Genomic DNA, 71,076 nt, shown 5'->3' with positions numbered 1-71,076 from the left:
TTTCACATATTCCTTATGTCTATGTTATTATTAGCTTGATATATTTTTATTGAAAGTATTTTTTTTACCAATATTCACTATCATTTTTTAAAATAAATTAATATATAAATGGATCTTATTTTAAAGAACTTTTTAAGACGAATTTTATGATAGAAATAGAACTGAGTTATAGGATATTTATTAAAAATTACGATTAATTTTGTATATATAGATGTAATATTAAAAGTATATCGACATTTAAACTCTATACAACAATTTTATATTAAAAAATCTATCCAAAATTGCATTTTTTAGCATCATATGTGTCAAAATAATAACTAATTTTCGCCTACGTGGCGTGACACATGACAAATAACTGGAATGTCAAGTGTCATTGTCTTATGGCCTGGCTGTGAGACCAACTTTATATATTAGTGATATGATAGGTAGTTGCTTGACATGCACCTGGCATACCCAATCTTTTTTTTTTTTTTTTTTTTTTTTTTTTTTGTGATTAGTGTAATCCATATAAAAAGAATCTAAATTTTAAAAAATATACATATATTTATCTTACATTCTTACCTAATTGATATTTTAGTTTTGGCATACATAAAAGAAAACAAGACTTTGCTCTAAGTGGCAACATCATAACCAAATGTTGATCTAACCAAAGCTTTATATGCACTCGTGAATTCTATTTTCCATGTTAAGTTTTTTTAACCATTAATTATCTAGTAATTTTTTCCATTTTGCTAGTTTGGTATTAGCAATGCCATTTTTTACCCAATTTTTAGTCATTAAAATAATTACTCAATCAATATTCGAATTTGCAACCTTAAGATATAACATTAGATGATTTATTAATAAGTTATGTCACATATTATTTTTTTTTCGAACAAATTTTAAAATACGTGATTTACTAAGAAAAGGATTTCTTGTACTGATTTTTGTGTTTAATAATTGTAAACAATACACTTTTCCATATTTTTTTTTTAAAATGTGAATAAGAAGGGTGGTAATTTTATTATGTTTTTTGTATCAATTTTATATAAAATGAATATATTAATTGTAAAATGATACGATTTTCTAAATTATTTCATAAACATAAGTGTAAATTGTAGTAAATGTATTGTCAATACAAAATACTCGCTATGAAAAGGCAAGTAATTTAGTGTGAAGAACTTAGTAAGTTCTAAAAAGAAGAAATCAATTTGGGAATTATAGAAATTGTATTAACTTGTTCACCAAGTATCAAATGAATCAATACAACAGTTTATATAGGTGAAAAATATTGCTACAACTAACAACAACAAAGATAAATAACAAAAATGTGAGAATCGGATTGATGGCATGTATAAGTATCGGATTGCTGAGCTGTACATATAGCGGACTATTGTTTTGTACATAGCAGAAACAGGGGAATTAGAGAAGCAACAATAACATTAATGCTCAGAATTTTTGTTAAGATCAGATAAGAACTGCATGAGATCTTCCTCCTTTCTACGATCTCCGAAAGTTTGTTAAGCAAGTTACAACTCCACTGCTGCTAAGCACCACAAGAATAGGCTGGAAATTCTTCTATAACCTGTAATTGATCGCAATGTTATTTAACTCAAACATCTAAGGTACATTAATATGGCAAAAACGCTCTTTAATCTGAGTTCATAATTCAGCAGATGAACTCACAAAAAATAAAACTCTTATATATAATTTTCTCCATAGAATTGAGAATTTAAGAAATAACCATATAATCATTTCTCAAGCATTTCTGATAGACAACAAAAGAGGAAATTGAAGCAAGAATTGTACTATCAACAAAACTTAGTTTATTTCTAGCTATCAAAGCCATGCAAATAGTTTGACTCCATTTAATACAGTTTGGTTCAGTAAGAAAATGATTACCTAACTACATTCCTGGTGAACACCATTTGCCAAGTCTTAAGGATCGTTGTAGTGATTGATTCTAGCATTCAAAGTAGAATTTACAGAGTTATCAGACATTAACCATGATTCGATCAATATAAGAATATTGCTGAAATTGATTGAAAAATGAAGAAAATATCAATCGAAATTATGAGAAAAGAGGACAAACAGTGGATGAACAATGAAATTCTTGATCAACAATGATCAAGAATACAAAATCAAAATAATCTGTGGAAGAAAATTTCAGAATCAGAAGCTTAGGGCCTGTTCTCTTCCGTTGAAGTTCAGTTCAGTTTAGTTCAGTTCAGCTTAGTTCAGTTCAGTTCAGTTCAGTTCAGTTTAGTTCAGTTCAGCTCTTAATTTATGTCTAATGATATTGCTAATGATATAAAGCCAAATTTCATTCTTTTAAGCTCTTATTACAACGACAACAACTACAACAACAACAACAACAACAACAACAACAACAACAACAACAACAACAACAACAACAACAATAATAATAACAATAATAATAATAATAATCAATAAATAATAATAATAATCATCAATAAATAATAATAATAATAATAATAATAATAATAATAATAATAATAATAATAATAATAATAAGGAAAAATTGCTCCCATTAATCTGAACTTTGCCTCGTCCGCCGAAAATAATCCCAACTTTCGTTTATTATCTATTGCACCAAACTTTGGGGGGTATTAATTTCTATTGCACCCAAATGACCTGCAACCGGTAAACCAAGTAAACATTTCTGATTTATTTTTTTTGCACACGTGTCAACATGTAATTGGTTGAAAAAAATAGAAAAAAAATTAAAAACTTAAAAAAAGAAAAAAAAACCGACCACCACCAGCAACCCCCCAACCACCGCCAAACCCTAACCGTTCCCCTAGCCCCACCGAACACCGGTCGGCCGCCACCATAAACCCATGAAAACTGCCGGCCGGAACCCCTAAATACTGAAAACCACCCCGCCAACAAAACCTACCCCCAAAATTACCCTGTGACGCACAATCCCACCCCAGAAACCACCATAACCACCACCCTGAAAATCGCACCTAGCCGCTGTAAATCCGTCGAAACCCCACACAGGCGCCGAAAATCCCACCCATCTATCGATAAACCGCCGATAATCACCAACAACTTCATCCAAAACATCCCTAGCCCGGATTTTCGTGGGTGGGGGAGGGGTTTTCGTGGGTGGGGGAGGGGATTTCGGGGGGGGGGGGAAGGGAAGGGGTGGGTTTCGATGGAGGGGGAAAGCTGGGCGGTGGTTTCCGGCAGTAGGGGAGGGGGTTTTCGGGGGTGGGGGTGATTTCCCGGCGGGGTGGGGGTGGGGGTGTGGTGGCAGCCGCTGGGTATAGGTGGTTTGTAGGGTTTTTTATTTATTTATTTTTTGTTTTTTGTTTTTTTTTTTTAAAAAAAAAATTTAAGCCAATCATACGCTGAAACGTGGCTAGGTAACCTGCTACATCAGGTTAGATGACCTGTTGGGTGCAACGAAAATTAATACCCCCCAAAGTTCGGTGCAATAGATAATAAACGAAAGTTGGGATTATTTTCGGCGGACGAGACAAAGTTCAGATTAATGGGAGCAATTTTTCCTAATAATAATAATAATAATAATAATCAATAAATAATAATAATAATAATAATAATAATAATAATAATAATAATAATAATAGTAATAATAATCATCAATAATTAATAATAATAATAATAATAATAATAATAATAATAATAATAATAATATTGATACAATTCATTGTTCAAATGGTTCTAATTTTTTGATACACATTTCTAATGTTAATCTCATTGAGAAAATTTTAATATGTACATTTGTATATACACATATGTATAGTTTTAAATAATCAATAAATAATCAAAGATCACTAATCCGTAGTTAAAAATCACTAATTAATAAGTTCAGTTCAGTTCAGTTCAGTTCAGCTCAGTTCAGTTCAGTTCAGTCACTCGGAACAGGCCCTTACTCTGATATCATGAAGAACTTAGCAAGTTCTCCAGAGAGAAGAAATCAATTTAGAAATTATATAAATTATATTAACTTGTTTATCAAGGCTCAAATGAAGCAATACAACATTGCAAAGCTGTACATTGCAGGAACATGGGAAGCAGAGAAGCAGTATATATATTCTTCAACAAACAACAAGCCTCAAATGAAGCATTATGGGAAATAGAGAAGCAGAGTTGTACATTGCAGGAACATGGGAAGCAGAGAAGCAGCAAACCGAGATCTCTCAATCACTTTTAAAATTCAAATATGGTGTTGTTGTTGTACGTGTATTGTTAATGGTAAAGTCGTTGCTAATATTCCATTTGTTCTGATCAAACTTGTTCAGATGAGTCATAGGAATTTTCATGGTGATGATAAAGCGGAATGTTCGAAATCTTTTTTTTTTTTTTTTTTTTTTTTTTTTTTTTTTTTTTTTTTTTAATGAGCAAGTTTATTTGTAACAATGTTTTTTCCTCCTGCCATTGTTAACCTTTTTATTATTTTTATAAAATAAATTATATTGTCTAGATTATATCAGGGTTAGATGATATCATTTAGGAAAAATTGCTCCCATTAATTTGAACTTTGTCTCGTCCGCCCAAATTAACCCCAACTTTGGATTATTATCTATCACTCCCAACTTTAAGGGGTATTAATTTCTATTGCACCCAACAGGTCATCCAACCTGATATACCAGGTTACCTAGACACGTGTCAGCGTATGATTGACTTAATTTTTTTATTTTTTAAAAAAAACTCCACAAATCACCCATACCAAGTGGCTGCCACCACACCCCACCCCGCCTGAAAATCACCCCCACCCACGAAAAACCCCTCCCCTGCTGCCGGAAACCGCCGCCCAGCCTTCCCCCTCCCTTGAAACCCACCCTTTCCCTTCCCCCACCCCCGAAAACCCCTCCCTCGTTCCCGGAAACAATCGCCAACACTCCCCCTTCCCTCGAAACTCACCCCTTCCCTTCCCCCACCCCGAAACCCCTCCCCCGTTACCGGAAAATGGCGCCCATCCCTCCCCCACCCTGAAAACCCATCCCTTTGCCTTCCTTCACCCTCAATTTCACCTCCTTCCCCGTCAATTAGCCACGAAAACGACACCTCCTTCCCCGTCAATTAGCCACGAAAATGGCTGTGCTGGGTTGTTTCTAGGGTCTGAGATGGGTGATGGAGGAAGGGCGGTGGTTTTTAGTGGAAGTCGGTGGTTGGCCGGTGAAATTGAGGGCTGGGGTTAGGGTTCCGGTGTGATTGAGGGTGGTGGTGGTGGTGGAAGTTGCTGTGTGTGGTTATGTTTTTTTTTTTTTAATTTTTTTATTTGACCATTCATGTAGTGACACGTGTCCAAAAAAAATCTAAAACACAAATGTTGACCGGTTAGCAGGTAATTTGGGTGCAATAGAAATTAATACCCCCTAAAGTTGGGAGTGATAGATAATAGTCCAAAGTTGAGATTAATTTGGGCGGACGAGGCAAAGTTCAGATTAATGGGAGCAATTTTTCCTATCATTTATAAAAGTTGGATGATATTCTTTATAAGCTGGATGATATCATTCATTGTCTATATGATATCCTCTATTAATTTAATGATATCCTCTATTATATACTTCCTCCGTTTTTTAATAGTTGCAACACACACTTTAAAACGGCATTTAAGAAATGTGGGGTTCACATGATATAATACACTTAAAAATGAGGTGAGTGGTTGTTAGGAGTGTAATTTAGTGGGCCATGTGCGTGATTTAAATAAGAGAAATAGTAAATCTTTTCCCTAAAATAGCTTTCCATTTAAATTGTGTTGCAGGTATTGTGAGATTTCCATTTTAGGAAAGTGTTGCAAGTATTAAAAAACGGAGGAAGTAGGTTTCATGATATTATCTATAGGGTGAATGATATCCTCTATTGGTTTTGTGATGTCATGTATAAGCTGGATGATATCATCCATTGCCTAGATGATATATATCCTCCATTAGTTTGTTAGAGGATATCCTCTATTGGTTATATGATATTATATCTATAATAATCCTCTATTGATTTTTATGATATCCTCTATTGGTTTTGTAATATCATCCTAAATGATACCATCTATTGTGTATATAATATATGATATCATCTCGCCTAAAAATGATATCATCTGTTTATTTAAATAATATCCTCTATTAGTTCCATGATATCATATTATCATGTGTAGGCTTGATGATATCATTGGTTATATAATATCATCTATAAAGGGGGATTGTTGTTTTAAGGCAAGACTCACACGATACATATTGCCATTTTAATTCAAAATCAAAATAAATAGGAAAAATTATAAATAATAATCCCAACTTTCATCAATTTTGGTAGAATAATCCCAACTTTTGATTACACTGGAATAACCGAACTTTAGGGGTCTTCTTTTTCTTCAATCCTAAATACTGGTTACCGGTTGAATGAGTTACTTTATTTTTTTTGTTAAAGTGACACATTTCACAAATTAATTGGTTAAAAGGATATTAAAAAAAACACCCAAAAAACAAAACCACCATCAATCACCCAACCCTCCACCCCTGCTCATCAGAGCCCCCAACCCTTGCTCACCAAAGCCCCCAACCCCATCCACTGCCCTCTCCCTCTTTCACCAGAAAACCACAGTTCAGACCGCAACCAAACCTCGACCTTCCCCCACCTTGGAAAACACCACCTCCACCCCCTATCTGACCTCCTTCATCCCAAAACCCCTAACCCTAGCCCCACCTGTTGTTGGCTTCCCCTCTTGCCTCGCCAAACACCACAACACCACAACCTCACCAAACACCACAACCACCCCAACCGCAGCCACCAACCTCAAATCTACCAAACAATATGTATTTCAATTGCAAAATACACATCAACCAAAACCGCAACCCCAATTTCGCTCAAGCAATTACATTGTTAAGTTCAACTCATTAATTAGCAGTGCGTAGGGAGGGGAATTAGCGGCACAGGGAGAGGGGGAATTAGCGGCAGGAGCGGATTGGTGGTTGCGTGGGGATTTCAGGGTGGGGGGATGGTACTTTAGATGGTAGCTTAGCTGCCGGAGCGGCAACTAGGGTGGTGGTTGCGTGGGGGTCCAACGAGGCTGGTGGCTGGGCTAGCGACAATTAGGGTGGTGGTTGCATGGGGGTCTGACGAGGTTGGCTAGGTAATTTTTTTTTAAATTTTAATTTTAATTTATTTTCTGTTTTAGTTTTTTTTTATTTTTAGACCAATCAGAACTTGACACGTGTCAAGTGACCTGATATAATAGGTCATTGACTTTTGTTGACCGGTTAAGGATTGAAGAAATTCAAGACCCCTCAAAGTTCGGATTATTATAATATAATCCAAAGTTGGGATTATTCTACCAAAATTGATGAAAGTTGGGATTATTTTTTTTCTAATTTTTCCAAATAAATAATTATCAATTGCTAATTTGCTAGTAAAAGAAAAAAAAAAAAGTTATCCAGTTTTCGATCTAGTCTGATCCGATCTTGGACCAATAAGAAAGATTTCAATTAATAACTTTAGTTGTCTACATTGTCGATGCATAATACGAGTAGTGTTGTTAACTATCACGGAGTACCACATAAAATCGATTAATCATATAACTAATATACAAAGCTAAACTTTTAGTCAGGTCACAAGACAGCGACACTTGGTGTTCCTACTTTTCGCCAAGTGTCGTGCCACGTTGGATAAATTTAAATAAACTTCATAAGATAGAATTTTAGGATAAAATTGTTGGTTTAGAGTTTTATTTTCGATAAAATACCAATACTTCAGACGTGCAAATCATATAACTAATATATAAAGATAAACTTTTAGTGAGACGACGAGATAATGACACTTGGCGTTCCAATTTTTCGCCAAGTGTCACGCCACGTAGGGTAGAGTTATATAGAATTCAATTTGTAGGATAAAAAAGTTAATTTAGAATTGTATTTTCAATCAAATTTGGATAGAATTTTAGGATAAAATTATTAATTTAGAGTTTTATTTTCGATAAAGTAGCAATATTTCATAGGTACAAATTAAATTATACTTTATTAAAAAAAAAATTATAACACTCATAAATTATCATATAAATTTATTTTTGTATCATAGTATTTTTTTGGAGCGAAGGAATTAGCTCAAAATGCACCACATCCATTATTTATAAGGAAAATTTGGATTTTGGTACCTCGAAAATGGGGGTAATTAAATTTTACTACCCATCTAAAATTTTATTTTAAATTGGTACCTCAAAAATGACTAAACTATAGATATCAGTAACTCCGTTAGCATTCTGTCAACTTTGCCGTTAGTGGGTCCCATTATCTAATTATTTAATAATTTAATTTATTAAAAAAAAAAAACATTTAATAAAAAAAAAACTTAAAAAATAATTTTTTAAAAAAATAGAAAAAAAACCCCTAACACCACCAGCCACCCACCTTCCGCCGACGGTAGACCAGCCCTGCCTACTAGCCCTGCCTCCCCGCGCCGAAATCTTCCCCCACCAGCCCTGCTTCCCCGCGACGACGCCACCCCCCCACCAGCCCTGCCTTCCCGCAATTCTCTCTCCCCTCCTTCACCACCTCTTTCTCTCCTCCTTCACCACCTCGTCTTCATCCCAGTACTCAGATTTAGGATAAGAACGAGATTCTTTGGTTTTAGGATATGAAGGCGGAGAAGGGGGAGGAGGACCGCGGTGAGTCTGCGAATCGGATTGGGTCAAAATCGGCGAAGGCGGGAGATCAATGAGATGGATATGTAAGTCAAGTGGGTCATCGACGTTCTCTAGATCATCGCCGAAACCTTCGAATTGGGGAGGAGGAGGAGAGGCGTAGGTGGGGAGAGAGAATTGCGGGGAGGCAGGGCTGGTGGGGGGGTGGCGTCGTCGCGGGGAGGCAGGGCTGGTGGGGGGTGGCATCGGCGCGGGGAGGCAGGGCTAGGAGGCAGGGCTGGGTGGCGGGGTTGGTCTACCGCCGGCGAAAGGTGGGTGGCTGGTGGTATTAGGGGTTTTTTTCTGATTTTTTTTTTAGGAAATTTTGACTTTTATCACCAAAAAATTTGGACAAATTGTTTTTTACCACCTACTATTTAAAAAGTTGTATTTTACCACCAAATAAAACTCAAAAAATTGTTTTTTACCACCCACCGTTTAGAAAACCGTTAAATCTAACGGAATTTTGTAAATTCTTCGATTTTCGTGCCCAAAATATGTTCTTCACAGGTTTAGAGGGGCATTTTGGCCATATGGGTCCATTTTGAGGTCTAAATTGATAAAAATGATCGGAAATACCTCGTTTCGCGTGTTTAAAAATACATCGAAATGCGTGAACACGCAAAACGAGGTATTTCCGATCATTTTTTTTATCAATTTTGACCTCAAATTGGACCCATAGGGCCAAAATGCCCCCCTAAACCTATAAAAAAACATATTTTGGGCACGAAAATAGAAGAATGTTTTTTTAACACCGTTAGATTTAACGGTTTTCTTAACAGTGGGTGGTGAAAAACAATTTTTAGAACATTATTTGGTGGTAAAATACAACTTTTAAAATAGTAGGTGGTAAAAAACAATTTGTCCAAATTTTTTGGTGGTAAAAGTCAAAATTTCCTTTTTTTTAATTATTTTTTAAGTTTTTTTTTTATTAAATGTTTTTTTTAATAAATTAAATTATTAAATAATTAGATAATGGGACCCACTAACGGCAAAGTTGACAGAATGCTAACGGAGGTACTGATATCTATAGTTTAGTCATTTTTGAGGTACCAATTTAAAATAAAATTTTAAATGGGTACTAAAATTCAATTACCCCCATTTTCGAGGTACCAAAATCCAAATTTTCCTATTTATAATATATTCTAATCAATTAAAACAATATACTATACAATCTAATATAATTTTATTACTATGTGTAGACCTGTCAATTGGGTCGGGTCACGAGTCATTTCGGACAGGGTCAATATTTCAGGTTATAGGTCAAGAAATGTTTTTCACCAATGTTATTATTATTAGTCATTACATGTCTATTATATGGTTTAAATCATCACAAAAATACATCAATTCCTAACTAATTTTGTATCAATGATATGTTTTAAAATTTGACATATAGATTAAAAATTTATCTTAAAATTCAATAAACAACCTGGGCATCGCACACAACAATACTATTATGATCCAAAAGAATCGACAGAAACTGGGAATGCTTTGATCTAGAAGAATCAATAGAATGATCGATAATATGAGCACATGATGCTGATATACCGTGCAGAAGAAAGGGTCTTTATTTCATGAAAGAGTGCAATTCACATCAAAAGTGTTAATCCATTTAAGAACTTTTAATCTCTAATAAAGAAAAGTGATTTATTAAAGAAAATGGTAAAAAAGGAATTAATAATTAAAATAGAAATAACAGAGTAGCGTGACATCCCACCAATATTTAAAAAGCAAGCAGTGAAAAAGGGTCATTTTGTATGTTTGTTTCCCCTCACTTTTGACAAAGTGTTTACTTTATTTCCAACCAGATTACCCTACCATTAAACTTCAAAGTATTCCCACCTAAATTAAAATATATATAGGACTTTTTTTTTTTTTTTTTTTTTTTTTTTTTTTTTTTGGCAAAAGGATATGGTTGTGTGTAATCATCATATTCATCACTGTCGTACTCTGAATCTTGATCTAATATATATGGTCAATATGGAGTATTAACAGCTAAGTAACTATGAAGGGGTCAGTAAGTTTGCGTTCTATTCACCTGCTTTTTATTTTAGAATTTGTTAAATATATTCGGGTGTGTACTGTATACTAATAGGCAGTGGCGGATCCAGGAAATCTAAATAGAGGTAGCATAGAGTAATAAGGGGAAAAAATTAGAAAAAAGTTCTATATTATATATTAGTATTATCGTTTAATAATTAGCCTTTAAATCATTTTGGTAGATAGATTCTATTACTTTATAATTTTAATAAATGAGAGTCCTTCAAAAACGAAAACTTATGTACAAATATAAGTAAAAGTAATCAATAATAAAAAAAATTAAATAAGTAAGAAAATAAAATTAAGATAAGAGACCTGTTGTTTTATGTATAACTGGTCTCTTTTCTTTTAACATGGAAAGTATGTTCAATAAAAAGGCATAATCTAAGAGACCTATTTATATATAACAAATCTCTTTTGTTTTAGTATGGAAAACAGGCGGGTTTGTTGCTACTTTTTATAGCAGCCTCAAAGAGACCTGTTATTTTGAACTCTTTTTTTTTTTTCTTTTTTTTTTTCCAAAATTTTTAGGGGTAGCATGTGCTACCCCTTGTGCCTTAGTGGATCCGCCACATAATAAGTATTTTATTCTCATTTTGATGATTGTTTTTCATTTAATATGAAGAGCAAAACTAACCTTTGGCTAGTTGGGTATACCGTATACCCAGTGGAAGTATATAATAATCTCTTTTTACTTATCAAAACTAATCTGATCTTATTTGAACATTTCTGAACTTATTAGAACTTATCTGAACTTATTTTACGAGTAGTTATAAATTGAACATGGGTGACCCTAATTAACCTTATTTGAACTTATTTTTTTATGAACTTATTATCTCTAATATGAACTTATCTGAACTTATTTTCTTGAAATAAGTGTAAATAAGGTGAACAGTACATGACATAAATGGATTTTAGTAATATTAGTTTCAAATAACTTCTTTCTGGTGGTGGATCCAGGATTTGGGAAATGGGGTACAAAATAAAGTTCGATAAAAAAAATTTACAAAATAACATGTGGATTGCAATAATTTTTTCCTAACTAAATTTTGAGTTAATAAATCATAAATCATTCTTTTTTTGTTTGTTTTAGTATATATTTGCGTATACGATACACCCCATCCTTCGTCAATAGTCCTATTACTGATAAACTATTATGTCGTGTGTAAAAAAATTATCTAAGAGTTTATTTGGAACAACGGGTCTCTTTGATCGAAAAAATACTTATCTGGCGCTGAACAATTTAAAATATCACCTAAGAAGCTAGTTTTTTAAATAGGAGGTCACTTTGAAGCTAACACAAAACACGCGACTGATTCGTTGCCTTGGCTAACTACATAACAGATCACCTATTTATACAGGCGATCTCTTTTCTTACCATTTTTTTTTTTGGTTGCGGAATGGGGGTACAACTGCACCTATGTGTACCCCCTACATCCGCCACTGCTTCTTTCATGAACAATTTCTATTTTACGTTCTTGTTTGTAAAAAATTTGCAATTATTTATAATATCCTAAATCAATTCAATTAGCAGCATTATGTAGATGCTAAAGATTGGTTACAAAAAATATATATATATATATATATATATATATATATATATATATATATATATATATATATATATATATATATATATACATACACATATATATATATATAAATGAGAGTGAGGGATAGCTCAAGTGGTTAGAGCATCCCTCCCAATTTCAAAAGATCCCGGGATCGATTCTCACCCCGCCCTTGTGGCTCTCTAAACACCAAAAATCCACAAATAGACAAATAGTAAACCCGAGGTTGCTCGTAATATCTCTGAATACAAGTAAATCTCAAAATCATACATTTTTGTTTTGTTTTTGGCATTATTAGTGAAAAACAAGACACAACTAAACCCGCTACTTTTATATTTTTTGGGTGATTGTTTTTAATATAGGATTAAACTTTTTATTTTTTAAAAACTATTTGAATTTAGGTAGTTATTGAATGGTTTTGAAGAATAACAAAGTTGGAATTTCTTATTTTTATTTTTTTAAGGACAACAATGGTTTTTTCTTTTTAATTAAAAAAAGTGCATGGGATTTAAGGATTTTAGTTTTTGGAAAATTGTGGTAAATACTTGTAAAACTAATGCCTGAATTATTATACAGATAGATATGTAAGAAAATAACATATTCCTGTATATAGGGTCTTATTTGAAGTGTCTTAATGAATGGGAAGAAAATCAATTTTTAATAATTATCTCAAATATGTAATGTTGAGATAATATTGACATTGACAAATGTACACTATCAAAACAAAAGAAGTAACAAAAAATTTATTAATTATAAACATTTTGTGATGAGTGATTATTATGAAATTGAATTGAAACCAATAAGTGAACTGAGTCGTTGTAAGTCTTATTATTTTATTATCTTCTGATACTTTCATACTTAACTGTTAACTCAAATATATCCAACTTGGATTAGAGGTTTACTTTGTCTTAATTTTTGGTTAGTGCTTCTGTTATTTGCTATATGATATACAAAGTGATAACTTAGTGCATCATTAGGGTCACTCACTAATTTAATTTGTACTAATAAAGTTAGCAAGGAAAGTTCAAAGAAGAAAGAAAAAAAATGGCCAGATTTATCTACAATTCTTAGTGAAAAGAGTAGATAGAAAAGACTAATACAGTAATACTCAATCTCATTTAATAGAAAAAAAAAAAAAAAAAAAAAAAAAAAGTATATTTGTATCATTTGCCTTTCTATGACTAATTAAATGACTAATTACTTATTTACCCATTATGGAATTTTATTTAAAAATTTTATAGTATAAATTCCTTAAAAGCACATGAAAATGAATCTAACATTACTTTAAAATTATATGTCAAATTTTACAAATTATGGTACCTGAAAAATAAAAAATGTTACTCCAAAAATAAATAGAGATGAAATATTGCAAAACTACTTAACTAGGTATGATGTACGACAACCAAATTTTTTTTTTGTCTGATGGTCTCCACTTATCCACCTTAAAATTGGGAGATCAGTCAGGAATCCATAGTTTCATACTCCTTTTCTTAATAATTTTCTTTTTTTAAATTTAAAAATAATTATATTTCTTAAAGATTAAAGTACTTCCAAGAAAATTAGTTTTGTACATAAAACAATATATCTACAAGAGTTGGTATGCGTTTGAGGGTGATTGGGCTTATGTCATGAAGATCAATAATGGAGTAAAGTGTATCCTTCCTTGCCAAAAGGAAGAACACTAATCTACCTTTATACTACTCAATTTTAAGCAATAAGCAATATTGTGTGATGTGTTGATTGTGTTCTAACAATACATAGTGGATCGGAAATTTGAAAAAAACCCTAATTAAGTTATAGAGTAATAACTAAATATAAGTTACAGAATCGTGTATTCGTGTTAGAGCTAAAAAAACGTTTAATAAAGTCAAAATGTTATCAAACATAGCTCATCAGTATTACTCTTAATTTTGCACTAGACTTGTTCTTAATTTCTTTATCATGCATTCATGCAACACTTCTCATTATGAACTACGGTTATAAAGACTTGGACATCCAAAAAACGTAAAGTGGCATCAATAATTCAATTGATAATTCCTAAAATTCCAAAAACACCTAATATAAAAGAGAGGAAAACTGAAATATAGATAATTCCTACTGCAATTATTCAAGCTATACCTGCACAATTAGACAGCCTAATTACAGGCCTAATTCAATGGTTCCTGTATTTCCAAGAAATGCTTAAGCAAGCAAAAAAATATAAATATAAAAACACAATAGAAGACATAATAAAATTGATACTTGTAAATTGTAATATAGTATTTGCATTAAAGATTAATATGGATAAGGACCTGTCAACCCACCCTTCTCAATCTTAACAGCTAATATTACCCATTTATTAAAAAATGTACACCCCTAAAACTTTGCATGCTTCCAAACAAGAGGTTGAAGAACATTGATACATCCAAATTAAAATAACCTTCTTTATTTCTCTATCTTTCCTTTTCAATTTTTTTTTATAAAAAAGTATATGAATTTTCATGCAAAATTTGTTCACTCAATCCATTATTTAGTTTGATTAATCGAAGTATAATTGTTAAAAATTTAAATACCAATAAAAGAAAAAAAATCTTTTAAAATCACCTAAAATAGTACTGCATGATTGGCAATAATATCCTTATCCAAGTATTATAAGCTCCTAAACAAAGGCAACAATTTTCCCACACTTTAATTTTCAAACCAAAAAAAACACCTCTCAAAACCCCTAACAAACACCCCAAAAAAAACCCAATGGAAGATGGTGACATCCCACCATTTTGGCAACCACCAGCCACCTTAACACGGCGGAACCGACATCGATCATCGTCTCCGATACTAAACTCATCTCTACTCATCATTCTCCTACCCTCCATCGCCCTCCTCTTCACCGTCTTCATAATTATCCCTAGCATACACAAAATTCTACCGATAACAAACAACACCAATAATACTCAAAATCAGAAATCTATATCAGTCAAAAAGAGTTGGGACTTGCTCAACATAACTCTAGTCCTCTTTGCTATCTTATGTGGGATTTTCGCCAAACGAAACGACGATCCATCATCCGTCACAACAATTGAACGTGATGAACATGTCCAACAACATCCCAGACAAACTCGTAGTACTAGTACGACTACTAGTACTGCTACTGGTTCACTACGAAGGAGTAAAACAATGATGCACAACTACAATCATTCATCAACAAACGTACCACAATGGTTCGAGTACTCGCAGCAGCAGAGGATCACTACCTCTCCTACAAACACTCCTCAACCGGATACCGGCATCTCCCGGTTACGCCGCACAGTTAGCTCTGATCCTTACATGAAGTATACTAACAATAATGATAATCATAATAATACCAAGAATACCCAGTTCCGGTTTTTCGATGATCTCGACATCAGTAGATTTTATCCTAAAGATGAAGAGTATAAACCTCACCTTGCTGAGGCTACAATGTCACCGCCGGAATTCGAAAAAACTCCGGTGAAGGATATCGGAGTCGATAGTTCTGAACTACAAAATAGAGGAGAATCACAATCGCCGACATTCTCTCCGCCGCAAACACCGCCGCGAAATCCACCAGCTCCGTCTCCTCCTCCGCCACCGCCGCCGCCTCCGGCGAAGCAGAGACGAACATTCCAGACGATTCCTCGAAGAGAGCAGGTTCCGCCATCTCCGCCACCACCTCCTCCACCGCCGCCTCTGCCACGTGGACGGGAGGAGAAGAGGAGAAGCTCGCGAAAGCGAATGAACGCAACGAAGGAGATCGCAACAGCAATTGTTCATCTCTACAGTCAACGCAAGCGAAAACGACGACAAAAATCGCAGAAACCAACCAGAAATTTCGAAGATTTTTCATCGGAAAATCGATCGCAATTCTTTCCTCCGCCGTCACCGCCGCCTCCTCCTCCGCCTTTACCACCGCATCCGTCATCTGCTTTCAAAAGCTGGTTCAAAAAAGGGAGCAAAACTAAGAAGATTCACTCGTTTTCCTCCATACCTAAACCTCCACCACCACCGATTCGGCAAAAACCGGCGAACTCCGCCGGAAAACCGCCATTACCGGCGAGGAGAGATACCGGAGTGCCTCCACCACCGCCTCCGCCGCCGTATAAGGTAAGGCCGGAGATCATCGGTGGAGATGAAGCGATGAGTGAGATGAACGGTGGAGTTGGAGAGAGAGTGAGTTCGGTGACGTGTCCGAGTCCAGATTTGAATGTGAAGGCTGACTCGTTCATTGCAAGGCATCATGATGGGTGGAGGCTTGAGAAGCTTAATTCTTGGAGAGAGAAACTCAACAAGGCTGGTAATGGGCCCACTTTTTAAGGGCCCACTTTTATTTTTGGCCCAATATTAATCCCACGCTTCACGCTCACTTGTCACTACTAATACCTCTCCACCAACTTGGTGCTTAATTATTTCTATTGCTATTATTAGGTGGAAACTAAAAAGGGTGTGTTACATATGGTGTGGATTTGGATTGTTGAATTAGTTAGTATATAAGTTTGAGGCTAGGGTCTAATTTTGGTCCGTTTTACTGTATCCGAAATTAGAGTTTTGATGTCTATAAAAAGTTTTATATATTGTAGTTTACTGTAATTTAATAGAGGAAATCATGAGTCATGTCGACTTTTGATTTAGATCAGCATATATCTAGGCTGAATCAAGATGAGATTCCGACTTGATGAGCTATATATTTCACGGATATCTACGAAAGGTTATAGAATGCAAGGCAATAACAAGAAGGGTGATATGAGGTCATTTTCTCCCTTTTTTTGGTGGGGAAAAGGAAATTGCAATTAAAGGGAATTACAATTTACATTTTGTTAATGGAGACATAATTTTTAAAAAGAGCTCCACTTTTTAGGAAGAGATACCATGATGGGGCATCTTCCAATTTGTTTGGATTTGTTTTACTATTGTAATTATTTATCTCATCATTTTTATTTACTCTGTTTATAGTGAATAGAAAGAAAAAAAAGAAAAAAAAAAATGTTGGCCGGTATTGTGTATTTGTGTTTAGGACATGAGTGGGTATAGTTTCATCGAGTATGGTTGAAAGGGCCCTCTTGGTGTCGGTTGAAAGAGCAATCTGCTCTCTTAAGTACACTTCTTCTTTAGCTTGGGGAAGTTGATGTTAATTCCAACATAATTATCCCTTTAACCCGTGTTTGACCATGGTTAAGGGCTTTAACCAGCCTCCCAAAAAAGAAAATGGTTTAGGGATATAATGACGTCATGGTTAAGGGCTTTAATCATAGGTTAAAGTGATATAATGACGTTATAGTTGGGTTTAATGGGGGTTTGGTAGTAATCGCAACATTTTAAAATTTTTTGCGGTAGTAATTCACAACTTTTTAAATTTGCGGTAGTAATTTACAAAGTAGTATTAACTTGCGGTAGTAATTGGCAAATTTTCCATAAAATTAATTCATTCTAATGAGCACGTTATTACCCCCTTTTTTTTTCTTCTTAAAAACTACGCTTGGGTTTGGACATTTGCCGATGCATAACTTTGACCATTAAAATATTTAATTAGATATTGGTAAAAATTATGCAAAAAATTAATTTATACAAGTAGACATTATGACAAATCCAACAACATTATAGTTGTTGATAGGTTGTCATACAACCAGGTGTCAACAATAGGCGTACACAAATCATAAAATAATCAAAAGTTAGGATTATTCCTGTTAATTTTTCCTTATTGATATTTAATTTTCATAATACATTTTCTAATGCGAGATTAAAGAAATTTGCGATAAAATATAAACGTAAATCATAAAATAATAAAAAACTTCATATATAAGAAGTTAATAGAGATAAAATGCATGTTGGCAGTGCTTAATCATGCAAGTACAAAATTTTTATGGAATTTAATAATGACATACGAGACCTAGTTGCCTTGTGAATGTCCATCACCGGGGTTGGGACTTGATCTACTAATAACTCTAGGTTTATAGTTATCTAACAGATCATACCCTTGAAGTGTCCCTAGCTAGAGAATTTCCATCACCGGGGCTAGGACTTGATTAATTGGTAACTCTAGGTTTATAGTTATCTAAAAGATCAGACCCTTGAAATGGCCCTTATGAATTGTCCATCACCGGGGCTAGGACTTGATCTATTGATAACTTTAGGTCCATAGTTATCTAAGAGATCAAACCCATCTTGAAGTGAGCCTTGAGCTGAGGTAGAGATTGAAATTTAGTAGTGATTTGATCTGTTGTTGTATATTGGAGGTGTCATCTTGCATATTTATGAGGTCTTTTGTGATTTTTGTTGTTTTTTTTGGAGTTGTCTACCTTTGACAATATGAATTTCTTAGTGGAAAAGTATTGCCACAAAGCCCACAATGAAACAAGCAATTATAAACTTAATGCTTCCCATTTCTAGCTTCAAATGAGGAAGTGGAAACAAGATTTTTAAAGCTCTTAAATGTCTAAGTAAGAATAGAAAGATGATCTCACCTCTAAACTACTAGTCACATTTATAGTACTTGGACACCATCAATATGGTTAGTTTTGATATCAACAATAATACTAAGATACAAATTATATGTCTAACATTAATTCTTATTAATACTAATTATTGTTATCAATAATTTATATTACGACTATTTCACCAAATGCCACTGAATACTTACAAAATCACCAAATGTCATCAAAGTTTTCAAAATTCATCAAATGCCACTGACAAACAATACAATGCATGACACCTCGTGCCACTAATAACATATGGACTTTAGTTTTCCGTTAATGCAATTCTTATTTTACCAAATACCATTACTTGGAAAATTGTTTCACCAAATGCCATTACTTTTTAAAATTAATACACAATAATTTTTTATTTTAATGAATAAAAATAATACTTTTTTCGATTTTCGTGACGAATATTGTTCGGGTAAGGTTTTGGGGGTCATTTTGACCCTTTATGAGTACAAATTAAACTCAAAATTGGCTAAAAAAAACATAAATACTCCGTTTTGCATTTTTTTCCGAAAAAATTACGGTATTGACATACAAAACGAGGCATATATGTTATTTATTAGTCAATTCCAAGCTTAATTTGTTACCATAAAGGATCAAAATGACCCCCAAAATCTTACCCGGTCAATGTTGATGGTTAAAAAATAATGACACGCTAATCAAAATATTTTTCAACACACAAACGGAGCATTTACATTATTTTTTTGTCAATTTGAGCTTAATTTGTGCCCATAGAGGGTCAAAATGACCCCCAAAACCTTACCCGATCAATTTTGATGGTTAAAAAATATTGACACGCTAATCGAAATATTTTTTCCATGCTAATAGAAATATTTTTTCCCATAGAGGGTCAAAATGACTCCCAAAACTATACCCGAGTAATTTTTGCCATGAAAATGAAGAAAAAAAATTGTTATTTTTATTAATTAATATTAATTAAAATAAATAATTAAAATGAACCGATCATTTTATGACACGTGTCAAGATTTAATAATCTTAATGACTAACGGCCACGGAGTTAACAGCCGTTAGTCATTAATGGCATTTGGTGAATTTTTTAAAAGCTTGATGACATTTGGTGAATTTTGAAAACCTTGATGTCATTTGGTGAATTTTTTTTAAGTATTTAATGGCATTTGGTGAAATAGTCGTTGATATTAATGTCAAGTATTGTTACCTTATTTTACATCAATTATTTTAATATTATTACTAAATGTTCATTTTATATTACTAAATGTTCATTTTTTACGTGTTTATAATTTTTTTTTTCAAAGTATTCATTTTTAAAATTGTGGGCTAGCGATTCTATGATTATATTGTGGGCTCACCACCTACATGTGTCATTGATATATAGTTTTTTTTTTTTTTTTTTTTTAAAAAAAAAAAAAAAATTAAAAGAAGAATTAAAAAATAAAAAAAAAAATCTACAACCTAACCCTGTCGACAACCAAACCATCGGTAGCCCAACCGCTAGCACCCCTTGCTCCATCCCAACCCGTCCTCGGAACCCCTTTTGGAGGGCAACCTTATTAATAATGCCCCACCACTTTGTTAGACAAGTAAATTAATATTTTAAGGAAAAAAATTTCTACTATCAAGTAAAAGTAATTAGGGTATTTTAATGCATTGTTAATATTCATATAATTTGTTTCAGAAAATATTATAAAAACCAAAATTAACACAATATTTTATTCATTTTTTTGGTACTTCCAGCACACCTTTTTTTTTTTTTTTTTTACATACTAAGCTATTTGAAAAAGTGATTAGACTACGTAAGCTAGCAAATTATACTATAAATTTAAATCGTAGTGATTTAACATTTTTTTAAACAACACTTTCTTATTATTGGCGGTAAATTTTTTTTTAATTAATTTGACCGTTTATCTAGTGTAATATCTCTCTTAAAATGAATGTCTTGTCAAAGTAGTGTGTTATTGTAAGTAAAAATGGAGTTATGTATTTTTTTTGGAAAAAAAATTTATAATAAATATATCAATAATAATATAATAATGATTATAGAGGAAATATTCCTCAAAATACCTTATCCGATGGCCGACATACCATTTTGCACATATACAACAAAAGGTGGTACTGCTGAAAGCAAATAACTGATGTCGCATTATTTTATACCTATTGCAAATAGTTGGGATTATTTTCAAGCAATTTTCCTATATTTAAAAGAAATAGAATAAGAGATTTATTTATTTATTATTTATTTTTAAAAAGAATTATTTCAAGTTTTGTTTCCAAAAGAAAAATTATTTCATGCATGAACAATAACATGTTGTACATTTCTATATGAGAATCTTCATTTTTGCCTTATATTAGTGAAATTCATTATTTTAAGCATCAATAATATGTCTTCATTATGCTATTGTTAATTCTAATTACTTTATTCTGATTCGGCATAGCGCTTTATTAGATTTACGATTTGTTTCAACTTAGGTGGGTTAATTTGAATTATTTAGGGGAAAAGACTACACATACAATTATTGTGTGTACGCAGGCCCAACATGAAAGTTAGGCGGATATTGGTGGATACATAAAGTTCTCAGACATTATAGTTATTTTATGCTTAGAATTTTTAAAAGTTTTATGAGAAGATTAGAGCTTGGAATAGGTCTTTCGCCCCTTGGTCAGTTATAAGGGTGGAGTCATTGATCTTGTTAACAGGGCTAATTTGCCGGTTCGAATGGGAGAGAAGCGTAAATGTGGGAACATGGTTTTCCAGTTCCCCGTTGTGAAAGACTTGTCGGTTTAGAAACTTATTCTTGGTCAAAAAACTCTGAATATCGATACGACGGTGATTTTTCCAACGTAAATAATGATGAGGTTTGAATGTGGTGATGGAGCCATTGGTTGGTGATGCGAGGAAAAGTAAAAAGCAAGAGATTGTTAACTCATGATTGTAAAGCTTACCTCGGCCGGCCATGATTCTGCTAAAAAAAAAAAGAAATCAGAGACCTCGTAGGTTAGGAAAAAAAGAAAAGCCATGTTTGGTAATTGGCTTTTTAATGGCTTTTTGGTTATCTTTTGGCTTTTGGCTTTTTTAGGTGGTCAAACAACCAAAAAATATGTTTGGTAATTGGCTTTTTAGTCAGCGAAAAAGCTGGCTTTTAAGCCAAAATGAAAAAGCTGCTTTGAGTAGCTTTTTTGTTGGCTTTTGGCTTGTTGGCCCCCAAATTATCTAATAAACAGCCAACAACCAACAATTAATTTACCAAACACTTTTATAAACAGTCAGCTTAAACAACCAATTTCAAAAGCCATTATAAACAGTCAAACATTCCAGCTAATCAAACAAGCCAAGTGAACCAGCCAACAGCCAACCGCCATTTGCCAAACAAGGCCAAAGTCATCAGTCAGGAAAGAACTTAAGTAGGAGCTACTATTGAGTATTCGTCAGCCAAAAGAGCTCAGACTTTAGCCGATATGCAAGCATATGAAAATAGCTCTAGATCTAGCTTGGCCTGAAAGTATAGTTATGGTTAAAACGGTAGCAGCCAAGCACTTCTTGATTTGATGTAGAAATTAAGGGATATGTTGCTTATAAAGGGGTTACTGTTTACGCGCATAACGGGGTTACTGGTTTTATCAAGGTTACTTGTATTTTTCAGGGGTTACTTGTATATTTTTTTTCAAGAGTTACTTGTAATTTTTTTTTCAGAGATTACTTGTATTTTTTTTTTCAGGAGTTACTTGTATTTTTTTTTTTCAGGGGTGTAGACACCCATTTGTGTCTCCCCAAAACCAAACCCAGTGATGAATACCTTTCACGTCGAACTATAATCGAATGAGGTGAAAGTGTGAAAAGTCTAGTGTTGCGATTAGTTTTTGTTAAAAATTCTTTCTTTCTGTTTTCGAAAACCCACTCTATTTTATGAAAACGTCCATTCCAGTTTAGTTTGGTCCATGATAAGGGTTACAAATTCTTGGCTGCATTCTAGTGCAACCAAGCTAGCTGCAACAGCAATAAATATGAACATATAGTACGTTAAAATGAACATACGTTTTTTTTTTCTTCCCTATATCTTAATTTTCTTTCTTCTTCTTCCTAAGCTCTATTATTTTTCTCTCTCTTCAGTTTTCTTCTCAATTTAAAATTTTCTCTTTCCTCTTTACCTCACTTCCCTTCAATCTTTAAAGTTTTCTTCTTCTTTATATAAAATTTTGAGTTAGTAATTCGTGTTTTGATGGGTATACTCCTTTCTTTCTAAATCTATGAGTTTCAGATTCAATCATTTGGCTTTATCAAAGAGGAAAGAAAAAAATAGAGGAGAGAGAAAGTTGAGGTCAAAGAAAACAATGGAGGTTAGATTTTATCAATTTGTAATTGTATTTTGTATGATTTCGTTGATCATGCATGATGATTTATTGTTTGATTATTTGAAATTATTATGAGTTTGTGATGAATATCAATTAAATTGCTTAATTGTTAATGAATATCAATTGTATTACTTAATTTGTAGTTATTTTCTCTCTCCCCTATCTTTCTCTCTCTCTTTTGATTTTTTTTCTTTTGATTTCTAATCATGTTACAAATCAATAATTATTTTCTCTATGATGAATCAAGATTAGATTTAAGGTTTATAATCAATTTTTTAGAGTTTCAATAATTACAATCGATCTTGAATATAATTTCTGTAAAAAAAACTGAATACGTAGGAATTTAAAATGAACATCTTTTACAAAATGAGCATTTAGTACACCGAAAATGAATATTAAATACATAAAAAATGAACATATTTCGACAATTTATTTTATCTTTATTTTTCATTAATAATTATGTACAATGAATTTGAACCTTTATGAAAATCATGTTCATTTTAATATCTTAAATGTTCATAACTTTTTGTTACATATTCATTTTATAAGTGTTCATTTTTTAATACTAAATGTTCATTTTTATTAGGTTGAAAGTAAAATATAATACGTTGAAAGTTAAACTATCTGAACATTTATGTTGAAAATCTGAACAATTTATTATGAATATATACTTTCGTTATTCTTTACGAACATATCTGTTATTGATTATGAACACATATGACATATAGAGTGAATATTATTTATATTTTTAAGTATTGTATTGATGATTATATATTATAAACATTCTAAATAATTATTATGAAGATATTTTGTGATGATTATGAAAATTCTGATTATTTGTTATATTTTAGTGAGTACAGATTAATTGTATTTGTAGAAGACAAAGACTCTGAATTAGTGAAGAAACAACTAAGAAGTGATGAAAAAGTATATGATATGTACAATGAATTTGCCTTTAAGTTGGAGAATTTCCAATGTATATGATCCCAATTTTACGGTTGTATGATAAAGGTTCATTTCTAATATACTAAATGTTCATTTCTTTTTTTTTGACATGTTCACTTTTTATTACTGAATGTTCAATTTTATTACTGAATATTCTTTTTTTTTATGTGTTCATTTTTCTAACTAAATGTTCATTTTTAAGGTCCTGGTCTAGCAAATTTATGATTATATGATGATTAGATTCATTTTTAATAAATTATCATTTCCTTGTAACATGTTCACTTTTTAGTATTAAATTTTCATTTGTTTTACGTGTTCATTTTTTGTTTTTATATGTTCATTTTTTTCATGTTCATATTTTTCAACTAAATGTTCATTTTTTATTTGGGCCGCGCGTTTTAGACTTCACTTGTTGTAGCTATCTTAGCTGCACTAGAGTGTAGTCAAGACCAATTGGATAAGGGTCCAATAATGATGTAGTTGGATGGGGCTTGAAAAGACCTTTCCAACGATATATTATAAGCCCAATTCCGATGGATAATGAGGAAGTTATGGCCAAAATACTAAACTGGGCCCAAACCGGATTTTACCTACGACCCAATGATCATGAGGAGGGTCCAAAGGTTTAATCCTATTCCTAAACTAATTAGGATTGATTAGAATCTTCTATATGTTTCTAAAATATCTTAATTATCCTTTTTTGAAAAGATAAGATTAAGGAATTTGATTTAAATATAAACTTTCCTTTTTTATAAAACTTTCCTTTTTTAAAGTCCTAATTATATTCGGATTTAAATATGTTCAAAGACAGTCAGATATTATTTTCGTTCCTCATATTTTTTATCCAAATTTTATATGGTTGGATAGATCTTGAAATTATCTTTCCAATGATATATTATAATATTAAATCCGAGCTATAACGGAAAAGATATGAATAAGATATCAAACTCTATCCAAAACTGACACTGTCTCACTATTTCGTTCATATCTTTTATTCTACAACATATTTTAATCTGATTCCAATAAGGTTAGAAAGTAGACTTCAAGATCTTTCCAACGACATCTTATTCATCTTATTCCGATTCCTGGATCAAAAGATATGATAAAAACAAAATCCGCAAAAACTGCTGTCTACGAGTTTTATTTCGATTCGAATTTGGATTCTTTTCTTAATTCTTCGACCCTCTTTTTTCCCATAAATAGAGGTCATATCTCCCCTTTTTCGATAACCAACTCTCATCAAGATTTTCTTGATTATTCTCTCTCTCTCTTTTTCTAAACTAGCCTTTTCTCAAATACAAAATTCCGCATTCATTAGATCTAGAAACACCTAGCCATATTCGAAGTTGCCTTCGCCCTAGACGTGAAAGGTTTTAATTTCTGAGGGTTTGGTCCCAAATCTCTCTTTCAATTATTTAATTTAATTGTTTTGATTATTATTTTCCTTTAAGTTACTAACGTGTGTATTTTGTTATTAGAAAGAGGTACGAGGCATCAAAGTAAGTACTTTAATTGATTTATTGATATTATGATGTAGAAATCATGTTTACATTGTTATTATGATATTCCTAGTATCATGTTTAGGGTAAATTTAATATCAAGTATGATTAAAAGTACGATGCTTCCTATGTTCTTCCTAATATTAATTCATGTTAGTATCATGTTAGGGCTAAAGATTTGATTTTTATTGTTTAGTGACATGCTAGGGTTTGTTATTAATCTTGTTAGTATCATGCCTAGGATCTTGCTATTTCTATTATGCTTTAATATTAACATGAACATGATTATGATTATAATTGTTATAATTTATGGTTATTATGATTATTTTATTATGATGATTATTATTATTATCATGATTATTATTATGTTGCTTGATGCTTATTATTTATTGTTTGATCACACCTTTTATTGCATGTTTAAAGGGAATTTGTATTTGCAATCATGCTTAATAAGATAATTAATAATCTTGTTTAGGGTTAATTGTGATTATAATTCAAGTGATCGCCAATAATAGATTTATTTGTGCATTAATATTCAACCAACATAGATTAAACAGGTTTAGGGTTAATCCTATTGATTGTATGTTAATCAGAAAGCGCACATGAATACGAGCAGAATAAAGTAGAGGCCTATTATTAGGGCAGGTTCAATCTCTTTTAGGTTGGATTTGTACCATCATCCCCGAACCCTTATTTGGTTCATGACCTTATGGAGTTGACGATCTCTTGGATCGTTAAGGGGTGTAACCTTCACCTCGTGAACGGTTTACAAGTTCCTTAAAAACTTGTTGGCGACTCTTTTGCTCTATCTTCTTCCCTTTTGGACGCCACCGTACTTTAGTGTATGATCACAGTGGGGTTCAAGCTAGTGAGATTTTAAAGGCTTGAAATTATTCCCTACAAGGGGTTACTTGTATTTTTTTTTTCAGGGGTTAATTGTATGGATTAGTTATTCAAGGGTTACTTGTATTTTCAGGGGTTACTTGTATTTTTTTTTTCAAGAGTTACTTATATTTTTTTTTCAAGGGTACTTTTTTTTTCTAGGGGTTACTTGTATGGGTTAATTCAAGGGTTACTTGTATGAGTTGCTTATTCAAGGGTTACTTATATGAGTTAATTCAAAGGTTACTTGTATGAATTACGTATTCAATGGTTACTTGTTACTTATTCAAGGGTTGCTTGTAGGTTGGTTTAAAAAAAAAAAAAAAGGGTTGCTTGTAGGCCCCATACCAAACCAGTAACACCCTACAAGTAACCCCCGACCAAAACCAGTAACACCCTACAAGTAACCCCCGACCAAAACCAGTAACACCAAAACCAGTAACACCCTACAAGTAACCCCTGACCAAACCAGTAACACCCTACAAGTAACCTAATCCCTGACCAAAACCAGTAACACCCAACAAGTAACCCCTGACCAAAACCAGTAACACCCTACAAGTAACCCCTGACCAAACTAGTAACACCCTACATGTAACCCCTGATCAAACTAGTAACACCCTACAAGTAACCCCTGACCAAACTAGTAACCCCTGACCAAACTAGTAACACCCTACAATTTTTACGTCGAATGTTCGATTTGAGATTCCACGAAGAAAAGGAGCTCAAATTTCTTTGGTTCTCATCGATTTCACTACTTCAAATGTTGTTCATGATCTTAAGGATAATTAATCACAATTTTTCACAACAATTTGACACCCAATTTCTACAATTTCGGGCTTTAATTGTAGCAATTTAGCAAAGAGGAGAGAGAAAATGGGTAGAGTAGAGATATGGTTGTTGGTGATGTGTGGTTTGACTTGAAATAGAAGCTAAGAAAAGAGGAGAGAGAAAATGGGTGGAGTAGAGATATGGTTGTTGGTGATGTGTGATTTGACTTGAAGAAGAAGCTAAGAAAAAAGGAGAGAGAAGAGTTGTGGTATTTAAAAAAAAAAAAAAAAAAAAAAAATTGTGGCTGGCCACACCGTGTGGCAAGCCACATACAAAAATTTGTGATTAATGATATACTAGCATAACTATATATCCTAATGATATATTCACTCAATAATATCTTAACACATATATACTTTATATATTATTCTCCTAAAATAATGATATGTACGAAAAATATATCACGCATATATTTTTCGATATCTCATATGTCTAACAATATTTATTTATTTATTTTTTATTTATTTATTTTTTTTTTTTAATTTTTATTTTTTTTAATCTTAATAGTGAGGAGCGACAAATGTTACTAAATGGAGCGACGAATGTTATAAAATTTCTCAAACTTAATAACATTCGTCGCTCCTCACTAAACCTAAGTTAACTCTACTAAAATTTAGAACCTCGCACGGTTAGTGAACTTCCAACAAATAAAATTCTTCGCATAGTTATAAATCTTATAATAAAATACTAAGCGATTAGCTGTAGAACATCAGTGCCAATTTTAAAATCTCTTCCTAAAGACATAGCTACATTGTGCGCAGGGGCCAATCATGTTATGACTCACCAGGAAAAAAAAATTATTTATTAAAAAGACCGCCTATTATAGATAGGTGGTTTCTTTGCTGCCGCCTACATTTTTTTTTAAAATATCAAAGAGACATGTTATTTAGATAACCGGTCTCTTTTCTGCTGACATTGAATTTAAATATGTATTGTGTTGTTTTTTTTTTTTCCCTTAAAGAGACCTGTTATATTAAATAACAGGTCTCTTAAGTTATATATATATATATATATATATATATATATATATATATATATATATATATATATATATATATATTGTACTTTGTATAATTTTTTAATAATTCTTGTTTCTATTTATACTATATTTATGAAACCAATTTTAATATTTTCCTACAAAGCTTATCAATTAAGTAAAAATTCATAAAGTTAATTTAATGTAATAATTTTATAGTACCATTTGTTTGTAACATGTTATTTATTTGGAGTACGTACTTTCAACTTGTAAGATTGAATTTTTAAGTACTATTGTAGTATGGATTTTTATGTCGTATTTTTGGATTGAAATTGTTTGGGCCCAGTCCATTGTCCTAAGCCCAGTGACCTGGAATTACGAAAATACCCCTCCATGATCCAGCCCATCATTAGTCAGAGCAAAGTACGGATTTACCCCTAATCTGTCCAATTAAGTACAACTCTTGTCACCTGAAAGTACATCTATAAATAGCTCTCCAATCATTGATGATGGTAACTTTTTCCTAATCCTCTAATCTTCTCTCTCTACTTTCTCTCTCTACTTTCTCTCTCTAGAAAGTACATTCGCTGACTTAAGCATCGGAGGGGCTTTCCCGGGTCACACCCCCGGGGCAGTTAACCTTTTTTCTCAGACAGCAAGGCATAGCTGAGGGACATTCGGACAATCATTGAACATAGCTCTAGGACATCTTGATTACCCTTATTACCCTAAGACTCCCAGGAGCATTCTGTTTCCAGAAACAGGTGGCGCCGTTTGTGGGGATTGCTAACAAAAAGTCATGGCGAACACTAGGCGTCCCCGCAGCACATATCAAGATGCTACTAGAGAAGCTCCGAATCTCTCAGCTTGGCATAAGCATGAAGTCGAGGAAAATATTAGAGGCAAACCCTTATACAAGCTAAGCTCTCATCATTTTACAACTCACTCAAATGAAATGAACAATTCAAGAATCATTGGCAAGCCGAGCCCCCAGCCAGTCTACATTAGGCTCTCGGCATGCCCCACCGAACATCAAGGCCCTCGGCTTGCCTGGCTACCCCCTCGGCCTGCCTGGCTACCCCCTGGGCATATCAGCATACCCCCTCGGCCTGCCAGCATACCCCCTCGGCCTGCCAGCATACCCCCTCGGCCTGCCGGGGCTACCCCCTGGGCATATCAGCAAACCCCCTCGGCTTGCCTGGGTACCCCCTCGGCTTGCCAGCATACCCTCTCGGCCTGCCTGGCTACCCCCTCGGCCTACCAGCATACCCCCTAGGCCTGCTTGGCTACCCCCTCGGCCTGCCAGCATATCCCCTCGGCTTGCCTGGCTACTCCCTTAGCATACCTAGCCGAAGGCCATGTTTTTATCAACCGCCTCGGCATACCTAGCCGAGGGCTATTCCTCTAGCTATCATCTCCTCGATATGCCTAGTCGGGGGATATGCTTCTATTAACCATCTCGGCATGCCTAGTTGAGGGTTATGCTTCTATCGTCTTCTCGGCTTTCTCGGCATGCCTAGCCGAGGGCTATGCCTCTACCATCTCCTCGGCATGTCTAGCCTAGGGATATGCTTCTTTCAATCCCCGTTGAAGGTTATGCTTCCATTATCTTCTCAGCATGCTTAGCCGGGGGCTATTCTTCTATCAACCTCCTCGGCATGCCTTGTCGAGGGCTATGCCTCTATCGTCTCCTTGGCATGCCTAGCTGAGGGCTATGCTTCTATCATCCCCTTGACATGCCTAGCCGAGGGATATGCTTCTATCAAGCCCTCGGCATGCCAAGCCGACTTAACATGCCTAGCTAAGGGTAATTCTAAGGTGCAAGCATCCCTCTTGAAGATGAACTTTACAAGAGCGAGGAGGTCATTCACTCGAGGGTCTTCCACTCACAAGTTCCAAATAGAAAGGTCCTCAGTTATCCTCCCCCATCTATCATGAATATCTGCAAGGTGGAGCCTGCAACCGATATGCTTGGAATGCGGACTTAAGACGCTGTGTCTGAGCAACTTCTCAAATGACAATGATGCCCTAGGGGCAATAAGAGCTTATACTAGAAGATATTTCTTTTTATAGTCCACCATTTTCATTTTTTGAGTTGGTTATCTACATAGCTGCCTAAAGCTCTAAAATCTCAGGAATTCATTATCTTCTCAAAAAGCACCGGGCCTTCCTTCATACAAGACACCCCGGGTCGCTAACTAACGTTATCAATAACAAGTTTGTTCCAATATTTGGGGCAATATGCTAGCTTATACTCAATGTTTAAGATAGTGTCCTGGCGAATCGCTTAAATAACAAATGGCTCGTTTAGCCCTCGGCCTATCCTAAAAGATGGGATACCCCAGCTCTCATACATCTTTAACTTTGGGCTCCATTAGCCCCTCATCCTATCCCAAAAGTTGGGATAGCCTACCTCTTATACATCTAAAACTTAGGGTTCGTTCAACCCTCGGCCTATCCCAAAAGTTGGGATAACCTACATCTCATACATATAAAATAAGGGGCTCGTTTAGCCCTCAAACTATCTCAAGATTTGGGATAACGTACTTCTCCTTGGCCTATCCTAAAAGTTGGGATAGCCTAGCTCTCATACATATATAACAAGGGGCTCGTTTAGCCCTCAACCTATCTCAAGATTTGGGATAATGTACTTCTCCTCGGCCTATCCTAAAAGTTGGGATAGTCTAGCTCTCATACATATATAACAAGAGGCTCGTTTAGCCCTCAATCTATCTCAAGATTGGGGATAATGTACTTCTCCGTCCCTAGCCTATCCCTATGATTGGAATAGCATACCTCTCATCAAGCACACCCCGGGGACTAGCTTCTACGACATCAACAAAATTCAAAAGTTAGAAATAATCATCAAGCTTCAATTAGGAGAAAAATAATTATCTTGGGTTTGTGACAAACTCAAAAACAAGGCATACCCCAGGCTCTCAGCGTCGCTATCTAAGGCTCAGCTCCCGGCTTATCTATATCACCCCTCAACCTTGGGTAATTTTTAGCAAAGAGAATGCATGTCGAGATCTTGGCTAATAGACCCAGCTCGAGCACGCTCTTGATACTTGAAGCTAGGCCCTCGGCCTAGAGGAGACCTCAACATGACAAGTCAAGCCCATCGGCATCTCCCAGCCTAAAGTTGGCTCTTTAATCCCTCCACTCGGCCTATTGATTTATTCTCTCATCTAGGCCTCCATTCGCTCGACCTATTCAATCACTCTCTCAACTTGACCTCTATCCGCTTGGCCTATTCATCACTCTCTCAGCTTGGCCTCCCTCCGCTCGGCCTATTCAATCACTCTCTCAACTTGGCCTCCCTCCGCTCGGCCTATTAAGTCACTCTCTCAGCTTGGCCTCTATCCGCTTGGCCTATTCATCACTCTCTCATCTTGGCCTCCCTCCTCTCGGGCTATTCAATCACTCTCTCAACATCGCCTCCCTCCGCCCGAGGTATAAAGTTCTTGGGGTTATTTTGAAAGAGTACCTCGACTTGGGGTATAAAGCTTCTTGACTTTTTATTTCTCAAAGTTTTACCTCCTGGGGGTATAGGACACTTGTTTTATTTCTCAAGATACCTCCGCCTAAGGGTGTACAATACTTGGTTTATTTCTCAAGATACCTCCGCCTGGGGGTATAGGACACTTGGTTTATTTCTCAAGATACCTCCGCATAAGGGTGTACAATACTTGGTTTATTTCTCAAGATACCTCCGCCTAGGGGTATATAATACTTGGTTTATTTCTCAAGATACCTCCGTCTGGGGGTTAAAGCATTTGGTTTATTTCTCAAGGTACCTCTGCCTAGGGGTATAAAGCACTTGGTTTTGTTCTCAAAAGTACCTCAGCCTAGGGGTATGAAGCACTTGGTTTTGTTGTCAAAGCACTTCCGCCCGGGGTACAAAGTCTCTTGGGTTTTTATTCTCAAAGTTCCTCCGGCTAGGGTACAAAAGTTCTCGGACTTCAGAAATGCCGAGAGCTAGGGGTAGCAATACCCCGGAGAGCATGCCCTCTTCTCACCTTCGCTCACTCCTCCCTCACCTAGGGGTAACAATCAAACTACCTTAACACCCCGGAGAGCATGTCCTCTTCTCACCTTCACTCACTCCTCCCTCACCTAGGGGTAACAATCAAACTACCTTAACACCCCAGAGAGCATGCCTTCTGTAATCCCCCGTATTTTTAAATATTTTATAAATGAAATTTTATTTTATTTATAATATTTATTTGTACTTTTCCGGAATTTAATTACAAAAGTTTCAAATTATTAATATTGGTCAAAAATTATTTTAGCACAAACTATTTTATGAACCTATGTTCTACAATTCATGATCATACAAACAAAGCCTAGTCCATTTCATTTACCTAATTGGCCCAATAATTTTATGAGGCCCAATCTTCTTACTTACCCTACAACATTCTCTCCTATAAATACCCCATTAATCCCCAAAAATTTCTCACACCAAAAGGTTAGTCTTATTTTCTCTCTCCTTTGTTTTATTAATTTGTATAATTATAATTATTGATTTATGGATTTTGATTTTATTGTTTGAAAGTAATTTAATTAGTATCAAGTTGTATTTTGATGACTAAACTTTATAATTTCAGATTTTATAAGTATAATAATTTTCAGATTTTGTAAATTTTATAACCTAGGGTTTTTAATTATTGAAAATCATGATTTTAGGGTTTTTATGAACAATTGATTTAGGGCTTTTATAGTAATGATGTTTTGAAATTTTGGTGATTATAACTAATGATTAGTTTAACTTAATTCCAGATTATTTTGAACATGTAAATTCGTGTTTTAGTTTTTAGACTTTCGTTCGTTAATATTAATCCCGTTTTAATCCCGATCAGATTCTGAACTCATCCGATTTTGATGAAAAAATAGTGTTTTCCATGTGGAAACAACGTTTTAAGAAAGACTCACTACCTTTGGTAGTGAGCACCACCCTCTCGTGGCCAAATTCAGCGTCTAAATATGATTTTCGGGCAGTTTTTGATTTTAACGAAGTTTTTTTTTACTTAAAATATTATCCTTGAGTTTGATTAATAAAATTAATTATGTTTAAAGTTAATTAAACATAAATATATGTTTTTATTGAAGTTTTAAGTGTTGGAAATAGTTTCTAAGTACTACTTTTAATGTTTTATAAAGAGGGTTTAATCACCCATTAAAAAGGGAGATTTTTAGGGGTTTTTATATAATTTTCAGATTTTTATTAGACTTTGAACTTGCTGTAATCTCATGTATAAGAGTGTATTTTAAGGTTTTTATGAAGAAAATTTAAAGAACTATATATAAGCCTTTAATTTTAACTAAAGGGAAGGTTTTAAAGTGTTGTTTGATTTGGATTTTGAAGGTTTTAAAGTAAGTTAGTATTGCTGTAAATTTGATTGATTGGGTATTGATTGAGATGTTATTATTTGGCTTAGGAGAGGAGTTTATTGAAGGTGATTTCTAGTTAGTAAAGTGGCATACCAATTCGTTTGCTCAAGGTACGTACAAGTTACGAAACCTTTCTTTTAGGTGCATGTTTAAGGACGACGGATCGAGAACTTAGTATCATGTATAGGGATGACTGAGTTAAATTGTTTGGTTATACATTGTGAATTTCGTATAACGTGCACTATTTTATATTGCAAGTATTATTTGTGCTCTAATTATGCAAGGTGCGCTTAGAGGCAAAGGTATATTATTGGTGTAATGATTAATTTATTACTCATTCATGATTATGCAAGCAGGATGAGTAAAGGAAGAATTTAAGTCTTCTAAGACGAGGTTAAGGTTTTGGGGTGCCTTATGCACTCAAGGTGTTTATACACCGAGGTAGTAAAGGAATAAATAATAAATGTTGCTTGCCACTAATAAATCAAGAATTGAAATTGAAAAGTTGTTTTACTTGATTGAATTGATATTGGATTGATTGTATTGTTATGCATATGAGTCATCACCAAGTCTAAACCTGTAAATCACGTAAAGTGCAAGATGGATGAGCAATAAAACTCTGGATTGGTGCACTTCTGGAGTAATGACAATCAGGGGTTGGGGTACATGGGGTATTAGCCGTGTACTTTTCTCGAGGCCGTCTGATCTACGAGTCTCTTATTTCAAATATTTTTCAAAACTAGGAGTTAGGTGAGATCTCATACTAACTACGGTCACGGAGTCGCGCCCGTGGTCGTTGGATGTTTATTGATGTTTCCGAAAGGAGGCATGGGGTTTTTCTTTTATTGATGTTCCAAATGGAGCATGGGTTGGACAACCTTGTCTATTGCGTAATCCAATGAATAAAAATAATGATTTACCTATTATTAATTAATGGAGTCTTGATAATATAAATAGTTGAGTCGTGTGTTGAGTCTATAATTTAATGATGCATGATGATTGATTATTAGTAGCATGTTATGGATTTCTTAATTTATTTTGCAGCTTGTATGTACTCAGCTTTGCTGATTGCGTGCTTTGTGTGTCTTTCTTTGGTCATGGCCTTCGCCTTTCAATGACCCTGTGACGATCCAATTTTTACACTTGTAATATTGGGGAGCAGAATTACCACAGGTTCTTACACATGCAGCATTCATCAGGGTTGTGGGATCTTGAGTAGAGAGTTGATTGTTTGCATTTTATTTCTTTTGCAAGTTTGAATTTATTTTAATTCGATTTTATTTGACACTAATTCTTTTGGGTTTGAATTTATTCGAACACTGGAATTAATCACTTACTACTTTTATTGGGTTTTGAATAAGAGTCTTAATGGTTCCAAGTTGTATGACTTAATTTGGTTTCATTAGTTGGTTTTGAAACTTATTTATAACTGATTTAGTTTTTCTGCTGCTATTTTCTGATAAAGCCTTAACGTTTGAACACGTGGCGGTAGCACGCCAGTAATTCTCTTGAATGTTGTTCAGGGTCCTCACAAGTTTAAAGAGAGAATTATTGGGGTGTTACACCTTCTTCCCACTCTCACTCAATACTCCCTCACCCCGGGGTATAGCCCCCTCACCCCGGGGTATAGCTCTCCCTCTCACTCAATACTCCCTCACCCCGGGGTATAGCTCTCCCTCTCACTCAATATTGCTCCCTCACCCCGGGGTAGCACTCTCAATATTGCCTCACCCCGGGGTAACACCCAGCTAAGCCGAAGTAAAACCTCACAAAAAACTCTCTCTCTCCGGCATTGCCCCGACTCACAGGTTCCTAAGGGGAAAAACTTAAAAACGCGAAGTAAAACCTCTTGGCACTGCCCATCAACCCTTTCGGCTCGCCCTCAACACTCTCCCTTCATGTTAACCTCACAAAAACCCGAGAAACCTCTCTCACCTCACTCAAATTAAAAAAAAACCCCCGAGTTAAACCCCTCGGCAAGGCTAGGATACCCTTATGGCATCTCCTCTCCCCCTCGGCTTGTCGCGCGAAAACCTCCTCAGTCGTCTCACTCTCAAACATAAGAGATGCCGAGAGCTAGGGGTCACTCGGCTTCTCGCGCACCGACCCCCTCGGCCTCACTCTACCCTTTCGGCACCTAGGATGACAAGCTCTCGGCCCCGCAAATCTCCCTCAATTCTCACCCGTTTTTCTCCCTCACATCACTCCCTCTCTCCGGCTTATCTCTCTCACTCGCACCGTCCTCACCTGGGCTCGGGGAAGCAACCGAGGTAATCCCCTCGGCATGGACTGCACCCTCTCAGCCGGGAAAAATCATTAGTTATCCTTAAGCCATCATCAGATTTAGCTCTCCAAAACTGCTCATTCATCTGATTTAAAGTACCTACAATGCATTGCTTGGGGCTGGTTTTCACCCTTGCAATTCGCTTGGGGCTCATTTTTAGCCCTCATATGCCCTTGGGGCTCGTTTTAGCCCTCGGGTATGCCTCGGGATTTACTTCAGCATATGTGACAACTTCTCTCATCTCTATTCCGCGTGATATCCGAACTTCATGCGATCTCGTTCCCACATCACGCGTGGGGCTAAATGTTTGGTCCCAGTCCATTGTCCTAAGCCCAGTGACCTGGAATTACGAAAATACCCCTCTATGATCCAGCCCATCATTAGTCAGAGCAAAGTACAGATTTACCCCTAATCTGTCCAATTAAGTACAACTCTTGTCACCTGAAAGTACATCTATAAATAGCTCTCCAATCATTGATGATGGTAACTTTTTCCTAATCCTCTAATCTTCTCTCTCTACTTTCTCTCTCTAGAAAGTACATTCGCTGACTTAAGCATCGGAGGGGCTTTCCCGGGTCACACCCCCGGGGCAGTTAACCTTCTTTCTCGGACAGCAAGGCATAGCTGAGGGACATTCGGACAATCATTGAACATAGCTCTAGGACATCTTGATTACCCTTATTACCCTAAGACTCCCAGGAGCATTCTGTTTCCAGAAACAGAAATCATTTTGATGAAATATATTTTTTATATATATATAATTTTTAGATTGAAATAAGTGATCAATTATTGATGATGACTCGCCAGTTTGAAAATCCTAGATCCGCCACTGATTGTGCGGGTCGGAAACCCCTAGTTAACAACGAAAATGGTAGCTTCTATAAATAAAAAAGGACATGGATAGATTGATTTTACGTTCACATGCCGCAAAAATAGAGAAATTGTCAACACAAGTTTATGATAAGCATCTATAGTTCCAGCATACAATGTACAATTAATTGGAACAATTTGTTATTCTTAAGTACCAGCAACTGTCAAAAAAAAAAAAAAAAGTACCAGCAAGATCAAATGTATCATGACTATTGATTCATAAAAAAAGAAAATAAGCAATTAAGTCGCTATATATTACATATAAAACCCTCCCTCACTCACCTAGAAACTACATCTAATAAAATAAGAAAATATGCAATTAAGTCACTAGAAACATTAAGATGGAGATCGATGATGGTCGATACTCGATGTTGGTGTCCCAAATGGGATAATGGTGGTTGAAGTATAGTTGTGGTAAGATCGAGGATGTTAAATGTGTGTTGCTGGATTACTGGTGCATTAATTGTCGTAGTTTTCTTTTTCTCAACCCTATTTTTGTAGCGACTTTCGTAAATAATGCTAAAATAAAAAATAATTCCGTGTGTACATTGTTTTAAAAAATATTTCCTACCATACCGTCTACGTAGGCTCGAATTTTTGGTTCGTTTTTTTGGCTATTAATAAACCGTTAATAAAGATTGCGGTTCTACACAAATTAGAACCGCTAATGGTATTAGATCGAGGTTCTTCAGCGGTTCTATTTGAAGAACCTGTAATGTTTAGAGGTTCTTTAAATAGAATCTCTAATGGTATTAGCGGTTCTATTTGAAGAACCTCTAATACCATTAGCGGTTCTATTTGAAGAACCTGTAATGGTTGGAGGATCTTTAAATAGAACCTTTTTTTTTTTTGAAAGAAATCATTAAATAGAATCTCTAATGGTATTAGCGGTTCTATTTGAAGAACCTCTAATACCATTAGCGGTTCTATTTGAGGAACCTAAACATTAAGCTTAATAAGTTACTGAGTATTTTAAGTATAAACCGCTAATGACATTAGCGGTTTATAGCCTCGGATTTTACAACCCTACACTAATCCTACGTGTACGGTATTACGAAAAATAGTTTTAAAACTGACATATATACGGAATTATTTTTTATTTTAGCATTATTTACGAAAATCGCTCAAATCTGTTTTCAAAATTGTAAATATAATTTCCACTTCTTGATTTAGCTTCTTGTACATATATCAATCCAAACAACAAATAATTATGGTCTTGTTTCACATCGTTTTTTATTTTCAGATTTTTGATGTTTTGAAAATAAAATAACCAAAAATAAAAAGCAAAAAAAGAAAAAAAATATATATATTTCATATATATAATTTTCAAAAACAAAAAATAGAAAAGCACAACGATAATAAATGAACTATTTTTCTTTCCTTTTCACTTAGGTCCCTATCTTTTTCTCTTTGTAAATCAAATGGTCCCTAAACAATTACAACAACTTAGACTGTAATAGGGCACTCCTTTTTGATTTGCTCCATCTCTAACTCATTCAATAACAATTCCATATTACACCAAGATGATCCTCCCTCTTCAACCGATTTCCTAGCAACCTCACTTAACTCCTTTACCTTTTTCCTTACATTCTTTCCCATATCACCTTCCATCAACTCTTTCACCATTTTACTCAAACCATCCCACTTAACAAACCCTCTTGGTGACCCATCAATGGTCTCAACTCTTACTCCCACCTCGATCTCCTCAGCCACCATCTTCGCATTCAAATGTTGATCCGCCATCATAGGCCAAGCCAAGATCGGTACACCTGCACAAATGCTCTCTATTGCCGAGTTCCACCCACAATGACTCAGAAACCCTTGTACACTCTTATGTTCAAGTATATCCCTTTGCTCTACCCATCCTCTTACAACCAACCCTCTTTCTTTAATTCTCTCCTCAAACCCTTCCATAATTTCTTCTTGGCTAGGTTTTATCCTTAAAGCCCATAGGAAACATGCTTCCGATTTTTCGAGCCCGGTTAAAATTTCCTTCAGTTGTTCATTACTTATCTCAGCTTGTGAGCCGAACGCAATGTACATAACTTGCTTTCCTTCATCCCACTTTTTATCCAACCATTTCATCCATTCAGGCATCTCCGGACTTTCTAACGTTGTTGGCTTATCAGCCAAGCAAAACGGGCCAACACACCATGATTTAGGCTCATTAGAGATTGAGTTCATGTATTCCACAAACGGTTGTTCAAGCTCACTAAAACTATTCATAATAACACCACAACTCATCATAATGGAATTAAGAAACTTGAAATTAAAATCGAACTTTGGTTCTTGAGTATCAAACTTTTCATGAAAAGAGCTATCGAAATCATCTATTCGTACCTTAATCAAAGGAAACTCTGGTATTTGGATCTCTTCATCCTTGGACTCGACCCCCGAAAATAGCTCGTTAACCAACACCGACCTTGATAGAGCATAAGCATACATATTCATACCAAAACAGACTAACCTACGGATGTTAAACCTAGCAGCTGATGGTTGAGTCCAGTAGAGAAAACCATCAGAAATTAAGAAACTAATGGGGTTGCCTTGTTTTTTTATATTTTCAAGGGCGCTTTCGAAGTGAGGTTGGATTGTTTCAGTTGTAAGAGCAAATGAATGAAAGAAGGACATCGACGGGAGTCGATCAGTACTCTCGACTCCCATTGGAATGTGATTGTTGGTGAATGAAAACGGAAGGGAGATAATGGTGACGGTGTTAGGAGGGAGTGTCGAAAGCGAGGCGGAGATGAAGGGCTCGTTAGCCGGGGTGGTGAAGAGGGTGAAGGTGGCTTTGGGTCGATGGTTGTGTATGACTTTTGTTAAGTCTAGAAGAGGAATGGTGTGGCCTTTTGACATGAAGGGGAATAACGCAATGTGTAAATGTTGAGGAGTTGTCATTCTGAATGTTTCTTTTTTGTAGAATTGTTTCTTAGAACTATCATATTTATGGAGTGCAGGATATGTAATTTGGTAACTGATTCATTTATAACAGCATTAATTAGGCCTCAATGAGTACAACTGTCAATGACTTACCCATAATAATGTATGTACAATTATATATATATATATATATATATATATATATATATATATATATATATATATATATACTCCCTCTATTCCCACTGGGAGGGATGCTGCCCATCGAGGTACCCATACAAATTCATGGGAGAGATTAGTCCACTCACCAAATGCGATGGGAACTCCTCGTAGTTGTACGAAAAAAGAAAAAATTTATACTTTTTCTATTTTTTAATATTTGAATCATTTCACTTCTGCATTATTCACATAATGTTTTTGATTTTTTTTTTGTTGAATAGTAAATATTAGGTAATTTTGACTTTTATTACATTCAAATAACCACTTAATTAAATTTACAACCTCAAAAAAAAAAAAAAAGGATTAACTTTACCACCACATAAAAAAAATCGTTTTACCATCTAATTCTAACTCCGATGACGGAAACTGACTGTGGGACCCACACTCTGTCATTTCTCTCCAAATTTAATGTCCCAAACTCGATTTCCCTCTCTCTCTTCCTTTTCTTACCTTCCCTATTCAATTTCTATCATCTTCTCACCTTCTTCCTCTTAAATTTCTTCTCTCTCCTCTGAATTTTCATCACTATGTAAAAGTAAACCCTAAATCTACTGCATCCTTTAATTTTTCAAACTTGGTAGTCGAAGACGAGGTGGAATCACAAAATCGCAACACAATTATCATTTTCTAAGACATTTCCTTTTGGAAATTCATTAACAACGAACAACATTGAAATTAGTTTAATTTTAACACAATTATCATATCCTAAGACTAATTTTACTATCCAATTGCAATTTCAAAAAAACCCCAATTTAATTTTGACTACCAAGAACCCTAATTTTTTTTTCCTCTGAATTTGAGGTTCAATTAATAAGTCATATGTGCAATTTCAATTACGCTAAACAATTGGAACATAATCACGACAAGAATTGCAAAAAATTACAAAATACATCATGGAATTTGCGTACCTTCTTCTTATTTCTTGTAGAACAGCTGACTTGACTCTAAGACCACAAATTTGGACGAATTTGATGTACGATAGTTAAGGATCCATCAAATTTAAGGATTTGGGAAGAAAATCACATAAAACAAGCTCAATTACACCTTGATTTTGTAGAAAGGAAGAAGGTGGGTTGAAAAAGAAAAAGGAAATCGAGAAAAATTGGGGAAATTTTCCAAAAGTAGCCGTTATTGTGGGCCCCCCCAGTCAGTTTCCGTCATCGGAGTTAGGATTAGGTGGTAAAACGATTTATTTTTTGTTTTTATGTGGTGGTAAACTAAATTTTTTTTGAAGGTGGTAACTTCAATTAAGTGGTTATTTGAAGGTGGCAAAAGTCAAAATTTCCTAAATATTATTATGTAATATTATTCTATCATTGAATTAGTTACAATGTGTAACTTAAATTATTTGAGGATCATGTAGACGGTTAGGTCCCTCCATCTCCCCCACAAGCAGGGGCGAAGCCAGGATTTGAAACTTACGAGGGCCGAATTATGTATAGTTTAGTTCCAGATTCGACCCCAGTTAAATACCTGTTTTGTAATCTCCCAATGAAGACTTTTTACATTCGGTTAGGCTCGGACTCAAAACTATTTATATTATTAATTACCGGTGATAATTACTTACCATTCAAAACAATCCTCATTGATCAATGTATGGGTTGGTGTGATAATATTTTGATAATTTTAGTAGAATACTACAATGCATTTTATTTTTTTTGATAGAGGAAAGACCATTAAAAAAAACATTGAAGAGGAAAAAAAGACAATATTGGAAGAGCAAAAGAGCAAATTTAAGCGTGAGAAAAACCCAAAGAAAAACTCGTTACTTTGAGTGTGAGGAAAGAGGCTTTTTTATTTTTATTTTTACTATTTGATTAAATCATTGGCCTAAAAAATTAAACCAAAAATTACTGTTGAAGGGAGTCGAACCTGAGAGGCTCGGACCAAACATACTTGACACAAGGATATATGTTAACTACTAAGCCAAGGAAATATCATTAACAAATGAGTTAGTTAATTTGTATATATTGTAAAAGTTTACATGGGCCAAATAGAAATTTTAAAGGCCGCGGGAATAGGCTATGGGGGCCAGGCACCTGCCAGCCCCCCATGTAGCTCCGCCCATGCCCACATGTGACGTCCCCCGGTATCTTACCTTTGAAAAATTAAATTATACTTTAAAAAAAATTTCTTAATATATAATTAGATACATTAATGGTCAAAATTATTATGTCCTCTCAAATATATGTCACTTAAAATTATGCAAATGTACTACCTCCGTTAACTATTATTTGCAACAAAAGGGTATTATTTGTGAGATATAAAATATTTCTTTGTTGCAAATAATAGTTAACAGAGGTAGTATAAAAAAATGTAGTTCTCTGTAAACAATACCGATTTCATTATCCTATACTCTTTGACCAAGCTACTTTCCACGCACATTGTAGTTTTTTAATTGAAAACAGTAATTGTCCATTTTTTTCAATTAAAAAAAAATGATCAATCTACAAATAATAGGAACAGCCGACAAAGGCAAAAAAAAACGTTAAAGAACGTGATAGAAATGGTTGGAAAACATTGACTATCAATATCATAAATAAGGAAATAACTAAAGAAGAGAATAAATAAATAAATAAAAAGAGTCTAAAATGACAAAATGGGTTAACTAGATTCGAAGTTAAGAATACAAGACACCCATAAATCACTCTTATGACACTAATTTACCACAAAACTGCACTATCTCATTTACTTATACTTCCCTTCAAATTCATATTACTTCCTTCATTTTTATTAGATACATCACATTCTAAATATAACACTTTCCCTTTTAATAAATAAATTCCCTTTATCTCTCTTCAATCTCTTTCACTCCAAAAATTAACTAGGAGTCCGCAATCATAAGAGTGATACAATTAAATAAAAACGAAAGAAGTATATAAAATCTGATCAGGGTATGCAACTATGCAAGCGTATGGGTGTATAGCCTTGATGTTAATTGTATCCTCCCATGATAAGTGACAAACCATATATTATTCTATAAACATACCAACAAAATCAAATGTGTTTAGCTTGCATTGTGACTTTGACCTTATAGGTAATATCCCGGAAAATTTCTCCTTTTGAAATACCCATTTACCTTTATTAAAATACAATTTAGGAAAGGAAAATTTGGTATTATTAATCCAACTTTGGGCCATTTACTTTTACTAATCCCAACTATAGCTTATACCTGAATAATCCCAACTTTAGGGGTTATTGACTTCTACCAGGCCTTACAGGTTACTAAACCTGCAACAGCAGGTCATATGCTACGTGTCAACATTTTGTTGGTTTTTTTTTTTTTAAAAAAAAATAAAAAAATCAACAATTTTGGAAATAAATAATAAAATAAATAAAACCACCACCACCTCCCCCTTTCCTCACTGGGAAACACTCCCACCTCCTCCCCTTCCTTCTGCTGGGAAACGCCCCACCCCCTTCCCCGCCGTTGGAAAACGTCGAAAACCTTACCCCACCCTTGTCAGCCGGAAACCCATCAATTTACAACAACAATGTAGTAGATCGACCACCATCAACAACCACCTTTTCTCTCACGTAATGCAACAAGCTTCCGACAACCGCACCAGCAACAACATAAATTCCACCAAGCTCAAATCTCCACAAATTCTGTCTATTAGTCACCAACTGAACCACCAAAACAAAATGCAATAGAGTGATCACAAATTTATAGAATTATGTGTGCGTTAACATACTTTTCAATATAAGGATTGAGTAAAGGCCAATACGGGCGAATGTGACTCCATAACTCACTTCGTACCATCATCCCCTATCCTCCTTTTGTGGTTCCGAACCATATGAACTTAGTAATCTCATGGATTATGAATGGGGTGTAACCTTCACGGGTCATTTGTTGTTGCCTTTCGTTGTCCCTTTATCGGGGTTGCCTTTTATGATCCGTGAACGGTTTACAAGTTTCTTAAAAACTTGTTGGCGGCTCTCTACTTTCCTTGTCCCTAATAGTAGGATTAATAATTATATTTAAATAGATTAGGGACAAATAAAGTAGGGAGCTGCCAACAAGTTTTTAAGGAACTTGTAAACCGTTCACGGATCATTTAAGGCAACCATGATTAAGGGACAACGAAAGGCAACAATGATTGACCCGTAAAGGTTACACCCCATTCATAATCCATGAGATTACTAGCTCCATATGGTTCGGAACCACGAAAGGAGGATCGAGGATGATGGTACGAAGTAAGTCATGGAGTCACATTCGCCCGTATTGGCCTTTACTCGATTCTTATAGTGAAAAGTGATTCTTGCAATCTCAAAGGCATGCAAACAAAATATTCAATTTGCTCCAAACTATCATTAAGCTAAATTGGTTGAATATTAATGCACCATATAATTCTAAAATATCTTAATCACTTGATTAAATAACAAGATTAGAAAGGAACCTAAGCCGGTTGTCCAAATTATCTTATAAGGCGTGATTTTCAATTACATATTCCCTTTAAACATGCAATATGGTGATCAATAAATATATAATATAATAAACATTAATATTGGAAGCAATTTAACAATTAATTGTTAGTCAAATCAAATATAATAAATATAATCATGATACTAACAATATAATAAAAATAAGTAATTAAATTAATTAATTACTCACCACTACAAGAAAATAACATTTTCGTAGCGATTATTTTAACCTTTAGTATCGATTGTAATTGCAACAAAAAGCTTTCCCAACGAATGGTCATTCAATACAATATCCCTCAGCTCGTTGCCTTAGCCTTTAGTAGTGGTTTTCAATATCGCTGGGGTAGGCCTTAATAATCGATACGAAAAACTACATCCAATCGTGGTGATTATTGTAGCGATTACAATCGCTATAAATGTTTAACTCAGTTTCTTCAAAAAAAAAAAAAAAACATGCGTATGATCTTTACAAGATTCGAACATGCAACCTTAAACTCTTATATTAAATGTTTCACCAATAAGCTATGACATATTTTATGTATTCTTTGTCAAACAATATTTATATATCTAGTGTTGAAAAGGCCTTTTGTATCGATTTTTAGGATTTAGTGGCGATTGTAAATGATACGATTTTTCAAAATTATATAAATGTGTAAAAATAGTGTGGATATGTATTATTATGTTTTCCGTATCGATTTTATATGGGAAAACCATGGTGATTGTAAAAATGATACAACATCCTTAATTATTTCACAAACATACTTGCATATTGTAGCGAATGTACAATCGCTACGAAAAGAGATTTTTCTTGTAGTGCACATTAAGCGCGTTCCTTATAATTGTTACATCATGAATAAATTGTTAGTAACTTCAATAAAATATAAATCAAATTGAAATTATATTAAATTAAATTAAAAGTAAAGTTGATTTGATCCAAACCCTTAGTTAATTATAGCTTTCACGCCTCGGTTTAAGGATGGAACCTCGGGTTAATTATGGACTCCTTGAAGTGCTTAAGGAAGGAATGATGTAATTAGGGATATAAGTTTAAGGCTTAGAGAGAGAGAGAGAGAGAGAGAGAGAGAGAGAGAACGAGATAATGATTTTTGGTGCAGAAGAGAGGAAGAGAGAATGATTTTTGGTGCCCCGAATTGTAGAAAGGAGGGGGGGTATTTATAGAGAAAATGAGTAGAGGGAACACACGAAACCCTAAAAAGATAAAACCCTAGTTTTGAGGCACCGTGACACGGCAGAGGTTGCCGCGACACGGCAAATATGTCGCGACGCGACAAAATAACTGCCCTATACGACTTGGCGCACGTGCCTTCACCATCCCACGTAGCATTAGCTAGGTACACCCTAGTAGCATTTGCTACGGGTTACAAGGTGCTAGACACGATGCCACGGCTGCTTGCCCCTTTACACCAAAACACCAAGCACATACACGCACTAAACACTCGCACACCCCACGCACATGGCCGCACACATCGAGCATGCCCTTGGCAGCCACATGCGGGCTGCTATGCAGCCCGGCTAGCCAAGGGAGGCTTTGCCACGATTTGCGTGCCATAGCCTCGGGATTTTAATCCCTAATTTTGCGTGACAATTTATTAATTCTAAATTAATTTTAGAACTAATTTTCGTGAGCAAAATTGAAAATTTAAACAAGTTTAACTTAAATAAAAAATCATCCAAGCGCATGTAACCAAAATTATTTCCAAGAACCATTCTTTAATAAAATTGGTTTAACTGGGTGCAACAAAAATAAGAGGACAATTACTCACTATTAATTTAATTAATTTAAATTAATCTTGAGTTTTTGACAAAATAAAAGGGAGTTGGAAAAATGAACATAAGTTCAATAAAGATTCCAACTTTAATACTTGTGAATCCTTGAAAAAAAAAAATTATATCTTCCAATATGAAGATAAACAAATTTCTATCACAAGTTTCAAACTTTATGATTCCAATCAACTAAAAAATGATTAAATCAACAAAGTTCAACAAAAATTCATGGAATTTAGTAACTCAAAGTTTCAATCACTTAACATAATTAAAGATTGAATCTTTAGTACTTGGAAGCCTCAAAGAACAACAATTTCACACTTAATGCAATTAGTTTGCAATTATGTGAAAAATAAAATCAAGCTTTCAAACACAAATTACCACTAAGTAATCATGCCTAAAGAGGTTTAAAATTGTATATAAAATTACATAACCACCATAAATATGCAATTAATTTTCAAGGTTAGAAAGACTTAAAATTTTTCGTAAAAACGAAAAACCCCTCGAAAAATGCATTTCTGGTCTTTTTTAGCTAAAAACCGAGTCCTGAAAGAGTTAAACCATTTCCAGAATGCCTTTTCCACCAAAAATTCACTATTTTTGAGTTGAAATCTGGGTTCGGGATCTGAAGTTAGCTCTAATACGTGGTTAAAATGGATAAAACGAGCTACTAATCTAATTAGCAACTTAATACCAGAAAAATTAAGCTATAAAAACACCTTGAAAAATATTATGATTTTAAAAGTAAACGAGCGAGGCTCCGATACCACTGTTGGGGTTTGGTGAGTCCGACTCACCGCGGAAACAAACCCAAAAACAAGGCCGCACTCGCAATAAATAAAAGGCAAAATTGGCCTCAACACTCTGAACTTTGGCTTGGGTGCACTCAGCACCTTGAACTAAGAAAAATAGCCAAAACACCCTGAAGTATTGGCATGGGTGCACTTAGCACCATACAAGAAATTTTCCGGCCAAAAGAGGCCGGATTCCGGCGACTTTTCTTTTTTAATAAAAATATGTTTTTATTATTTTCTTATTATTATTATTATTATTATTATTATTATTATTATTATTATTATTATTATTATTATTATTATTATTATTATTATTATTATCATCATCATCATCATCATCATCATCATCATCATCATCATCATCATCATCATCATCATTATTATTTAATATTTTTATTGTTATTATTATTATTATTACAAAAATACCTCGATTTGCGTGTTGTTATTTATTTTTTTACGAAAATTGTTCGGGTAAGGTTTCGGGGGTCATTTTCACCCTTTATGGGTCCAAATTAAGCTCGGAATTTAAAAAAAAGTAATGGAAATACCTCGTTTTGCGTGTCGAGGAATATCTTGATTCGCGTATTGTTATTTTTTATGACGGAAATTGTTCGGGTAAGGTTTCGGGGGTCATTTTTACCCTTAATGGGTCCAAATTAAGCTCGGAATTCGCAAAAAAATAATAGAAATACCTCGTTTTACGTGTCAAAAAATATCTCGATTTGCGTGTTTTAGCTACTTAGATATTTCTCGACACGCAAAACGAGGTATTTTCGTTTTTTTTGCAAAATCTGAGCTAAATTTGGACCCATTATGGCAAATCGAGGTATTTTCGTAATAATAATAATAATAATAATAATAATAATAATAATAATAATAATAATAATAATAATAATAACATTTTTTATTAAAAAAAAAACATTTTTTATTAAAAAAAAAAAAAGTCGCCGGAATCCGGCCACTTTTGGCCGGAAAATTTCTTGTAAGGTGCTAAGTGCACCCATGCTAATACTTCATGGTGTTTTGGCTATTTTTCTTAGTTCAGGGTGCTGAGTGCACCCAAGTCAAAGTTCAGAGAGTTGAGGCCAATTTTGCCTAAATAAAACCATAAACATAATTAAATTAATCACAAGATTAAGATAAAACGATTACCTTTGGAGCGTGCTTCGCCCGACCAGAAGGGGCTCTTACTTCGAAAGCAAGCCTCGAAATAACGACGGCCTCCAACGATAGTCCACCCACAACTCGACCATCGTAAACGGTCCAATGCCTTGGGGTTAGTAAGGCCCGACCAAAACCCGAGTAATTAATGAGTTCAAAGGTTTTCACAATGGTGATGCCTTTTTCAACTCTTACTCAAGTGCTTTTTCCAATACCCCAACTTGGGTATTTATAGGAAAAAGCTAGAGAGTGAAAAGCTCTCCCATCAATGTGGGAGAATTTGATTTTCCCATTTTATTTTAAAGCTAAAATAAAATTAATAATCAAACTAGTAATAAATCAACAAGTGGCAAGCTCATGTGAGAGGTTAGGTGAGGACCATTTGGAGGAGGGGGGACCAAACTTGTTCCCCACTCCCTCTCCCAAAACCGGCCAACACAACACCTCACACACCTCTCACCGTGCGTTACATGGCACCCACCCTTGGGCATCAAGGCATCCAAGATGGGCTGCCTTATTCGTGGCTGCCACGCCCAGCAGGCCCAGCACAAGCGTGCAGGCTGCTAGCGCTGCCAACCAGCAAGCCCAGCATGCTTGTGCAGGCTGCTTGCGCTCTCAGCCAGCGAGCCACGCACCAAGGATGCGGGCTGCTGCTGGCCTTGGGCCTTGGCCCAGCAGTTCTAGGCAGCACGCATTGGCCCAGCCATGCTGCTGCTAACTATTGCGGTTGGCGCGGATAGCCTTGCGATGCTAGCATTGGTGCACTAGCACGCACCAGCCAGCCTAGGCTTGGCTTGGTGCGCATGCTAGCCACCATGCTAGGTCATATGCCCCTAGCACTCGGTTTGCTCGGGGCATTCCGATGCTAGGGGTATTTTGGTCTTTGTTGATTTATTATTATTTTCATGTCTCGTCTTTTACTATTTTTTGACTCGACTTACGACGTTCGGTTTTGACGCTCTAAGCTCAAATACCCGACGTCTAAATAGTAATTACTCAGTCGACTTATTAATTAATTCCTAATTAATTCGTCGCTTCGGTTCGTTAGGTGCTTGGGTGTGACCCGAAGGGTTCAGTCAAGATTAAGCTGTAATATTAATTATGCATTAATATTACTGATCGAAAGCGACCTCCACCCAGGCATTCCGATCACTTGACCTTACTGAATATATTAGCTTTCTAATAATTCTGAACCCACTAACGGAATAGTACACTTGTTCGAAGGACACCATTCCTTTTAGATAAAGTTTGAATGATTCTTCATTCAAGGCTTTCCTCCATTTCTAGTGTGCAGATTAGCTCCGCGAAGAATCCCCACTTGTCGTCTTCATCATTATCATGGCTTATTTCTAGAAGTGATTGATCGATTATTGCTATTTTGAGAGGAGACGCATGTATAGTCATAGGAAGACCTGGATAGTTCAACCTAAGCATTTGATGAAGTGAGGATGGTATTGCACTAAGCTCATGTATCCAAGGACGTCTAAGAAGAAGATTAAATGTAGGTTTAATGTCAATGACATGAAATTCAACCGCATTTTGAATTGAGCCTTTGGTAATTGGTAGATTAACAGTTCCACACACCGCTCTCCTCGAGTTGTCAGAGGCCCTAATGCTTTGTGTTGTTGATTGGAAGTCTTTTTCTAGATGAAGGCCTAGATATTTTGCAGTTCGTAATGGGCACACATTTACAGCTGACCCATTGTCCACCAAAGTAAGAGGGATGTTGCATCCCTTGCACCCCATCATAGCTAAGTATAATGCATTGTTGTGGGTAGTGTCTTTTGAAGGCAAATCATCACTAGTAAAAATGATTGATTTGTCGGATTTCTCGCTATTAAGCTAGCTAGCGATATCCTTGGGAGTTGTGTCTGTACTTACAGACAAAGCCGTTAGAGCATTCATAAGAGAATTACTATGTTCTTTAGAAGTACTTAGGAGTTCCCAAATGCTAACATTCGCCTTGGATTGGCGAAGTTGTTTAACCAATGGATCTTCCACCTCAAGTGGAGGTGGTATTGAATTTTGAACTTGACCTTGAGTTTGATTTTGAGTGGTCGAGGATCCATTTGGTGGTGCTTGATAAACTCGCCCAAACGAGTTAGATGATCTATCTTATTTGGGTTAGTTGTAGGACTCGTGAACCAACTTTCTTCTAGAGGCTTTGAGTGTGCCTCCATTTCAAGATGTTCCATGAGTTGTGCTTGATGCCATTGTTCATCCAAGGAGAGATTTGATAAATCTTTTGATTTCCCCAAGAAATGATCCCAATCAAGCACTCCACTTGTCTCATTTTGTAGACAATGTAGAGGTGGGACGGCGACGTACTTATAGACATATAAGTCTTGAAAGTCGTCATTCCATAATCCACACACTTCATTAGTTGCCCCTATGAGTGTTGTGTTTAGAGGCTTCCCTATAGGTGTGATATAGTACAAAGGATTGAACGTATCACTTCCCATATGTTCCTCATCAATGTGAAATTCCCCTAATGGGGATACATTATTGTTGGGCTTAAGCGTGGGAATTCTCCCATCGTCTACTAGATCTTGCACCTTGTGCTATAGGACATAGCAATGTTCAGTATCATGCCCAACACCTCTATGATAAGCACAATAAGCATTGCCATCCCATCGGGCGTATCTTCTTTCTGGAGGAGTGGGTGGTATTGGCCTTGTTGGTGCAAGTAAACCTTTTTCGCTTAATTTTTCTACCAACTCTTTGTAACTCAAAGGGAATTGTGTAAATTTTCTTTCTTTTGTCCATCTTCTTCGAGGATCATTATTGTGATATTGAGTCGTGCTATTATATTGCGTAGAAGTTGTAAATACATCAATAGAGGATGAAGTGTTATCATTCCCCTTTTTGTAGTTATTCTTAGGTTGATGATGATGAGGCTTATTTGCTTTTTCTTTAGCAAGATCATCTTCAATCCTAGTAGCCATAGAATAGACCTTTTGAAAAGTGTCTAAACCAAGGTATCGTAGATGTTTGTTGTACTTTTCATGACAATTGTCAATGAACTTTTATACTAACTCGAGTTCAGGTGTCTTTGGACAAGGTGAGCCGCCTTTTCTTGCCATCTACCATAGAAAGCAAGGAAACCTTCATCGTCGCCTTGCTTAATCATTTTAAGTTCACGTAGAGTCGATTTGAACTCTACGTTAATCTCATATTGGGTAATGAAACCCGAGACTACATCTTCCCATGTTGTTTTGAATTTTGGAGCTAGCCCATAGTACCACTCTTTTGCGGTTAGGTCTAGAGATATAGGGAAAGTCCAAGCATAAAGCTTAGGATCAACTCTCTTTAAGGCCATTGTGTCAATAAAACACATTAAATGGTTTTGTGATTATTGGTCACCTTGAATATTGGCAAGTCCGTAGCTACGAACTTTTCTGGTAAAGTAAGTCCTGTAGGAGGAGTAAACTTTTCTGCGTCGAAGTACTTGTTCCCCATTGTAGAACGAAGAACAAGCTTCTCCAACGAATTTTCTTTGATGGATAGTTTTTCCATCTTTGGGTGCAAGGCTAAAGTTTCGGCATTTTTCTTTTAAGCCTTTTCAAGTTTCTTAATTCTTATCTCCTCGGCCTCTTGAGCCTTTTCTTCTCTCAAACGAGCAATCTCTTCTTGAAGTTGCTCTATGGTTGAGATTGTTGTTGGACTAGAATTAGTTGTCGAGGGAAGGTGGTTTGAAAGGAGTGGATTGTTTGATGGTAAACGTAGAATGCGAGCGCTCGGGAGTCTTCGTTCCTAAGCTTGGAAATCGGCCCAAAAAGAAGTTCGAAAGAATAAGTAAATTGATACGCTTGTTTAGGAGATGAAAGAAGAAGAAAAGAAGAAAAACTCAACATGTATTCGAATGGATAACACCACCTTTAAACAATTATTTGATAAAGATATTGCTTGAAAAAATCGATTTGTTCTTCGAAGAATAACAAAGGTTTGTAACAATAGGCGCGCGCAAGTAACCAGGTTGCGCGCGAAAGGTGCGCGCATCCCTGGCTCTTGCGTTGGACGTGGTCGCGCAACTCAATGAGTTGTGCGTGCCACCTGCTCGTGCAATTTTTTTTATTTGAGCATTTTTTCTTTTATTTAGTATTTTTTGATTTTTTTTTATGGTTTTTTTATGCCACCCCTCGAATGCGACTCAAAATTACGAAGGGATAACTTCGTAATTGGGAACCTAAACCCAGTTAAAAGAAAGAAAAAAGCTATCTTGAACACGTCACACATAGACATGTAATCACATAAGCATACAATAAGCCAAGGTTCACACAATGCATTTATAAGGTTGTAAGCTTGGGTGTTGTAGACACCCATTTGTGTCTCCCCAAAACCAAACACGGTGATGAGTACCTTTCACGTCGAATCATAATCGAATGAAACGAAAGTGTGGAAAGGTCTAGTGTTGCGGAAAGTTTTATTTCTTTACTCTTCTCCCTGTTTTTGAAAACTTTATTTTAAGAAAACAGCCAATCCAGTTTGGTTGGTCCATGATATGGGTCCAATAGTGGTGTAGTTGGATGGGGCTTGCAAATACCTTTCCAACGATATATTATAAGCCCAACTCCGATGAATATTGAGGAATTTATGGCCAATTTACTAAACTGGGCCCAGTTTGAGCTTTAAGTACGGCCTTATGATCTAGGGGAGGGCCTAATATAATTTAGCATTCTTAATGCAATTAGGAATGGTTTTAGTCTTCTAGAACATTCTAGAAGGTTTTATCATTCTTAATTTAATTAGGACTCTTTAGAGTTTTAATTAGATCAAATAGCATTTTCGATTGAAATTATATTATTTTATCTTCCAGTACGGTAAAATTATCAGATTTTCGAAAACGCGTTAAAAGCCGATTTGGCGTCAAACCCCAGGCCTTGGCGCCTGGAATCAGGATTAGCGCCAGGCGCCAGCATTGGCGCCTGACGCTAGCCACTGGTCCTGGCGCCAATGAGCCAGGGCTGGCGCCAAGGTGTTTTTGTGGTATTCAGACTCTGTTTTGATAAATTATCTTTTTTGGATGATTTTTTCTATAAATATCGTATCAAAAACTCCGTTTTCATTCACCAATTCTCTTTATTCTTAAGTTTTAATAAACTCCGTTTTCAATCATCAACTTTCTTCATTCACGAATTCTCATCAACAATTAGTTTTAATTAGCATTCATCAATTCTCTTCATCAAGCTTTCATTCTTTAGCATTGCATTCTTTTCTTTTCTTTCTTTTCTTTTTAATACAAAATTCCGCATTCGCAAGATCTTGAAACACCTAGCCATATTCGAAGTTGCCTTCGCCCTAGACGTGAAAGGTTTTAATTTCTGAGGGTTTGGTCCCAAATCTCTATTTCAATTATTTAATTTAATTGCTTTGATTATTATTTTCCTTGAAGTTACTAACGTGCGTATTTTGTTATTAGAAAAAGGTACGAGGCATCCAAGTAAGTACTTTAATTGATTTATTGATATTATGAATCATGCTTAGATTGTTATTTTTAATTCCTAGTATCATGTCTAGGGTAACTTTAATATCAAGTATGATTAAAAGTACGATGCTTCCTATATTCTTCCTAATATTTATTCATGTTAGTATCATGTTAGGGCTAAAGATTTGATTTTTATTGCTTAGTGACATGCTAGGATTTGTTATTAATCTCGTTAGTATCATGCCTAGGATCTTGCTATTATTATTATGCTTTAACATGATCTATGATTATATTTATAATTGTTTTGATTATGATTATAATTGTTGTAATTTATTATTATTTTTATGATGATTATTATTATTATTCATGATTGTTGATTATTTATTATGTTGCTTGATATGCATATTATTTTATATTTATTGCTTGATCACCTTTTATTGCATGCTTAAAGGGAATTTGTACTTGTAACCACGCTTAATAAGATAATTAATAATCTTGTTAGGTTAATTGTGATTATAATTCAAGTGATCGCCAATAATAGTGTATTTGTGCATTAAATTCAACCAACATAGATTAAACAGGTTTAGGGTAATCCTATTGATTGTATGTTAGTCAGAAAGCGCACATGAATACGAGCAGAATAAAGTAGAGGCCTATTATTAGGGTAGGTTCAATCTCTTTTAGGTTGGATTTGTACCATCATCCCCGAACCCTTATTTGGTTCATGACCTTATGGAGTTGACGATCTCTTGGATCGTTAAGGGGTGTAACCTTCACCTCGTGAACGGTTTACAAGTTCCTTAAAAACTTGTTGGCGACTCTTTTGCTCTATCTTCTTCCCTTTTGGACGCCACCGTACTTTAGTGTATGATCACAGTGGGGTTCAAGCTAGTGGGATTTTTAAAGGCTTGAAACTATTCCCCACAGGTGTCTAAAGGTACCATATCTTAAGGAACGATGCACAAATCAATCACTCAACACGTTGACTCATGACATAGCCCTCCCAACATTTTGTAGGCGATATGGGTGGGATGATTGTTATTGATTTCAGGACATAAGCCTAGTATTGGGAACCCCTTGTCAATGAGCCAATCCCCAAAGGTTATAGCGTGCTATGATTATGCATGATGCAATATTGCTTGTTTGGTTTTTACTTTTGGGAAAAAGGAAGATATTATGCGTTCAAGTCTCTCTCTCTAACTAGATACTATCAAAGTTAATTCTCGTTACAACTCATAGGCAACCTAGTGTTGGAAACCTTGAACCATAACTAAGAACTAATATTGTCACCTCTAAGTCTCCAATGGAATCGCCACTGTAAGAAGGGTATTCCCATCGTAGGGGATCTTTCTCCTTAAATGCCCATGTCCCTTTAAAAGCCTATTACTTTACACTTGTTAGGGTGTATTAGGATTTGAATTCCTGACTATTTGGGAAACCTTAAATTAGAAATGATACTCTCATCACGCTTTTTGGTAAGAAATAAGTAGGAGTCGCCAATGAGTTTTAGGAAAACTCATAAACCTCGTTCATGTCTTTCTCCCAAGTAGAGTTCAAGGTATAATTAGCACAAATCGTAAGTTTACCCATGCCCAAATTGGTCTATATGTACCAAAAATGAGTTCGGGAGTGAGGGTACTAAAACAACGTTCCTTTTAGGGAGGAATCGCTATTCTAGCCCTAGTTACGATCTCTAGTAGCTCTTCCTTTTTCACAATTTCATCACCAAACAATATATGCAACGTAATACCTAAAGCTTAGTTAGTTGATTTTATTTACACATACTGATCACGTAGGAATTACATTGCAAAAGTCATTATTCTTATCTAATCAATATTCATGAATTAAACAAATTAAACAAGATTCGCCTTGGCTTAAGTGATCAACCAACAATTAATCATTCAATTCTATTCTTATTTAACGCTAGATACTATGTGAAATTAATTAATTAAAGGTTCGCTTAAAGTGATCAAACAACACTAATTAATTAAAGTTATTTTAAACAAGAACAAAAAGGTCATTGATCTAAGTGCTCGGGAATTTACCACTTCTCTTTGCTAGATCTTCGTTTAGAACACTTATGGACTCCTTCTTGTTTGGGAACCTCAACCGTAGTAACAAGTATTAACGGGGGTGAGTGTTTAGGACAAGAGGGTTTGGTAGTTCACAAGTCACAAAGTTTTTGCCAGTGTTTTAGGTTAATCTATGTTTGTTTGAGCCTCGTATAACGCCCCTATTTATAGGGAATGGGTACGATTAGGGTTTTTAACATTTTGCCGCAGCAGGTGTCGCATGCATCTGAATGGCACTACTAGAAAATGGTCAAATTCCGATGGAACGGTTTCAACGGACACGAAAATCTGTCGGAAAGTGCAAAATTTCCGACGGATTTTATTTCCCTCGAACATCTATCTGAAATTTCCGACGGAATTAATTTTAGTCGGAAAATTCTTTATTTCCGACAGAAATTCCATCGCAAATGTTATATTTCCTCCGTAAATTAATTCCCTTGAAAATTTCTGAAGGAATTTAAAGCCTTTTTGACGGATTTATGAATTTAAAAAAAAAAAACAAAACCCTAATTAAAACATAAATCCTCCCCTCCCCCTTTCAATTCTCATTTCTCTTTCCTCTCTCCTCTTCCCTCTTCTATTCAAGCCTGTTTCTCTCTCCTCTTCCCTCTTCTATTCATGCCTGTTTCTCTCTCCTCTTCCCTCTTCTATTCACGCCTTCTATGCTCTTCTCACGTCCACTTCTCTCTTCTTACTACCTCAGAACTCATGAAATTTAGAGCCGAAAATGGTGAGTGCTTATAACACTTTAATGGTTTTTAAGGTCGAATTCGACCACAAAAATGCTAGATCTAGCGTTTTCATGGTTGAATTTGGCCTTATTAAACCAAGTTCGAGGTGAAATTTAAAGCTAATTCGATTTTTAAGGTACGTTTCAATGTTTTTAATTTTTGTTTTTGAATTTTTTATCAAAGTTTTTTGCTGTGCGTGGTGTTTGGTTTAGTCGTTCATGATGATGGTTTAAGGTGGGTCGGTTTGGGTGTGGGTTTGGTCATGGTTTGGGGAGGGATTTTGGTGGATCTAGGTTTGGGTTAGGATTAGGATTTTTGGTGGATCTGGGTTTGGGTTTAGTGGGTCAGGGTTAGATGGGTTTCAGAATTGGGAAGATCTGGCTTAGGGTACGGTGGTTGTGGTTGGTGGGTCAAGGTTAGTTTTCGGTGGTGGTGGTTGGTGAATTTGGGTTAGGGTTCGATGATGGGGTGACTATTTTGGGTGGTTCTAGGTTAGGGTTTGGTATTGGTGGTGGCTGGATCTTGGTTAATTTCTGGGTGGGTGTGGGTGGTTAATTTCTGGGGTTCTGGTGGGTGTGGGTGGTAGATCGAGTTAGGGGGGTTGTTGATACGAGTTAGGGGTGGGCTTGTGATATGAGTTAGGGGCTGGTGGTGGGGGATGGTAGCTGGTGGTTTGGGCTAGTGGTGGGGGTGGTGGGATGCTTTTTTTTAAAAAAAATAATTTTCTGATGGATTTTCCGTCGCAACTTTCCGAGGGGATTGTGTCCGTCAGAGATTTACGACGAATTTATCTGGTGCCGTAAAACCTCTTCTGACGACTGAATTCCGTCGGAATAATGTTTTTGACGGAAATTTCCGTCGGAAGGGTCCGTTTTCCTATGAACCATTTTCCGACAACCCGTTTCGACGGAATTCCGTCAGAAACGAGTTTTCCGAAGGATTTCGGGGTTTTTCCTACGGAATTTTTCCATCTAAAACAGGCTATTTTTTAGTAGAATGGGTTACGCGTGACAGCCCAGTGAAAGCTGCTATAGGCAGCGCAACTGATTGTCTTTCACGCGGTATTATGGTAAGATTCGATTTCATATTTTTATGAAATTCTAGATCTTCCGCAAGCGCATCACTAGCAGTTGCGCTGGGTGTTGCTCGCAACCTTGTGAGTTACGCGCGTCAGACCAGCGTGACTCATTGAGATGCGAGCGGATTTCTCTGCGGCAACATTGATTTTAACCTAGGCGCCTCTAAATCCGTCATTTTTAGGTTTTAAGCTCGGGATTAAGCCTAATTATGATCGGGCATAGTTCTTTAGACCTTAATGCTTTTGTTTTTGGGTTAGGCTAGTTTATTTTTATGTTCTTGCGATTCAATCAGTTATCCATAAGTGTTCTTCACGTTAATCCAACACAAAGATGGTTTTATTTATCGTCATTGCACTTCCTGTCGGGACAGGAGGCCAAAAGTAGATGTCTACACTAAGCTATTTAAAAAAGGGATTAGACAATGTAAATAGACAAATTATGCTATAAAGTTAATATATAGAAATTTAACTCTTTTTTAAAGAAAACTTTCTTATTAATTGCGGTAAATTTTTTAAATTAATTTTACTGTTTATCAAGTCTAATATTGTCGTTAAAGAGTATATCTTGTAAAATTTGTGTCTTATTGTAAGTAAAAATGGAGTTATATATTTTAAAAAAATTAAATTTAATATAATAGCAATACAATAATAATAAATATAAACAAAATATTCCTCAAAATGCCTTCTCCGATGGCAGACATAACATTTTGCAAATATAATACAAAAGTGGTACTACTAAAAACAAATAAATGAGGACGTATTATTTTAGACCTACCGCAAATAGTTGGGATTATTTTCATCAAATTTTCCTATATTTAAAGTAAAAAAGAAGAAGAGATTTGTTTTTTTTTTTAAAAAAAAGGGAATATTGCAATTTTCGTTACTAAAGAAAAATTATTCTACGCATAAACAATAATATGTTGTACATTTATCCTATTTACGGGGCTGATTTGCCAGTTCGGCTGGTAGGGAAGCGTAAATGTGGGAACATGGTCTTTTAGTTCCCCGTTGTGAAAGACTTGTCGTCTTAGAACGTTATTCTTGGTAAAAAAAAAACTCTAAATGTCGATAAGACGGTGATTATTCCAACATAAATAATAATGAAATCCGAATGTTGTGATGGGTCCATTGGTTGGTGATACGGGTAAAAGTAGATGGCAAAAGATTGTTATCTAACAGTGGTAAAGATTACCTCGGCCGCCCATAAAACGATAGCAGTCGAGCCCTTCATAATTTGATGTAGGAGTTAAGGGATTTGTTGCTTAAAAAATACAAGTAATAATACAGGAAATTGATCAAGCCTTGGTCATCCACAAACTAGTTGTTGATATGTAAATAAAAATCTTATACAAAAAAAAAAAAAAAAAATCAAGGTGAATACGGAAATCATGCGGCGGCTACCAAAGGAAAAATGTTGTTAGATGTTCTGTTTATCAAATTGATATGTGATTCCTTATGCGTAGCCCACCATTTCATTATGATATTGTCCTTTTAAAATTTTTTGATTAATAAAAACGAGAGACATTAAATTTTTAAAATTTCTCTCTATGTAATAGAATAAACATTGTCCAATATGAAATAGTTTAATAAATCCTAACGAGCACCTTTATTTAAATTTAATTTTCATAATATATTTTCTATTGCAAGATTAAAGAAATTTGCTATAAAATATAAACGCAGATCATAAAATAAAGAAAAGCTTCATATATATGAAGTTAATAGAGATATAATGCATGTGAGCAGTGCTTAATCATGCAGATACAAAATTGTTATGGAAATTAATAATGACATACAAGACCTAGTTGCCTTGTGAATGTCCATCACTGGGGCTCGGACTTGATCTATTGATAATTCTAGGTCTATAGTTATCTAACAAATCGGACCCTTGAAGTAACCCTGGTGAATTTCCATCACCGAGGCTAGGACCTGATTCATTGATAACTCTAGGTCCATAGTTATCTAAGAGAGCAGACCCTTGAAATGGCCCCTGTGAATGTCCATCACCGGGGCTAGGACCCGATTCAATGATAACTTTAGGTCCATAGTTATCTAAGATATCGGACCCATCTTGAAGTGAACCTTGAGGCAGTGACTGAAATTTAGTAGTGGCTTGACCTTTAGTTGTATATTGGAGGTTGTCATCTTGCATATTTATGAGGTCTTTTGTGGTTTTGGATGTTTCTTGTAGCTGTCTACCTTTGACAAACTGAATTTCTTGATTGAAAATTATTGCCACAACGAAACAAGCAATTATAAACTTAATGCTTCCCATTTCTAGCTTCAAGGAAGGAAGTAGAAAAAAGATTATCAAAGCTCTTTAATGTCTTAGTAAGAAGAGAAAGATGTTCTCACCTCTCAACTTCTAGTCACATTTATAGTACTTCAAAGCCTTCATATATGGTTAGTTTTGATATCAACAATAATAGCTAGATACTAATTATATGTTTAACATTTATTCTTATTAATACTAATTATTGTTATGAATAATTGATATTAATGTTAAGTATTGTTACCTTATTTTTACATCAATAATTTCAATAATTTACTAAATGTTCATTTTTTTACGTGTTTATAATTTTTTTACTAAATATTCATATTCAAAAATGTGGGATAGCATTTCTATGACTATATTGTGGGCTCATCATGTACACGTGTAACTAATATACTGGTTATTTTTTAAAAAAGAAAATTATGTGAATAAAGAATAAAAAAAAACTTGCCGACAACCAAACCGTCGGTAGCCTAACGGCTTGCACCCCTACCTCCATCTCACCCCATCCCTAAAACCCCTCTTGGCCAGCAACTTAATTAATAATACCTCAGCCCTTTGTTAGACTAGTAAATAAATTTTTGTAAAGAAAAAAAAAATCTACTATCAAATAAAAGTAATTAGGGTATTTCAATGCATTGTTAATATTCATATAATTAGTTTAAAAAAATATTATAAAAACCAAAATTAACATAATTTTTTTTTTTTGTTTTTTTGTACTTCCACACAGCTTCTTTTTTACTTACTAAGATATTTGAAAGAGGGATTAGACTACGTAAACGGACGAATTATGCTATAAATTTAATGTGTAGAACTTAACTCTTTATTAAAGAACACTTTTTTAGTAATTGCGGTAATTTTTTAATTTAATTTGACTGTTTATCTAGTTTAATATATCCATTAAAGTGTATGTCTTGTAAAATTTGTGTCTTATTGTAAGTAAAAATGGAGTTATATATATTAAAAAATTAAATTGAATATAATAACAATACAATAATAATGAATATAGACGAAATATTCCTCAAAATACCTTCTCCAATGGCCGACATAACATTTTGCACCTAAAATACAAAGGTGGTACTGCTAAAAAAAAATGAGGTCGTATTATTTTAGAACAGCCGCAAATAGTTTGGATTATATCCATCAAATTTTCCTATATTTAAAAGAAAACGGAATAGGAGATTTGTTTTTTTAATTGCAGTGTTCGTTTCCTGAAGAAAAATTATTCTACGCCTGAACAATAATATGTTTTATATTTTCGTATGAGAACCTTCATGTTTACCTGTTATTATTTAAATAATCATCAACAATATGTCTTCATTATGCTATTGTTAATTCTAATTACTTTATTCTAATTCGGTATTACACATTATTATATTTTTAAATTGTTTCAACTTAAGTGGATTTATTTTATTAATGTAGTGAAAAAGACTACACATACCATTATTGTATGTACGTAGACCCAACAAATAACTTGATGTGGCAATTTTTCAATGCGCCAAAAGTTACGCCCTAATTCCCACTTAAAATCATATATTATTTAAATTTCAAATAAAAATATTAAACCGTAATATTGGATGTCCAAATGGTTCGCGACATGATATGTTGATCCAATGGTTGTCGAGCTTAAGGTCCCCAACATCAAAGTTGGCAACTATTGGTGGATACATGAAATTCTCAGATATTATAATTATTTTATGCTTAGAATTTTTTAAAGTTTTATGAGGAAATTAGATCCTAGAAGAGGTTTCTCGCCCCTTGGTCGGTTTTAATGGTGGAGTCATTTACTCTATTTACGGGGCTGATTTTCCAGTTCGGCTGGTAAAGAAGCGTAAATGTGGGATTATGGTCTTTTAGTTTCCCGTTTTGAAAGATTTTTCGTCTTAGAACGTTATTCTTGGTAAAAAAAACTCTAAATGTCGATAAGACGATGATTATTCCAACATAAAAAATGATGAAGTCTGAATGTTTTGATGGGTCAATTGGTTGGTGATACGGAGAAAAGTAGATGGCAAAAATTGTTATCTAACGGTTGTGAAGATTACCTCGGCCATCCATGAAACGATAGCAGTCGAGCCCTTCATAATTTGATGTAGGAGTTAAGGGATTTTTTGCTTAAAAAATGCGAGTAATAGAGAAAATTGATCAAGCCTTTTCCATCCACAAACTAGTTGTTGATATGTAAAAAAAACCTTGTACAAAAATAAAAACAAAATTCAAGGTGAATACGGAAATCCGGCGGCAGCTACCAAAGGAAAAAATGTTGTTAGATGTTTTGTTTATCAAATTTATATGTGATTCCATATGCGTTTCCCAACGTTTCATTATGATATTGTCCTTTTAAAATTTTTTGATTTTTAAAAACGTGAGATATTAAATTTTTAAAATTTCTCTCTATGTAACAGAATAAACATTGTCCAATAGGAAGAAGTTTAATTAATCCTAACGAGCACCTTTATTTAAATTTAGTTTTCATAATATATTTTCTAATGCGAGATTAAAGAAATTTGATATAAAATATAAACACAGATCATAAGATATAGAAAAGCTTCATATATATGAAGTTAATAGAGATAGAATGCATGTGAGCTGTGCTTAATCATGCAGGTACAAAATTGTTATGGAAATTAATAATGACATACAAGACCTAGTTGCCATGTGAATGTCCATCACCGGGGCTAGGACTTGATCTATTGATAATTCCAGGTCTATAGTTATCTAACAAATCAGACCCTTGAAGTAACCCTGGTGAATTTCCATCACCGGGGCTAGGACCTGATTCATTGATAACTCTAGGTCCATAGTTATCTAAGAGATCAGACCCTTGAAATGGCCCCTGTGAATGTCCATCACCGGGGCTAGGACCTGATTCAATGATAACTTTAGGTCCATAGTTATCTAAATGATTGGACCCATCATGAAGTGAACCTTGAGGTAGTAACTGAAATTTCGTAGTGGCTTGACCTTTAGTTGTATATTGGAGGTTGTCATCTTGCATATTTATGAGGTCTTTTGTGGTTTTGGATGTTTCTTGGAGCTGTCTACCTTTGACAAACTGAATTTCTTGGTTGAAAATTATTGCCACAACGAAACAAGCAATTATAAACTTAATGCTTCCCATTTCAAGCTTCAATGGAGGAAGTAGAAACAAGATTATCAAGGTTCTTTAATGTCTTATTAAGAAGAGAAAGATGCTCTCACCTCTCAACTTCTAGTCACATTTATAGTATTTCAACACCTTCATATATGGTTAGTTTTGATATCAACAATAATAGCAAGATACAAATTATATGTTTAACATTAATTCTTATTAATACTAATTATTGTTATCAATAATTAATATTAATGTTAAGTATTGTTACCTTATTTTTAGATCAAAAATTTCAATAATTTACTAAATGTTCATTTTTTTACGTGTTTATAATTTCTTTACTAAATATTCATATTTAAAAATGTGGGATAACAATTCTATGACTATATTGTGGGCTCATCATGTACACGTGTCACTAATATACTGGTTATTTTTTTTTTTTTAAAAATGTAAATAAAGAATTAAAAAAAACTTCCCGACAACCAAACCGTTAGTAGCCTAACCGCTTGCACCCCTACCTTCATCTCACCCCATCCCTAGAACCCCTCTTGGCCGGCAACCTAATTAATAATACCTCAGCCCTTTGTAAGACTAGTAAATAAATTTTTGTAAAGAAAAAAAAAAAATCTACTATAAAATAAAATTAATTAGGGTATTTTAATGCATTGTTAATATTCATATAACTAGTTTCAAAAAATATTACTTTTTTACATTCTAAGCTATTTGAAAGAGGAATTAGACTACGTAAAAGGACAAATTATGCTATAAATTTCATGTGTAGAAATTTAACTCTTTATTAAAGAACACTTTCTTATTAATTGCGGTAAATTTTTTAGATTAATTTGACTTTTTATCTAGCCTAATATTTTTGTTAAAGTGTATGTCTTGTAAATTTTGTGTCGTATTAAATGAAGTTATATATTTAAAAAAAATTAAACTTAATATAATAACAATACAATAAAAGTGAATATAGGCGAAATATTCCTTAAAAAACCATCTCTTGTGGCCGACATAACATTTTGCACATATAATACAAAGGTGATACTGCTAAAAAAAAGAACTAATTGAGGTCGTATTATTTTAGATCTACCAGAAATAGTTGGGATTATTTTCATCGAATTTTCCTATATTTAAAAGAAAAAAGAATAAGAGATTGTTTTTTTTTTAAAAAAAAAAAAAGGGAATATTGAAGTGTTCGTTTCCTAAAAAAAATTTATTATACAACTAAACAATAATATGTTGTACATTTTCGTATGAGAACCTTCATTTTTACCTTTTACTATTTAAATAATGATCAACAATATGTCTTCATTATGCTATTGTTAATTCTAATTACTTTCTTCTGATTTAGTATTACACATTATTATATTTCTAATTTGTTTCAACTTAGGTGGGTTAATTTTAATTATTTAGGAAAATAGACTACACATACAATTGATTTATGTACACAGGCCCTACATATAACTTTATGTAGCAATTTCTCAATGCGCAAAAAATTGCGCCCTAATTCCCACTTATAATCATATATTATTTAAATTTCAAATAAAAATATTAAATCGTATTATTGGATATGAAAATGGTTCGCGACATGATCTGTTGATCCTATGGTTGTCGAGCTTAAGGTCCCCGACATCAAAGTTGGCAACTATTCGTGGATACATGAAATTCTCAGATATTATAATTATTATATGCTTATAATTTTTTTAAAGTTTTATGAGGAGATTAGATCCCAGAAGAGGTTTCTCGTCCCGTCGGTTTTAATTGTGGAGTCATTTATCCTCTTTACGGGGATGATTTTCCAGTTTGACTAGTAGAGAAGCGTAAATGTGGGAACATGGTCTTTTAGTTCCCATTTTGGAAAGAATTGTCTTATTAGAACGTTATTCTTGGTAAAAAAACTCTAAATGTCGATAAGACGGTGATTATTCCAACATAAATAATGCTGAAGTGCGAATGTTGTGATGGGTCCATTGGTTGGTGATACGGGGAAAAGTAGATGGCAAAAGATTGTTATCTAACGGTTGTAAACATTACCTCGGCAGTCCATGAAACGATAGCAGTCGAGCCCTTCATAATTTGATGTAGGAGTTAAGGGATTTGTTGTTTAAAAAATGCAATTAAAAATACAGGAAATTGATCGAGCCTTGGCCATCCAACAACTAGTTGTTAATTGTAATAAAAAAACCTTGTAAAAAAAGAAAAACAAAAATCAAGTTGAATACGGAAATCAGGCGGTAGCTACCAAAGGAAAAATGTTATTAGATGTTCTGTTTATCAAATTGATATGTGATTCCATATGCGTACCCGACCGTTCCATTATGATATTGTCCTTTTAAAATTTTTTGATTTTAAAAAAGGAGAGATACTAAATTTTTAACCCCTCTCTATGTAATAGAATAAACATAGTCCAATAGGAAGTATTTTAATTAATCCTAACGAGCACCTTTATTTAAATTTAATTTTCATAATATATTTTCTAATGCGAGATTAAAGAAATTTGCTATAAAATATAAACGCTAATCATATGATATAAAAAACTTCATATATATGAAGTTAATAGAGATAGAATGCATGTGAGCTGTGCTTAATCATGCAGGTACAAAATTGTTATGGAAATTAATAATGACATACAAGACCTAGTTGCCATGTGAATGTCCATCACCGGGGCTAGGACTTGATCTACTGATAATTCTAGGTCTATAGTTATCTAACAAATCAGACCCTTGATGTAACCCTGGTGAATTTCCATCACCGGGGCTAAGACCTGATTCATTGATAACTCTAGGTCCATAGTTATCTAAGTGATCAGACCCTTGAAATGGCCCCTGTGAATGTCCATCACCGGGTCTAGGACCTGATTCAATGATAACTTTAGGTCCATAGTTATCTAAGTGATCGGACCTATCTTGAAGTGAACCTTGAGGTAGTGACTGAAATTTAGTAGTGGCTTGACCTTTAGTTGTATATTGGAGGTTGTCATCTTGCATATTTATGAGGTCTTTTGTGGTTTTGGATGTTTCTTGGAGCTGTCTACCTTTGACAAACTGAATTTCTTGGTTGAAAATTATTGCCACAACGAAACAAGCAATTATAAACTTAATGCTTCCCATTTCTAGCTTCAAGGGAGGAAGTAGAAACAAGATTATCAAAGCTCTTTAATGTCTTAGTAAGAAGAGAAAGATATTCTCACCTCTCAACTTCTAGTCACATTTATAGTACTTCAACGCCTTCATATATGGTTAGTTTTGATATCAACAATAATAGCAAGATACAAATTATATGTTTAACATTAATTCTTATTAATACTAATTATTGTTATCAATAATTGATATTAATGTTAAGTATTGTTACCTTATTTTTAGATCAATAATTTCAATAATTTAATAAATGTTCATTTTTTACGTGTTTATAATTTTTTTACTAAATATTCATATTTAAAAATGTGGGATAGCAATTCTTTGACTATATTGGGGGCTCATCATGTACACGTGTCACTAATATACTGGTTATTTTTTAAAAAAGAAAATTATGTAAATAAAGAATAAAAAAAAATTGTCGACAACCAAACCGTCAGTAGCCTAACCGCTTGCACCCCTACCTCCATCTCACCCCATCCCTAGAACCCATCTTGGCCGGCAACCTAATTAATAATACCTCAACCCTTTGTTAGACTAGTAAATAAATTTTTGTAAAGAAAAAAAAATAAAAAATCTATTATAAAATAAAAGTAATGACGGTATTTTAATACATTGTTAATATTCATATAACTAGTTTTAAAACATATTACTTTTTTACATTTTAAGCTAATTGAAAGAGGGATTAGACTACGTAAAAGGACCAATTATGCTATAAATTTCATGTGTAGAAATTTAACTCTTTATTAAAGAACACTTTCTTATTAATTGCGTTAAATTTTTTAGATTAATTTGACTTTTTATCTAGTCTAATATCTCTGTTAAAATGTATGTCTTGTAAATTTTGTGTCTTATTAAATGAAGTTATATATTTAAAAAAAATTAAATTTAATATAATAACAATACAATAAAAATGAATATAGACGAAATATTCCTTAAAAAACAATCTCCAGTGGCCGACATAACATTTTGCACATATAATACAAAGGTGGCTCGGCTAAAAAAAAGAACTAATTGAGGTCCTATTATTTTAGATCTACCACAAATAGTTGGGATTATTTTCATCGAAGTTTCCTATATTTAAAAGAAAATAGAATAAGAGATTTGTTTTTTTTTTTTTTTTAATAAAAAGGGAATATTGAAGTGTTCGTTTCCAAAAGAAAAATTATTCTACACCTAAACAATAATATGTTGTACATTTTCGTATGAGAACCTTCATTTTTTACCTTTTACTATTTAAATAATGATCAACAATATGTCTTCTTTATGCTACTTTTAATTCTAATTACTTTATTCTGATTCGGTATTACACATTATTATATTTCTAATTTGTTTCAACTTAGGTGGGTTAATTTTAATTATTTAGGGAAATAGACTACATATACAATTATTTTATGTACGTAGGCCCTACATATAACTTTATGTAGCAATTTCTCAATGCGCAAAAAGTTGCGCCCTAATTCCCACTTATAATCATATATTATTTAAATTTCAAATAAAAATATTAAACCGTAATATTGGATATGAAAATGGTTCGCGACATGATCTATTGATCCTATGGTTGTCGAGCTTAAGGTCCCCAACATCAAAGTTGGCAACTATTTGTGGATACATGAAATTCTCAGATATTATAATTATTATATGCTTAGAATTTTTTTAAAGTTTTATGAGGAGATTAGATCCTAGAAGAGGTTTCTCGCACCGTCGGTTTTAATTGGGGAGTCATTTATCCTCTTTACGGGGATGATTTTCCAGTTTGACTAGTAGAGAAGCGTAAATGAGGGAACATGGTCTTTTAGTTCACATTTTTGAAAGACTTGTCGACTTAGAACGTTATTCTTGGTATAAAAAAAAAAACTCTAAATTTCTATAAGACGGTGATTATTGCAACATAAATAATGATGAAGTTTGAATGTTGTGATGGGTCCATTGGTTGGTGATACGGGGAAAAGTAGATGGCAAAAGATTGTTATCTAACGGTTGTAAAGATTACCTCGGCAGTCCATGAAACGATAGCAGTCGAGCCCTTCATAATTTGATTTAGGAGTTAAGGGATTTGTTGTTTAAAAAATGCAAGTAAAAATACAGGAAATTGATCGAGCCTTGGCCATCCAAAAACTGCTTGTTGATATGTAATACAAAAACCTTGTAAAAAAATAAAAACAAAAATCAAGTTGAATACGGAAATCAAGCGGCAGCTACTAAAGGAAAAATGTTATTCGATGTTCTGTTTATCAAATTGATATGTGATTCCATATGCGTACCCCACCGTTCCATTATGATATTGTCCTTTTAAAATTTTTTGATTTTAAAAAAGGAGAGATACTAAATTTTTAAAATTTCTCTCTATGTAATAGAATAAACATTCTCCAATAGGAAGTATTTTAATTAATCCTAACGAGCACCTTTATTTAAATTTAATTTTCATAATATATTTTCTAATGCGAGATTAAAGAAATTTGCTATAAAATATAAACGTTGATCATAAGATATAGAAAAGATTTATATATATGAAGTTGATAGAGATAGAATGCATGTGAGTTGTGCTTAATCATGCAGGTACAAAATTATTATGGAAATTAATAATGACATACAAGACCTAGTTTCCATGTGAATGTCCATCACCGGGGCTAGGACTTGATCTATTGATAATTCTAGGTCTATAGTTATCTAACAAATCAGACCCTTGAAGTAACCCTGGTGAATTTCCATCACCGGGGCTAGGACCTGATTCATTGATAGCTCTAGGTCCATAGTTATCTAAGTGATCAGACCCTTGAAATGGCCCCTGTGAATGTCCATCACCGGGGTTAGGACCTGATTCAATGATAACTTTAGGTCCATAGTTATCTAAGTGATCGGACCCATCTTGAAGTGAACCCTGAGGTAGTGACTGAAATTTAGTAGTGGCTTGACCTTTAGTTGTATATTGGAGGTTGTCATCTTGCATATTTATGAGGTCTTTTGTGGTTTTGGATGTTTCTTGAAGCTGTCTACCTTTGACAAACTGAATTTCTTGGTTGAAAATTATTGCCACAACGAAACAAGCAATTATAAACTTAATGCTTCCCATTTCTAGCTTCAAGGGAGGAAGTAGAAACAAGATTATCAAAGCTCTAGCTTTAATGTCTTAGTAAGAAGAGAAAGATGTTCTCACCTCTCAACTTCTAGTCACATTTATAGTACTTCAACGCCTTCATATATGGTTAGTTTTGATATTAACAATAATAGCAAGATACAAATTATATGTTTAACATTAATTCTTATTAATACTAATTATTGTTATCAATAATTGATATTACTGTTAAGTATTTTTACCTTATTTTTACGTCAATAATTTCAATAATTTACTAAATGTTCATTTTTTACGTGTTTATAATATTATTTACTAAATATTCATATTTAAAAATGTGGGATAGCATTTCTATGACTATATTATGGGCTCATCATGTACACATGTCACTAATATACTGGTTATTTTTTAAAAAAGAAAATTATGTAAATAAAGAATAAAAAAAAAACTTGCTGACAACCAAACCGTCAGTTGCCTAACCGCTTGCACCCCTAACTCCATCTCACCCCATCTCTAGAACCCCTCTTGGCCGGCAACTTAATTAATAATACCTCAGCCCTTTGTTAGACTAGTAAATAAAGAATTGTAAAGAAAAAAAAATAAAAAATCTACTATAAAATAAAAGTAATTAGGGTATTTTAATGCATTGTTAATATTCATATAACTAGTTTCAAAAAATATAATAAAAAGTAAAATTAACATAATGTTGTAAAATAAAGAGAAATATAAGAGAGATTGATAGAGAATATATATGTTCATATTATTCCATATGATAGGGGTATATATATATACATAGAATATTATAAGTAGGGTTTGCTTAGATAAGAATAAACCCTAGATCTAGAATATTCCGGAAACATACAAAGAGGATAATGGATATCCACACAATATTTTTATAACACTCCCCCTTGGATGTCCATTATCGAAGATTGTGCCTCGTTAAAACCTTATTAGGAAAAACCCTGTGGGATAAATACCTAATGAAGGAAAAAGAGTACAACATTCTTCGTAATATGCTCGAAATGCTGCCTCGTTAAAAACCTTACCAGGAAAACCCAATATGGGACAAAAACCATGGTTAAGGGAAAAATAGTGCAGCGCGTAATTTATCCCCCTGGTGAATGTATAGCTTGAGGTCTTCTAATGCAATGAATCCAATATAGTTGAGTGTCTTCACACATGACGCAGAATAATATCATTCCTTGATTTTAATTTCGAGTCTTCCAAATCTTCAAATTTTTACTCAAACAAGTGAGTCTTCATATCACCAAACCTATAATAATAATACATGTGTTTGTCCACATTTCATTCAAAATCTCTGTTCAAAGTTGCCTTAACTATTATACTTATGCCTTCTTCTGGAGGTCATGAATAATCGAAATTGATGATCATTATAATTTGATTAAACATTCCTTAATAATAATATGGCAACCCATGATATTATTAATGTTGATTTTTCAATCTTTTATGAAATAATAATATACCACATGTAATTATATACATTGATCATGGTTCTTCTGGACCATGATAAAACAGTCTCACGCATAAGTATCTTGTTGATTCTTTAGAATATTTATAATTAACACGATAGTTCTCTTTCATATACAAATAGTAATTCTCATTACTAACACTTATATGCTCAAACTTCAAGTTGAGATGTCAATGATTTAGTCACATAGACTTTTCAAGAATTTGATAGTAATTGCATTATTCAGGAGATAAACTTTGTAGGGCTGGATATTTAAATACGTCATATATAAGTTCTTCAGGAACTCTTTTTACATGATTCATAACGTGCAATTAAATAAGTGTCATCAATAATTTCATTGCAATTATAAGCCCATTGGAATATAAATATCTCTTTCTAATTTTTCATCAAAGTTGTAAATATGTCTTACTAGACTTTGAATGAACATTCACATACACCACAACCATTATAAGAAATTAATCCATGCAATATGAGATATATAAAACATGATAACATATTAAACAAATTATACAATGAGTAATGCATCCAACTTCCTACATATGCAATAAACCATTAACCTATGACTCACATTCACATGAATATAAGACTCAAAATGATGCAAGACATTGTACAGTGTGGAATTAAAAATCCATATTTCTTGGACTTCAGGTCCATGATAAACTTATGATCATTATCATTATGTCGACATCAAAATGTACATATATTTCAAATCCCTTACTTATTAGTCCAT

The 71,076-nt window shown here is 34.2% G+C and overlaps 1 protein-coding gene and 1 pseudogene across 1 annotated transcript; one reads left to right on the top strand and one right to left on the bottom strand.

Moving 5' to 3' along the window:
- The first annotated feature begins 14,979 nt into the window (after nt 1-14,979).
- LOC145636646 (uncharacterized) lies at nt 14,980-16,557 on the top strand. The gene has a single exon (XM_081688212.1). The coding sequence runs from the start codon at nt 14,980-14,982 to the stop codon at nt 16,555-16,557; it is 1,578 nt and encodes a 525-aa protein (XP_081544338.1).
- Nucleotides 16,558-37,951: 21,394 nt separating this feature from the next.
- On the bottom strand, nt 37,952-39,618 carry LOC145634555 (UDP-glycosyltransferase 90A1 pseudogene; annotated as a pseudogene).
- Between the last annotated feature and the right edge of the window lie 31,458 nt (nt 39,619-71,076).

The sequence above is a fragment of the Chenopodium album genome, chromosome 6 (genome assembly GCF_948465745.1).
Source record: "Chenopodium album chromosome 6, dcCheAlbu1.1, whole genome shotgun sequence".
In the NCBI taxonomy this organism is placed as follows: domain Eukaryota; kingdom Viridiplantae; phylum Streptophyta; class Magnoliopsida; order Caryophyllales; family Amaranthaceae; genus Chenopodium; species Chenopodium album.
The sequence above is the reverse complement of the archived record's forward strand: the minus strand, read 5'-3'. Positions and strand labels throughout refer to the sequence as shown.

Excerpts from the sequence above, each read along its gene's own strand:
- LOC145636646 (XM_081688212.1), top strand. The coding sequence starts at position 14,980 with ATGGAAGATGGTGACATCCCACCATTTTGGCAACCACCAGCCACCTTA.